General features: G+C 43.2%; 1 protein-coding gene and 1 non-coding gene across 11 annotated transcripts; both read left to right on the top strand.

Annotated features, from left to right (window-relative positions):
• Positions 1-1,064: 1,064 nt before the first annotated feature.
• On the top strand, positions 1,065-40,497 carry TSPAN17 (tetraspanin 17). 10 transcript variants are annotated; one of them, XM_061617556.1, is made up of 8 exons: positions 1,065-1,274; positions 16,020-16,070; positions 20,328-20,474; positions 21,873-22,043; positions 24,171-24,296; positions 26,958-27,005; positions 27,394-27,436; positions 40,430-40,497. In XM_061617556.1, exons 1-8 carry the CDS (start codon positions 1,188-1,190, stop codon positions 40,474-40,476), a joined length of 720 nt encoding a protein of 239 aa, XP_061473540.1. In that variant the 5' UTR covers positions 1,065-1,187; the 3' UTR covers positions 40,477-40,497. The 10 variants fall into 10 exon arrangements, with proteins under 10 accessions (XP_061473540.1, XP_061473537.1, XP_061473534.1 ...); XM_061617553.1 differs by having other exon boundaries at positions 27,394-27,510; positions 40,430-40,479; XM_061617550.1 differs by lacking the exon at positions 40,430-40,497 and adding an exon at positions 30,410-31,992 and having other exon boundaries at positions 27,394-27,510.
• Positions 29,470-29,538, top strand: TRNAV-UAC (transfer RNA valine (anticodon UAC)). Its single transcript has one exon. It is a non-coding gene; the product is annotated as a tRNA-Val (tRNA).
• Positions 40,498-72,089: the final 31,592 nt, after the last annotated feature.

Raw genomic sequence — 72,089 nt, forward strand, 5'->3', positions numbered from 1 at the left:
ACACACACACATACCAGGGGCAACATTTCAGCCTTTCAGGACACTCTGTGATTCTTAAGAGTAACCATCCTGGAGCAAAGAAACTTCAATGTGAGATTGTAATATGAAACCATTGAATTACAATGCATCAAGATGTTCAGTGCTATCATTTGTGGATTGAACTGAGTGAGATAAAGATTTTTAGCACAATTGATGTGTTAATGCAGGATGCCTGTATTATTAACAACGGCATTGTGAATTACCATTGTTAATGATGTAATTAATCACCATTTGTATTCTGCATTTCATTTCCCTCTGACCTCAATGTTTACAATCCCTCCCTTGTCCAAAAAAAGGCCATATACACCTAGAACACTTCATGCACCTGAGGAAATGGGGTGTTGCCCATGAAAGCTCATAAATTTGTTAGCCTTTGCCACAAGACTCTTAGTTCTTTTTACATTTATTGTATGAGGCAAGACTGTGTGAAAAGCTCCTTAGAAGCCTTGAAGAATACCAAATACAGCTGTTCAGGAGAAGAATATTATTTCCCTCTGGTTGTAAATTCTGCCCTGAATAGCTAGACGTGTTAAGCACATTAAAAAAAAGTTATGTTGGACCAAAAGCTTGCCATTTTTTAAAAAACTTTTTGGTTAGTCGTAATAGAAATATTATCCAGCTATGGGCTTTGGGGGGCTTTTTTCTTACGGACCAACACATAGACAGTAAAAATATAGCAATAATAAATAACCCAATCATCTGTTGTCCGTTCATGATACCCCAAATCAGCGGCCTCACTCTGAGTAACTCCAGGTCCAGCTTCGCTACTGAACTAATGCCTGGAATACTTATGATGCGCTATAGTAAGCATCTTCTGTTATTAAAAATAGGGCCCAGGTCGTGTGAATCTGTCCGTGGAGGCAGGCGGGGAAGACAAAGCGCTGCCTCAGATCCGTGTATTTTGAGAATTTTGGTGGTAGGGGAGTGGAGTTAGTGATCTCTTCTCTTCTGCATACATGTCTGTGAACAACAGCCTGCCTTCTCACACCAGTGCCTGACTCGGCAAGCTACAGCGGCCACTCAGTTCCTCTAGGGGGCGGGGTAGACAGGGCGGGACGACGGCGGCGGAGCTGGGCCACTGGCTGGCTGGCTGGCGGGCGGCATGGGGCTGTGAGCCGGCCGGGCAGCGCCCAGGCCCCGCGCCCGCCATGCCAGGCAAAGCCCAGCACTTCCAAGGTCCCCAGGTCAGCTGCTGCGCCAAGTACCTGCTCTTCGCCTCCAATGTGCTCTTCTGGGTGGGTGAGCGAACGAGGAATTGGGACGCGGGGGGGGGTAGAGGCGGGGGGAGGAGGAGTGGGGTCTTACCGGCTTCCACCGCTCATTTCCCGTGGAGGTGCCGAACCGGGTCGGTGGTGGTGAGTCTTTCTCCCTTCATTGTCCTCAGCAAGTTCTGGGCCTGGCTCGGGAGCTGTTGGCCTAACGGGAAACAGAGCTCCCTCCCTCCTTGCGGCGGGAATAATGGAGAGTGAAGGCGGTTTTTGAGGTGTTCTAATGGAGAGCCTGCGGAGAACCGGTCTTTGAACGGGGAAAAATTTTTTTTTTTAGAAGCACCCTTTCCCTGGACGAAGAAGCTTACACCTGGTGATTGTCATTACCTGGTTTTGGCACATGAATGTGCGAGGCTGTTTTATTCAGAGTTAGACCACTGGTCTATGTAAACCATCACTGTCTGACTGGCAGCATCTCTCCATAGTCTCTGGCAGAGCTGAGGTCTTCCCCATCGCATACTACCTGAGGGTTTTTTGCATGCAGACAATGTGTGCTACCCTCCTCAGATTCATGATGCTCAGCTGCATTTATTGCAAATAGAGTATCTTTCTTCCCCTCCCCCCGGCTGGGGCCACTGCAAAAAGTTATTCTCTGGCTCAGAATGTTAGATAAGGTTCTGCGCATGTGTGATCAGCATTTAGCAAACCAGGTGCTCAAAGCCAGCAGCTTTGTAGCCACATGCACAGAAGTTCTTTAATTCCTTACTCTTGATGAAACTCCCTCCGAGTTCTGTGGACAACATGACCCCATCCCACCAAGCCCTCTTTTATTGGGTAAGTATCTTCTCTATTTGGGTTAGTTCTCTTGTTTCTTGCAATGGTTTGGTGTCCCTCATCCAACCTAAAATCCCTTTTTGGTTCACAGGTGTGTTGGGGGGTAGTTGAATTTCCAAACAGCTCTCCAATATGGCTGGTGCTGTGGGACTGGTGCAAAGCAACTGAAACAAAACTACAATTCCCAGGGATCAATATGATAATGTGAATGCACACAGCATCGTTGGCACACATGTGCCTACATTGTGAACTGGACAGGGAGAGCTTGCATATAATGGCTTGGATCCAAAGGTTCTGTTCCATGAGCAGAAAAAGGTGGCTTCCACTCAAACAACGGCTGTTTATGTAGTGATGGCCACCAACTTGGATGGCTTTAAAAGAGGATTTGTCCAGTTCATGGAGGATAAGGCTGTTAATAGCTACTAGCCATGATGGTTATATTCTGTCTCCACTGTCGGAGACAGTATGCCTCTGAATACCAGTTGCTGAGAATGGCAAGTGGGGGGGAGTGCTCTTTGCAGGTCCTGCTTGCAGGCTTCTCGGGTATCTGGTTGGCCACTGTGAGAACAGAATGTTGGACTAGATGGGCCTCTGGTCTGACCCAAAGGGCTCTTTTTATGTTGTATTACAAAACAGATGAGCTTTTTTCCTGAATGCTATCTAGAAACTTTGTAAACACAGAGAGGATTTGAGCTCTGGAGAACTTACCGCTGCTTTCAACGTCTGCTGTGGCTGCTTGCTCCGTCACCCCCTGCCAAAGGAAGTTGTGCTATGGGAAAATACATTCATCTGCCTATTTGATTGTTTCTTATTCTTGTGGTTTTTCAGGCTCCCTGCATCTGTTTGTGGCTTTTCCCAGTGGCTGACATAACCCCAGAAGGCTTTGTGGTTAACACAGGAGTAGCCTGCAGCCCCAAACATGCTCCAGTCATGGGTTTATTGACCTCTGACTTGCTTACCACAGCACTGTGTTAACAAGTGGCTTCTACTATATTAGCAGGTGCTGTGGGATTAGTTATGGTAATATGTATCTGATTATGACTATAATGTCTGGTGTAAATGGCTGTTAACGGGGTAGTTATTTTGTAGCAAAACTATAGTTTTTACGAGGAAGTTATCCTAAATCAAGTTACTCCTTTGGAAATGCAAAGGAACATTGCTTCCAACCATAATCTATAAGGAGACTTGGGTCCATTTCAAAAGTGACAAAATTCTTATACAGAAAGTACTTTCGGACAGAAAACATTGTGCATCTGGTCCCAAACTGTGTACACTGCATATACATCACAATGAAGACCTGCATGTATGCATTTTTACATGCAGTGGTCTGCCTGTTGGAAGTGTTGAGATGCAACTCAGTTTGCTGGAGGTTTGCATAGGGGAAGCTCCCTAGACTATGTTTCTGACCTAACCTGTGCTGACCTTCCTTCAGGTGTTGCTGACCTCATTTCCTGCTCCTCTCTTCTTCTTCATCCTACCTTGGGAGATGAGACAAATTTCCTTTGTGTCTCTCTTCCTCCCTCTCTCCTGCAGAAATGAAAGAGTACACACGGCTCTTTGCATTTCCAATTTTAGTTAGCTAGAACTAGGATCTTTGTATTTCCTACCATAAATGTAAGCTTTCTTGTTTTCCTAAAACCAGAATCTCAGTGTGATTATATCCAGGGTATAATCAGTTGCCCTTTCAACAGGGATCCTGTTACATTTCAGCTTCTGCCAGCATTCAACTTCAAATGTTGAAATGTTGTCACATTTGAAGCGGGTCTGAAACGTTGAAGGTTAGTGGCATGTCCTGATCTGCTGTGATTGTGCCAGCCTGTACCACTCACATCTGCCCTTCAGAATAAAATTGTGTTAGTATGTATGACAGTTCCCAGGGAAGTCAGGATTAACTAGAGCTGTTTCCCATATTGTATTATCTGCCTTGACGTGTATGGGCCCCAGCGTTCCTTGTACAGTGAATGTTGCTATTTTTTATTTATCAAAAATGTAACATTGCTGCAGAATAGTATTCTCTGAGCAGGGACAGTACAATCTAATTAAACAACAAGACCCACATATGTAATAAAATTCACAAAAACAACAATTAAGTCAACGTCACTGGGTGGAGCAAGAATTAAAACCAATAATTATCCTGATTAAAATTTATTCCATCAACTCCAGCTGAAGAAGTAACATTGTCTTGACCTGCTTTCAGGAAACCAGTAAGGAAGATGATAGGCAAACCTGTTGGGGAAAGGATTTCTACACTTGGGTACCACCAGAGAAAGATCTAGACTGTACCTCAGAGGGCAGGGGGCACTTGCCATTCAGCCTCCTCAGATGAGCTATCTGCAAGGCAGTAGGAGGCACTCCTTCAGATAAGACCATCTGGAATAGCCAAAAGTTTGTGCAAGTCCCAGGACTTGTCTCAACCTGCTGAGGGAGCAGGGCGAGGCATCTCTGATTTTTTGATTAAACAGAGGAACTGGCAGGCAACCTGGCAGAGTGATCCAGAAATGGGTCATGCAGAAGTACAGATGCTGTGGTTTGAAGGAACATTCCCTTGGATTTTCTGAATCTTTTGTTTAGCCAGACTTTACCTAAAGTTCTGTGGGCTTTAGAAATCTATAAATTTGCCTAATGCGGAGTTTGGCCGTTGATCCATCTAGCCCTGTACTGTCTACTGTGACTAGCAATGGCTCTCCAAGGGTGGAAAGAAATCTTTCCCTAGCCTTTGAACCTGAGATCCTTTTATCTGGAGATGCCAGGGACTGACTTCCTGTTTACAAAGCATGCATTCAACCACTTAGTGATACCCGCTTCTCAGATCTTCTCCATACAACACATTTATTGAACATATATCCTGAACTGCTTGCACAAAGGTTATGTGGAGGTTAGATTATATCCAGTCTTTATTGAGCATTCTTTCTGATTTGCTTGTGGGGTGTTTACATGTCTTTCTGTTAATTATTTGTTCAACCCATACATTTCAGTGTGCTTCTCTGTCACTTTCCAAAGGTAAAAAGTCTTGTGTATGTGTGTTTTAAATAGATTTGTTATGCTCAGGTAACAGCCCTTTTTAATCCACGTTGATGGTTCAAACCTAAAGTTCTGGTATGCACTTGAATCCTTCTTGCAAAATAGTAACCATCAACTTTTTCCAGGTAATAGTTTTCACTCTTGACCAATTCCATTTTGCACTGTGCTGTATACTGTGCTAACATGGTGCCCTCAATATGTTTTGGACTTCAACTCCCATCAGCCCAACCAGCATGACCAATGGCCAGGAATAATGACAGTTTTAATTAAAAATATCAGGATGGCACCATGTTGGCTACCCCTACTGTGTACACAGACATTTTCCAGAGAATTGGAGATGGTACGATAGAGCTGGTATTGGCCATGATGCACAATGACCGTAAAACTTGTTTGACCAGAGACCATAGCTGAACAGGGGGAGAAATGCAGTATTCTTATCATATTGCCTTCTATCTGTGCGCAACCCTACTCAGTGCCCCCTTCAGGTAGGCTGATGTCAATGACTTCTCAGTTATACTGTAGTCTAGAATTTTGGGGCTTGCTCTTGCATTTGGGAGACATGTAGGAAAATGCCTGACTAAACTCCAAATGCAGCAGTTGGCAGTCCTGAAAACTTTGTTTAACTTTCCAGGGAGCCATTTCAAGGGTTCTTCATGCTGGGTTGAAATTGGGAGCTGAATGTTTTGGTGGAGCATCTCTTTGATTTTTGCATTAGAAGTGCTTATTCTGGGACTTCCCGGGAGGATCGCTCCGCCTGTGCTGCCTCTGGGACGGGCTCCCGTCTTGGTGGAAACTTTTTCAGTTTTAAAACCAGTCAGAAGGGCTTTTTGACTGGGGAAAATTTCTTCCGGATAAGGAAGAAATGTAGAGATTTTCCACAGAGCTTTGTTGTGTTTGTTGGAGGCTGGAATTCTGTGAAAGAAGGTCTTCCAGCAGCTCGGACGGAGCTAGGATTTCCAACCAGCTCAACTGATTAAGTGAGCCATTTTTTTTTCTTCAAAGAAAAACGGATTAACAGGCAAGCATTCTCCTGTCTTTGCTCATTATTTTGTTATCAATACAGCTAAAGAGATTTGTCAAAGAACCAGCAATTAAGAAACCCTGGGTGAGTCATAGCTTTCTCTTTTATTCACGGAGCTAAGGGGAAGAAAATAGAAATAGTTTATCTTTATTTTTATTGCAAAAAGCTGGCATGGAATTCAGCATTATAAAGATTACAAACGGCTGAGGGGTTTCTAATTTAAAGAGAATTTTTTTTTTGATTTATAAGACTTTTGAGTAATATATGTCTGGGACTATTTTTTCTGGTTTACTTTTTTTTTTTTGACGAATCTGCTCATTCTTCCTGCTACTAATTATTTGGATGCTGTGAATTAAAGTTGTTTTGGCACTTTTGAACATACAAGAGATAAGGCAGTTCGTCCTGTCTAGAGGGTGACGTCAGCTGGCTTGAAAGATTAACTCCTTTGTAACTGGATAAAGAAATAAACTGTTCTTTGCTTGGGACATTGGAAATTGAAGGGATTGTGTTTTTTTTGGTTCTAAGAATGACAGTCAAGAAGGTGGTTGAGATCATGGATGTACAAGAAGGGACTTTCTCTTTAGATATGTTTCAGAAAATAATGAATGAGATTAAGCTAACAAAACAAGAACTCAGACATAACAGACAAGTGATGATAAGTGAATTTGGCGAAATGAGACAGGAGCTGAAAGAAATTCAGGATTGTATGAGAAAGGAGAACAAAGATAAATTTGGAAAATTAAAAAAGGATGAAAGAAAAATTAAAGGGAAGGTTCAAGCCCTGGAGATTGGATTAAATATGGTCTTGGAAAAAGATTTGGATTTCCTGGCTGTGATGGATCCTGGAGACAAATATTACTGTTTGGAATTCAGCGCTGTCCCTGAAGGAATTGGTGAAGAGATTGGAGATAAAGATATCATCGGTTTGAAAAAATTCATGGACTGGAAGGATTTGATGGAACTTGAAATGGAGAAAGTTTACAGAATTAATTCCTGTTTTGTGACAATGAAAAACCCTTCAAGAGATGTGCTAGTGCATTCTGTAAAAAAGAGGAACAGAGATGCGGTTCTGCAACAATACTTCAGTGATACGTTCGGAAATGATGGCAAGAAAATATTTGTGATGAAGGAAATCCCTATCAGACTCTTATTATATGACTATGACAGCAAGATTATTGGGTGCATAAAGATGGAAGATGGAAGATGGAATCAACACGGATAAAGGAAGAAGAGCGATTTGAAATTACTGGATTTAATAGACTTGAAGAGTTGGATTAATTGACATGTCTATCTAGAAAAAAATTGATGGACATATATCTCAAGGATTGGAAACTTCTCTTTGACTTTTTGTAGAAGAATAAAATGATATGATGTTAATGAGATTTGATACCAACTAAGATAACTGCTGGAGGAAGGTGATTTCATAATTTATCAAGAGACAGGTTTGTTATATATTATAGACCTATAGCTGAACTACGACAAATCGGAAGTCAATAGTTTTTTTGTTTGTTTGTTTGTTTGTTTTTATTGTGTTACTTTTGATTTGTGTTTTTCTTTTTGTATTGTCTTGATTTTGAAAATTTGAATAAAAATTAATTGAAAAAAAATAGAAGTGCTTATTCTGCATTAGAAAAATTCCATGATTTTGGGTGGGTGTTGGAACAGGGGACAGGGACAACTGACAGGTTTTATCGGCATGACAGGATCTCCTGGTTGTGTATTATGCAAACTGGATTTGTGTTGCTTCTAAAACTTTGATATTTTCCTCTAAGAAGGGTTTACATGTCTATCAAAACATCCTGTTATATTAGTCTCTTCTTCCTCTCTCCAGAAGAAAAAACAGAAGAATTACCAAAAAAAATGGGGGGGGAGAGGTTCACCACAAATAAGTCACAAAGAGGCTCACCTGGGTATGAGTATCACCTTATTGTATCAGGGGAAAAGGTCAGACAGAGAACGTTGACAAGGGAGGATCAATGGCTATGGTTTGAAGGCACATGAGGCCAGCACCCTTCTGAAGCTAAATGGGGTCAGGTCTGGTCAGCGTCTGGATGGGAGACTGCGTGGGAACCACACATAAGCCGCCTTGGGTTTCTATCATGAAAAGAAAGGTGGGGTATAAATGTAATAAATAAATAAATAAATCCATCTTATACATCAGAGTTAATGCAGGATTTGGGGGAATTATGTTGTTTTGGACCTTTCTGTCTGCATTGACTTGCCTGATGGAAAGTGAGAAATCTAGGTAAATAAAAATGGGTGTTTAATCTTTCAGTGTTATGCTTTATGTTATTAGTTTGTTTAAAACATTTTTGCCCCACTCTTTAGCCATAAAAGGTTCCAAGAGTGGCTCCCAGAATGGTAGTAAGACAGTCCCTGGCCCTAGACTTTTAATCTAAAGGACATGACACGTGAGGAAAAAGGAGGGGGAGGGAAGAGGGGACAACGTTGACTAAAGCTGTGCTACAATCTAATACATGGCTACTCAGAAGTCAGCTGAAGAAGTCAGAAGTCAGTTGGGTTTAATGAGACTTACACCTAGTTAAGTGTGTATTGGATTGCAGCCTTAGGCACCAGTTTGTAAGTTAATCTTATAACACAGTTATTTAGTTCTGTTTACATAGATTCTGGCTGTCTTAGAGAGCAACTCCTCTCTAGAAAAAACTCACTCCCCCTGCCTTCCCCTGCCAAGATCAAATCTGGCAGCTGAGCAGGTAACAATAAGGAGGAGGCCAGGGACTCAGAGGTCCCAGGACAGGTTACAACAATTTTAAAACACATAATTAAAACAGTTAAAAACAACCTAAACAACATCACAGAAAATAGGGTGGTTCATATAAGTTCAGTTGTCTGGACTAGATGTTGTTTGAAATCTGCATTTGTTCAGGGGAGAGTGCAGAGTTTTATGGAGTTGCCTTCTCCCCCCTCTCCTGGCTGGTCCCCTGGTGGTGAAAGAAGCAGTACTTCAGTGTATAATTGCCTAGTGGATGGCAAATTGATCTTCTGCACAGGATTGATTGCTGGTAGCATTCTTTGTTTGGATATCTTTAATCCACTGCGTTCCTCATGTTGGGGAGCAGGAAGGGAAGGTGAATAGCAACATCATAGTATGCAGTTGGAAGTTGAGGGTTGAGGTTTTGCAGGATTGTGGGGAGAACTTAAGCAGCACCCCAAAAGGCCTTTTGTTTTCCCTTTGACTGGCCAGGATGCAATTTTTTTATATGGTAAAGTCACTAGAAAATGACTTTTAAAAAAATCAGATCTGTGTGGTAAATAGTATATTTGCATGAGTCCTCAGGCATTCCCAAACCAGGACTAATTTTTTGCCACATAAACTTGATATTCTATATTGTATTTTAATTGTATTTTAATCTCGTTTTGTACACCGCCCAGAGAGCTATTAGCTATGGGCGGTCTAGAAATGAAAATAAATAAATAAATAAATAAATAAATAAATAAATATGGGGAAATTACTTTGCAATACCTTTACTATGTCAACACCTTGTGTCAGGAGCGAGGCCTTCGGTGAGATGAGTCTAAATCTCCTATCTTTGCCTAAACTCTGCTTGCTTTTGTTTAAGGCAAGCAAAACTGTTGAGAGACTTTGGTGTGCTACCTGTGAGGCTGGCTTTAGGCATAGGGCTGGTTCAGCTGTAATGATCTCAGCTTAATAAGCCATGGCTTGTTAAGCCTGGAATGAGTGTTGTGCCCATGCACTCTCTCCTCCCCTTGTGCACTGTCTTCAGCTATTCTGTTGCCATTTATTTAAGCCACAGATATGATCCTACTTGTTAAGATGAGATTAAACCACAGTTTCCTAGTTCAGATGTAACAGGAAACTGCAGTGTAAACAAACCATGATAAAAGTGTGGAAGTCTGTGTGCAAGGTAGGTGGGCACATGCATGATGCTTGTTCTTGGCTTAATGTGCCTTTATCTCTGAACTGGCCCAAAGTTAAACAATACTTTTGTATACTGATGTTGCTTCTTTGGCATGGAGACAGTGTCATCACCTCCATGTTGGGGCATCCCAGGAACTCCTTAGTCCCTTGCCTCATATCACATTAATTTCAACTGTGGCACCTACATATAACTTCCCACAGGCAGGGGGGTAAGTATGCAACAATTGCCATAGAAAAAGGGCAGGGCCTAATTTGTGGGCAGGGGAAGAGCTCTAATCAATGCTGCTGCTGTTTGAGGAAAGTTCCAACTCCTACCACTGGAACAGAGCAGCCATTGTCTGCACTGTGCCAGCCTTTGAATTGCTCCAGACACTGTGTCTCCAGCCTTCTGTTTTCCCAAACTGGCAAGGCAGGACCCATATCAGGGTAGTGTTAAAGGGACTAGAAAACTGTGGCAGTTCATTGTAATCTGTCCTGCAGTGGGGAAGTGTAAAGTTGGCCTTGCAAGCTTGACCAAAAAAAAAAGGAGTTTATGATTATTATGATTATTACTATTATTATTATTATTAGCCGCCCCTCACTCAGAGGTCCCAGGACAGGTTACAACAATTTTAAAACACATAATTAAAACAGTTAAAAACAACCTAAACAACATCACAGAAAATAGGGTGGCTCCTAAAAATATACATCTCAGATGTTGGCCAGGATAAAGAGGTGCATCTTCAGCATTCGCCAAAAGTTGTGCAATGAAATTGCCAGGCACACCTCAGTGGGGAGGGAGTTCCATAGCTTAGGGGCTGCCACAAAAATGCCATCTCCTGGACCACCACCCTCTGAACTTTCAAGGGTGGAGGAACTACCGAAAGGGCCCCCTCTGTTGATCTCAACACTCAAGATGGTCTGTAGGGAAATATTTCAAATATTTCAAAGGTGGTTTTTCAAATATTTGGAACCTAACTCGTGTATGGCTTTAACCATTAACATGAGCACCTTGAACTGGGCCTGGAAACGAAATGGTAACCAATGCAGCTGTTTTAAAACAGGAGTCATATGAGTTCTAAAGGGAACACCCTCCAGTAATCTGGCTGCTGCATTTTGGACTAGTTGAAGTTTCCGAGTCATCTTCAAGGGCAGTTCCACGGAGAGTGCATTGTAATAATCCAGTCTGGAAGTTACCAGAGCACGGAGCACTGTGGCCGCATCTTCTCTGTCCAAAAGGGGGTGAAGCTGGCAAACCAGCTGGAGCTGGAAAAAATCACTCCTGGGCACCTGAACCTCCAGTGACAGTGTTGAATCAAGGAGTATCCCCAAGTTGCAGACCTACTTCTTCAAGGAAAGAGCAACTCCATCCAGAATAGGCCATCTTCCCACCTTCTGGACATGAGAACTCTGGACACATGACACCTCTGTCTTTTCAGAATTCAGCCTCAATTTATTGGCCCACATCCAGTCCATCACTGCCTCCAAGCACTGGGTCGACACCTCAATTACCTCTCCTGATTCAGATGGAATAGAGAGATAGAACTCGGTTTCATCTCCATATTGATGGCACCTCACTCCAAATATCCTCATGACAGATCCCAGTGGCTTCACAGAGATGTTAAATAGCATGGGGGGCATGATGGAACCCTGCAGAACACCAGAGGGTAATTCCCATGGTGCTGAACAGTAGCCTCCCATAACTACTCTTTGAAAGCGGCTCTGGAGGTTTGAACAGAACCACTGAAGCACAGTGCCCCCAACATCCCACGTCGTGGAGACATTCCAGAAGGATACCTTGGACAACAGTATCAAAACCTACTGAGAGATCAAGGAGAATGAGCAAGGTCGCATTCCCCTTATCTCTCTCCCGACAGATGTCATCAACCAGGGTGACCAAGGCAGTTTCACTGCCATGGGCAGGCCTGAACCCAGACTGGAACAGATCCAAGTAATCTGTTTCCTCCAAGCATGCTTGAAGCTGGACCGCCATCACCTTCCCAAGTACCTTGCCCGAAAAGGGGATATTTGCCATTGAGCAACAGTTGTTTAACACTTCTGGGTTCAGGGAGGTCTTCTTAAGAATGAATGGTCCTGCTTAGGTGTTGGCTCCATGGATACAGGATTGGGAGATACTCTAGATATCTGCTTCAGAGAGGGCCATGTCTTAGCCATTGAAGGTACAGCACTGCTGGAGAGGCTGAGATCAGAGGATCTAAAGATCTCCATGACTTTGATTGCAGCCCACAGGAAATATGGCTTCCAAAGCCAAATGAAGTAGCTGCCATTCCATAACAAATCCGTGGAGGAGAAAGTTATCAGTGGCTGCTATCCATGATGGGTTTGTTCCACCTCCTTTGTTAGGCAGTGTGAATACCATGTGCCAGGGAGTACAAGTGGGGAGGGTACTGTTGTACTCAGGTCATGCTTGCAAGCCTCCTATAGGCATTTGTTTGGTCACTGCAGGAACAGGATGGTCGACCAGATGGGCCATTGGCCTGATCCAGCAGGGCTCTTATATTTTTAATTTTGTGAGTTTTGTTGTTATTTAATAGGTATAGCATCTATTTTCATATTGTGTGTTCTGAATGAATACCTAATACTGGAATGTAACCATCTATCAACCAGATCTGCAAGTGACAGTGGCCATATTTAAGGATATGTAAATCTGTCTGTTTGGATCTCCATGGAAGTGTATGCTTGGAAGACAGTATTTCAAAAAGGGAGACATGTGGTGTTCCTGCTTTCCTCTGTCCTGTGTTGAAGGTTAGGAAATTGATCATGCTTTTTAAAAAAATCTTTAAAAAACAGATAATGCCTTGAGTTGGGCTTTCTTCAGCAGAAGTTCCAGTCCTGCATTCACAGCCTCCATCACTCTGCCTCTTTGCACCCCTCTCCCTCTGCCCCTGTCCCAACATGTTGTTCTGTAACAATAAGGTGGCATGAAACTGTTCTGTACAAAATAAAAAAACACATAACAGGCTGTCCTCCTTGTTAGCATTTTTGGTTTTGCAATAGAGTGCAGATATAATTGGTTTGATAAGACTGGTAGTTGAAAGAATGAAGCAGCCATGCGGCCTATACTCAGGGAGCTGTTACTAACTAACTGAGAACAAAGACAGGAAAAGAAAGGAGTTAGGAGAGGAGCACAGCCTGCAAAAACAACAAACTCTTTAGAAGAGGCATCAGCAGAGAGAAGAATATATTGACTTTCTGTCTGTTACTTGCAACATGTGTTGGTGCTTTACTCTTGACAATCCTAAACATTGACACAGTGAGACTTACTTCAGAGTAAATATGCATAGGTTTGAGTTGTAAATTATGCAATGAAAATAAAAATGTTGACGGTGTGTGTGAGAGGAAATCTGCACTGTTAAAATGTAGGTTTTCAGAAATGTTTTCAGTCAGAATTCGACCCTCTGATTAAATGATGATGATGATGATGATGATGATTTGATTTCTTGCCTGCCCTTAACCATAAGGTCCCAGGACGTGTTACAACGATTTAAAATTCAATATTAAAAACAGTTAAAAATAAATTAGTCACAGGTATATATCATATATATCAGATATCAAAGGCCAGGGTAAAGAGGTGCATCATCAGCATATGATGAAAGTATATAATGAAGGTGCCACACATACCTCTTTAGGGAGAGTGTTCCACAGCTTGGAGGCAGCCACAGAGAATGCCCTCTCCTGCCCCCCTCCAACTTTTGAGGGTGGTGGGACTACCAAAGGGCCCCTTTGCTGATCTTAACATCTATTTAGGGAAGGAGGCAGTGTTTCCGATATTCGAGGCCTAAGTCATATTTAGGGCTTTAAACATTAATGTGAACACCTTGAATTAAGCTTGGGAATGAACTGGCAACCAGTGCAGCTGTTTTTAAAATGGGTTATATGTGTTCTAGATGTAATCCCGGGCAGTAATCTAGCTGCTGCATTTGGACTAGTTGAAGGGCGTCCCCACATAGAGTACATTGCAATAATCCAAGTTCTGGGGCCAAAATCAGCATAAGAGTGTAGTCACTGTGGTGGTGGTGCTGGTGCTGGTTCTCTAACCCAATGTCCATTGACATGAACTGACACTCCTAGTCCCAATTATGGTGTGATGCCAGGGAAATGCCCTGCATTGCTAATGGGTCGCAGGTTGGTGCAGTGCCTAAGCATGGGCATGATTAGGCAATGGGTGCTGGAGAGACTGGAGGTCCAGTGCAGTTCATTAACAGCTTCTTCACCTAGAGTAGCTTCTTCCCTAATCTGGTCCTCACTGTTTGCTCATATCTAAGAAACTTGAGCATACATTCTAAAGAGGCAGATCTTATCTGATTGTAACAGCCTCAAGCAATGTGGAAAATACCTTGACAGAGGATTTCCGGTTTTAGGCCTGGGTTTGGTACCGAAACAGCCTTGGTTGCCCTGTATGATGACCTTTGTCGGGAGAGGGACAGGGGGAGTGTGACCCTGTTGATTCTCCTTGATCTCTCAGCTGCTTTTGATACCATCGACCATGGTATCCTTCTGGGGAGACTCACGGAGTTGGGAGTTGGAGGTACTGCTTGGCAGTGGCTCCGCTCCTACTTGGTGGGTCGTCAACAGAAGGTAGTGCTTGGGGAACACTGTTCGACACCCTGGACTCTCCATTGTGGAGTCCCGCAGGGATCGGTTCTGTCCCCTATGCTTTTTAACATCTACATGAAGCCACTGGGTACGGTCATCAGGAGTTTTGGAGTGCGTTGTCACCAGTACGCTGATGACACGCAACTCTATTTCTCCTTTTCATCTTCTTCAGGTGAGGCTGTTAACGTACTAAACCGTTGCCTGGCCGCGATAATGGATTGGATGGGAGCTAACAGACTGAAGCTCAATCCAGACAAGACCGAGACGCTGTTAGTGAGTGCCTTCTCTGCCCAGATGGTGGATGTTCACCCTGTTCTGGATGGGGTTACACTCCCCTTGAAAGAACAGGTTCGTAGCTTGGGAGTTCTTTTCGACTCTTCCTTGTCTCTTGAGGCTCAGGTAGCCTCAGTGGCAAGGAATGCTTTTTACCATCTCTGATTGGTAGCCCAGCTACGTCCCTATCTGGACAGTGACGACCTCGCCTCAGTCGTTCATGCTCTGGTAACTTCTAGATTGGACTACTGCAATGCGCTCTACGTTGGGCTGCCCTTGAAGACAGTTCGGAAACTACAGTTAGTCCAGAATGCGGCGGCCAGATTGTTGACGCGGACAAGAAGGTCCGCTCATATCACACCTGTTCTGGCTCATCTGCACTGGCTTCCTATTTGTTTCCGGGCTAAATTCAAAGTGCTGGTTTTGACCTATAAAGCCTTACACGGCATGGGACCGCAATACCTGGTGGAGCGCCTCTCCCAATATGAAACTACCCGTACACTGCGCTCAACATCTAAGGCCCTCCTCCGAGTACCATCCCATCGAGAAGCTCGGAGGGTGGTGACTAGAAATAGGGCCTTTTCGGTTGTGGCTCCCGAACTGTGGAATGGTCTCCCCGATGAGGTGCGCCTGGCGCCAACGCTGCTATCTTTTCGGCGCCAGGTGAAAACCTTTTTATATTCCCAGGCATTTTAATGCGTATTAGTATATGTATTTGATGTATTTTGCTACTGTTTGATTATTTTGTTTACCTTTGTTGGTTTGATTTTATTGTATTATTGTATTTATATATTTTGATTGCTTTATTGTATGTACACCGCCCAGAGAGCCCTTGGGCTTAGGGCGGTATATAAATTAAATAAAATAAATAAATAAAATAAAAATAAATAATACTTTTGCTCTTATTTCTCAGCTGTATGTGCAGCATATGGGAGTTTCCTGTATTTTGTGTATTTTTATTTTTTATTTTGGCAAGGGATGAGGTGGATCCTGGTAGATTCCTGGTAGATTTCATAGACTCATAGAGTTGGAAAGGGCCTATAAGAAGATGCCGGTAATGTGAGTAGGGTGTCATGCTCCCTTTTGTTATGCTCTCCATAACACGGTGATCTTTCCTGTCTTGCAGTTGCTGGGGGCTGCCTTCCTGGCCATTGGTCTGTGGGCCTGGGCAGAAAAGGTAAGTGCAACCACTGCCTTGGACCATAATAATGAGGAGTTTTCTGGTTGGTGCATCTAATGCCTTCTCTGGCATTCAGGATTATAGATGGCTGTAGTGCTTCTGAAAAAAACTGGTGCTGGCATTTGGTTCCTGAACCGAACCTGCCTGTGAGCCTACCCATATTCTCCAAGTAACTCACCCCCTTTAACTAGATGCAAAGGGACAAATGATTGACAGACTTCTGCCACTGAGGTCTTTGTGACACATACGCGTGCTGCCAGGCCTTGTCAGTGAGCACACTTGCAGAGCTCACAAATCATCATCTCCTGGCAGGCAAGAATACTCCAGTTTGCTAGTTCACTGGAGATCAACATTCCTCAGAAACACCCAGCTCTTAATTTCAGTTTATTAAGGAAATAGTTGTGGATTGAAGGTTGATATAAAAATGCAGACTTGTGCAATGATCTTAAAATACACTTCTGGATATAAGTTTCCATTTGAAATAAACAGAACTGGTTTCTGGATACAGTGTCAGCTTATGCTTCAAATTTGATTTCCAAGTTTCAAGTCCTTATCAGGTATACAGCAAGTCTGTGTGCAAACTGAGGATTAGCAGTATCACTTGACAGGTTGCATGACTGAAATGAGCTGTCTGTCAGATTTCTAAAACCACAGATGGACCTTTCATATGACATTGCACCACCCGAAATGCAATGTTTTCAGCTGCAGGCTATCCGCTGTTGAAAACTTAAGCGATGTGCATGCATATGTGAACTCATCTTTGGGAAAGTGATTCAGGATCCACAATTATGTCTGTTTCTGTTCCAGTCCCTGTACTCTTGTGTTACAAGCTGTTTTATCCCATGCACAACAGAGCTCCCACTCTAGAACATCACTTGGCTCAGCAGGGTAACTCCCCTGCGATTTGCAGCATGTCCCTTTCTCTCCCTAGAGTCACTGCATATTTATAGAAAGAATCTGGCTTTCTTTCTGTGTCTTCTAACCCCAGAAAACCATCCTAACCAGAACTCACATTGTGTGATAACCAAACTGTTTAATAAAGCACAGTGGAAGGAGTGATGTTCTATGAACAAAGAGTCTGATCACTAGTAAGTTTGAGGTCCTAATGCTCAACGGAGAAAGCTCCTCCTGTTCCTTGTTGTGCCAGTGAAGTGTTGTGGGTAGATTCTGTAGCCTAGTGGTAGGTAACCTTTTTTTTTCTTAAGGGCCAACACTCTTGAGGGCCACATGCCAGGGGTGGATGTGACCAAAAGTGGGTTGGCTATCCCACACACTGTCTCCCTCACACACATGTTCTCTGATGTGCACATACAGGCACACAGACTTCCTCCTCACATGATCCAAGCGGATCAGCTGAGGAAGGAGAGTTATTGCCTTGCATTGACTTTTTGCTGCTGACACCCAAATTGGTGGGGTCTTTGAGGGGGGGAGGAAAAATGTTTGGGGGTTTCGCTGCCCCTGCTGTATCCCATGGATATAGAAGTGGGATTAGAGCAAAAGCATCAAGAAGTTGAAATCACCTGGTACCCTATGGACTGAATAGGATCTTTTTTCTCTCTTATGCAAAGTGACAGCTTCTCTGAATCTGTATATGGAAATGAGAATGTAGGCATTTTTTTGTTGAGTCCACCGAAGGGTCCACCTAGCTCAGCATTCTGATTCCTTCTAATGGGCGAGCTGGGTGCTTCTGGGAGCTCAAAAGCAGGATATGAAGGTGATGGCCTTCAACTGTTGTCGTTAGCATCTGGTGTTCAGAGGTATACTGCTGTTGTACATGGAGGTTCCATTTCACTATACTAGCTAATATCCAACACTACATTTACCCTCTATGAATTTGTGTCATCATTTTTAAAGCAGTCTTAGCTTGTCATCACCACATGTCCTAACCTTGTTATAGTCCCTGGCCTGCAAGATAGTTTCCATATAAGCATCGGGAGTAATGGTGCTGGTAGATCACCCAGAGGTGCCAACAGGATTTCCTCAGCCTGGTACACTGTATGTAGATTGAGCCCCCCACATTCCCACCTCCATACCTCCTGGCAACACATTGGCAATAACTGCTGCTTATGTACATAAATTACTAGTATGAACAGTTAAGTTGAATGCACAGTCTTGATTTAAGATGTATTTAGTTAACAGATTTTTAACCTGCCTTTCAGAGTTCTTTCCTTCACAAAGCATTTTACAACAGTTATCAGTACTTCAAAAACCATAATCATATAATTATTAAGTAACATTGAAACATTAAAATAACATTAAAAAATAGGAGCAGGTTAAAAAAAAGTGCAGCTTTACTGAACCAGCTCTCAGCCTAACCTACCTCAGAGGTTGTTGCAAAGGCAGAGGGAGGACCCAGGAAGAAAAGTAAAGGGCAGATACGTTGCATTCACAGACCACGTGGTGAGGGGAAAAACATGCGCAAAGGCAGCCCCTCCATTACTTTAACTCCAACATTCCACAGTCCTGATATTTTGCAGCAAATTACCAACAACAACAAAACACTTGCCAGCACACAAAATATTCTCTAAGCATGTGAAGCTTGACTGACCCAACTCTCAGCTAACCTCCCTCACAGGGTTGTTGGAAAGATTACACACACACTCTCACACGCGTGCATGCACACGGGAGATGTAAAATATATATACACCTCATATAATAGTTTATTGTTAAAACCAGTTGTTGATTGCAGAACATTTTTAAAACAAATTACTTAATTATAATTAATTAGTTCCCTACCAAATAATAGCAGCGACCCTTAAGTAAGGCCTGCCTAATCACCTTAAAAATAGGATTGGGGCGGGGGCTGGGGAGAGGAGCGTGTAGGAATAGAATTGCAGCTTTACTCCTGGAAAAGTGAGTATAGGATTAATGTTGGGAAGGTATTCAAAACAGGCTATGAATTAGACAAATAAACTGCCCCGTTCAGCAGCCCAGGACAATTTAAAGTTGTATGACTCCTTATATTTAGAAAACTATAACACATTGTAAAGTCATCATAAGCTGCATGTACACTGTATTTCTGCTCAAATATTATTTAATAGATAAAATATATACTATTTTTTTTCTGCATGTAATAAAAACACTGAGTGAACACTTCTATTATCATCATCACTGAAATTGTTTATTGTACATGCCTACTAAGATCCTGCTGTCCTATGTGTGCTTCATTCATCTTCTGGACTTTGTGCAGGATGTGCACAAAGAAAGAAAAGTGAGTGGGCAGGCTCACATGCTGCTGTTGAAAGCTATAAGCTTCCTAAGCTCACATGATGTGCACATGTACACCATTAACTACTATGCAGAGATAAGCAGGAAAAGGCAGCTTTTTTCAGCATGCAATGGTTTCTTGCTATTGTCTGGTGCTCAACAAATCCCTTGTCTATCACAGCTCTGTGCTTACTTATTGGCTAAAACCCTGAAAGGCCGGGGATTGCAGCAGCTGGCTAGCTCATTTCACAGAAATTGCAGGAGGGGGGTGGCTCACATTTTGGTGCATAACTTTTGTTCCAGAGCACTTAGAAACTTTTTTTAAAAAAATGAAAGCTAAGAGTCTGGGTCCCCTGCTGGCCCTGGGCCCGGTAGAGATGGACCCTTTTTACCCATCTGTCAACGGCCCTGAGATCACCACTAATATTACAATAACTCCTATATTACAATAAAACTCCTATTCAGTACGCGTGTCCATGGTGATGCATTTCCTTGGAAACAGACTCCTGACTTCTGCTCTTCTCTTGGGATTTTTTCTGCTACATCCTCCTCCATCTTCTCCAAGAGTAGGTAGTTCTTCTCAGGGTCAAAATAGATGTCACGTCAGCCTTCCTCAGCGTGGTGTCCTCCACAGCCATGTTGGTGGGGGATGATGGGAGTTGAAGTCTGATAACATGTGGAGGGGGCACTCTGCTGGGAAAGGCTGTGTTACATTATTCACGCTCTTTTGAAAAGCATGCTTAAACCAGCCACTTTTATTTTTGAAGAAAAAGCAGGCAGTTCCTTCCAGAAAATAGCCTCTCCCCGCTCCAACCCCCAAAAGTGCTGTTTATTGCAAACAGCTTGTATTTTTTAAAAGCTTCAATAGCGTAGCATGTAGCTTGGCCTTCGTTCTGTTACAGCTATTATTGCTAGTAGTTAACCAGGCAGTGATTGCTATCATCACAGGTGTGTTATGTGATGGCCACATCAAAAGTGTTAGCTTCAGGGTTGTGACCTTGGAGTCCAGTCAGCCCTTCTTTGTGCCCCTCCCTCATCTTTCTCCAGGGTGTGCTTTCCAATCTGTCATCCATTACAGACCTGGGTGGCTTTGACCCTGTCTGGCTCTTCCTTGTGGTCGGAGGGGTGATGTTTGTGCTGGGATTTGCTGGCTGCATTGGAGCCTTGAGGGAGAATACATTCCTGCTCAAATTTGTAAGTCTTTGTTTCTTCCTGTTCCCTTCCAGGTGGTGTAACAGAATAACATGAGCTGAATGTCTCTTGTTCAAATCTCTGTTTGGCTGTGAGCTCACTGGGCAGCCTTAGCAAGGCGCTCTCTCTTCTAGCCTCAGCTCATATTATTTATAATACAGAGGTGATAATACTGGCCTCCTCTATAGGATTACAGAGATAGTGGCCTCATTGACATGTAACTGTCAACCCTAGGTAAGGTTAACTATGGTTTAAAGGTGAATGTGCAGCGTGCCGGTGCACAGGGAGATAATCACAGCCACTTTGCTCCTCTCTTGCTGCTGCTGTATTGATGGAAGCTAAGCCATGGTTTGGCTAAGTATTATGTCCACACTTGGTTCGTAGTTTGTCCCCACCCACAACAACCTTCGAGTAGTAAACCAAGAACAAAGCTTTGGCTACAGCTCGTGGTTGCTTTGGAGAGAGAAACCATGAGCCGGTGGTTTGGACATAGCACTAAGCCAAACCATGGCTTAGCTCCTGGTAGTCCAGCAAGAGTGGGGGAGGAGCAAAGCAGCTATGATTTTCTCCCTGTGCACCAGCACACTGTGCGTTCACTTTTAAGCCATAGTTAATATTAACTATGATATAAAGTGATGTGCAAACGAGGCCAATGTATGTGAAGTGCTTTGAGCGCTTAAGAAATGCAGTATAGGAGTAGCACTGTAGTAATACTCAGGCATAGTATTGTTTCTGGCTGTGCCTCATTGGGCCTTTGGAAATCAGGCCAGAGCCTAGAGGGAGGCTGAGCGCAGGCATTGCTGTCAAATAGGGCCAATTGCAATTGGGGGTTTCCTTTCACAGTCGAAGGAAGATTAGGGCAAAGAACACTGGAATTACAGAAGGAACGCTGGATCTAGTGCTTGGAATGGAAGTATTAAGCAGGGAGCCAATGTTTTTTAGGATGGATATAAAGGTTAGAGTGAGAGGCACAATTGGGATTGAAACTGTAACACTTGTATTTTGTTCCCAATGCTGTTGCTGGATTTTAACTTCTGTATCTCCCGGGGGGGGGGAGAATACAGTAGTAATAGCTTGATTTCTTTCTACTTCAGAAGGAAGTACTGTATAGTCAAAGAGGAAGTACCATGTATTATTGTGCCAGTACCGAGTATTGATGTGGCACTTTTAGATTTTTAATATTGTGATGACTTAGAAACACTTCCTCACCCAGTTACTTTTCTGTATTTACAATCTGCCTTGCAAAAAGGTTTTCAGGGCAGCTTACTTCCCTGGGAGCTGTGGCTGTCTGGTCAGTGTGAGGGTGATCCTGCAACAGGGTAACAAGTTGGTTCTTAGAAAGTACTTGCACTGCCTGTACATTCCGAGATTCATTATGTCTTATCTCTGCTTTGTCCCTAGTTCTCTGTGTTCCTGGGGCTCATATTTTTCCTGGAGCTGACGGCCGGTGTCCTGGCTTTCATCTTCAAGGACTGGATCAAAGATCAGCTCAACTTCTTCATCAACAATAACGTCAAAGCCTATCGTGATGATATCGACTTGCAGAACCTCATAGACTTTGCTCAGGAATACGTGAGTTGTATAAATTATTCGGAGTGGTATGTTCATTCTGTAGTTGTGTGGTGTGTGGCGGTGTTGTCGCATGGAAGTTTGAGAAGCCATTCTGACCATCGATTTGCCCTTGATGGGTGAGTGCCTACAAAGCCAACTCTAAAGGTGAAAGCTCGTGAGCTTCTACTGGGAAGAAGGGCAGGATATAAATGTAATAAGAAAGAAAGACAGAAAGACAGATCGTTTCTAGCCATACAGTATGAGACTTCCAGGAAAGGTGAGGTGTATATCAACATAGGATAGAATGTTTGCCTTTTCGCCTTCATATTTTTAGACAATTATTGAAATACTACCACAATAACTTTTAAGTAAAAAAAGCCCTTCAGTATGTATGTAAACAATGATCTAAGAAAAAACAACACACTGCCTTTCCAGGTGGTATGATCTTACCACCATGTTAAGTTTTTGTGTGTTGTAATTAGCATTAAAACGCTTTAGACTACCTAAAAACCCTATGGGAGTAATCTCACAACAGCACCTAAATAAACAAGCACTTGAATCATGGTGGATTGTGCATTCAAAAAAAGAGTGCTACACTTTTTCTGTGTGTTTCAGTGGTTGATTAAAAAAAATCCTCAAAACGCTGTTTTTCTGGTTGGCAGCATTTTAGCACCACGTTATTTTTTTAAGCAATCTTGTAATTCATGCTGAAACACATTTGAGCCTACCTTTAAAAATTAAAAACTATGAGAGTAATTGCGCAATAGTGCCTAAATAAAACACACACACAACATTCAAATTAAAGAATCATGTTTTAATTTGATTTTAAAAATGATTTAAAAAATTGCATACTCAGGTGAATTGAGCCTTCCATGCCTGCATCACCCCAGTAATGTAGATGGAACATCATGGGTTGCACACTCAAAAAGAGATCTATACCCCTTTCTCTCTCAAAGTGATCAATGACTGTTGCAAGTTTGCATGCAGCTTACAGTAAAAATGCAGTGGTTGGATTAGTCTTGGGAGCCACCAGCCTGGAAGAACTCCCATGTTTCTTTTAAAAAACCCAAAACAAAACAGAGGACTAGTGTTAAGACAATCAACACCTTTGGGGATTATGCTACTGTCCTGTTCTTTCCCCCAAAAGTTGGATGTTCTGCAATCTGAAGAACCACAGGAAAAACATAGGAGAATAGCAATTTGATAACGTTACATAGGTTCTCATAAAAAGTGAGTGAACAATGCCTGGCTTTTCCAGATTAAATAACTAGTGTGGAAGCATCCCCTGCTCCCTGTGGAGTTACAATAGTAATGGCTGTGATGTTTAAACCAGAGGTGACTCTGCCATCTGGGGGCTGCTGCTGAAACAGCAGGGTTGTAGAAATGCTTCCTGCAGCCAACATATAAAAGTGATGGGAAATCTGTGCTACCTTATGTGTCCTGTAAAAAGCCTCATTCTATATAACAAAGGAGGGAAACTTCCATCCCATGGGCCTGATTAGGTGTGGCAGGCCTTCCCATTTGGTCCACCAGGCTGTTTTGGCCTAAATATGCTTACCTGCCCTTCACCTGACGTCATGTGTGGAGCATGTAAAGACACAGCTGGACCACAGGGGTTTTGCAGACACCACTGATCAATGGCACATGCAAAGCTGTGTGCACAGTGCTATGTCAGTGTTTGCAAAGTGCTGTGCATGGACTTATGCAAGCCCCAACAATCAGCTGATCATACAGGCAAAATGGGTCACAAGATAGCAATCTGGTGTAGGGTGATTCACAGGTGGGCAGCCCTGCCAACCTTTCAAATGTGGCCCACAGGGAGTGGAGGAAACAAGGATCTGGCCCACCAGCAGGATCTGGATCTTCATCCCTGCTATTTAATAGTTTGCCCTTAACAGGTCCTTCTTCAGGACCATCTTTGTCAATTATGTCCATTTCTGTACTATGTATTATTGCAGCCTTCCCCAACCAGATCCTCTCCAGATGTTTTGGACTACAAATCCCATCAGCCTGGCCAGCATGGCCAATGAACAGGGATTATCATAGTCCAAAACATATGGGTACCAGGTTGGGGAAGGCTGTATTAGTGCTTCTGAGTGCAATTGATTGCTGGACACTTATGCTAGTTAACACTGTCTTCCTCTACAGTGGTCTTGCTGTGGGGCTCATGGCCCTAATGACTGGAACCTCAACATTTATTTCAACTGCACTGACTCCAACCCCAGCAGGGAGCGCTGTGGGGTGCCCTTTTCCTGTTGCGTCAAGGATCCTGCAGTAAGGAAGCTGAATTAAGGAGGATGAGAAATGGCAGAGCCGTAGATGTTGATGTGTTTTGATCTCTTGTTAGTTTACTGCTGTTTCAATTGTTTATAAAATGTTTTTAATGTCTTGTTTTGAACTGTTTTTATTGATAAGTTTAATGTTTCTTGTAAACCGCTCAGAGGGTTTGTTGGTTTTAACAACCAAGGAATATATAAGTTTTGCTAAATAAATAAATAAATAAGCAAGCAAGCAAGCCATAATTTAAACCTCAGGAACAGGAGACCACAGCAGATGGTGAATTCCTTGTCTGGAGAGCATATTTGAGTTCAGACGGTATAGGAATCTCTGAAGAGCATTCACTAATAGGCAAAAAACCTTGCGGTTTACGAAAGTACCTACAGCCAACAGATATTTCTGTCAAATTTTAAAAAGTAGGTAAATTGGGCAGCTATAGTGAATGCACCAGGGGAGCAGGGGAACAATATCTCAGAGAGAAGATCAGGACTCCAGCTCCCCTGGTGCATTCATTATAGCTGCCCAGTTTCCTTGCTTTTTAAAGTTTGATAGAAATGTATATTGACTATAGGTACATTTTAAACCTCAAGGTTTTTTGCCTATTAGTGAATTTCTCTGCTTTTGAATCTGGGAGGTAAGAGATGGGATCCTGTGCAAGTTTGCTGAGAATGGATTGATCATTTGCATGCTTATTGAGTTCAATGGGATTTACTCCTCTGCAATCATGCTTAGCATAGGTGATACTGACTGTGGGGGAGGAGGAGAAGAGGGAGGGAGGGAGGAAGGGCTGGAGTGGGCAGAGCGGAAGGAAGAGGGGAGGAGAGGAAGAAGGGAGCAGGAGGGGAGAGGAAAGGAGAGAGGGGGAGGAAAAAGGCAGGTCTGATCATTTGCATGTCTGAGTTAAATAAGATTTACTCCCGTGCAATTATGCTTAGGATAGGTAAAACTGACAATGGGGGAGGAGAATAAGGGGGCGACGAGAGGAGAGGAAGGGAGGGGAGGGGGAAGGAGGGAGGGAGGGAGGGGATTGCAAAGGGAAGGGGTGGGAGGATTGAAGAAAGGGGGAGGGAAGGGCAAAAGGGAGGGGGAGGAGAGGGGAGGGCAGGTTTGATCATTTGCATGCTTTTTGAGTGCAGTGGGATTTACTCCTGTACAGTCATGCTTAGGATAGGTGAAACTGACATGGGGGAGGGGCAGGGAGGAGGGGGAAGGGAGAGAGAAGGGGAGGGGTAGGGAGGAAGGGGAGGGAAGGGGGGAGATTGGGTGGGTGAGCACTGAGCAAAGGGAAAGTCTCCTTTCCAAAAGAAAAACATTGTGAACAGTATCATTCTTTTTCAGGGTTTCCCCCACCTTTTTATTCTACAGCAGGCACATTTGGCCTCCCACCCAAATTTAAACCAAAGCTGTAGCTGGCCACATCCACACCAGACCTTTATTTCACTTTGGACAGTCAAGTCTTCTCTCAAAGAATCCTGGGAAGTGTAGTTAGTGAAGGGTGCTGAGAGTTGATAGGAGAGGCCCTGTTCCTCTCACAGAGCTACAATTCCCAGAAGAGGGGATGACTGTTAAACCACTCTGGCCACTGGAGCTCTGCCAGGGGAATAGGAGTCTCCTAACAACTCCCAGCACCCTTCACAAACTACACCTCTCAGGATTCTTTGGGGGAAGCCATGACTGTATAAAGTGGAATCAGTGTCTGGTGTGGGTGTGGCCACGTGATTAGCCAAGCCAAACAGCGGTGAGTCTGGCTTTTAGAATACTGACAGTTCTTATTGAGCATGCCCCATGCTATAATAGACTTCAATGTTAAATTTCTTTAATTAATTAAAAATCAGCCAGGCATTTTTTAACTTTTAAACTGCAGAAGATGAAGGTCAGATTATGGGGCAAGGTCAGTAGTAGGAATACAGGTACTCTGTGATTGGGTGATTTTTAATTAATTTCAACTAATTATGAGATCTCTCATAGAAAAAAGTCCAAAAGGGGTCTGGTTTTTCTCTCTGTTTTTACACTTTGAACTCTCAATTCTGACTGTTTGTGTATCGCCATGAGAATTTAGAGGGTTGTTAAGCAAGCGTTTCTGAGTTCAGGACTATAAGTTTTGTAAGATTTTGTTTTAAAATGAGCTTATGGGAAGCATCAGAATGGCATGGGAGGTATTTTCAATTTAACATTGCAGAATGCGAAAAATTCATGCTGGCTATAGTATACAGCCACTCTCATGGCTGTATGATGAATCATTGCCTAAGTGCAAGGGTGGGGAACCAGATGTTGTTATCTCCCATCTTCTCTGACCATTGGCTGTGCTGGCTAGGGCTGATGGGAGATGAAGTCCAACAGCATCCAGAGAGCCACAGGTCCCCCACACGTGCCCTAGTGTATATAGGAGGCCAGGTTAGGAATAGTGTGGTCCAAGTCTGTCCCAAAATATTTGTAATTCCATGAACTGGCACAACTGTTGGTTTCATGGACTACTGCTGGCAGGGGTGGGGGGTAGAGGGTGAAACAAAGTGGTGCAGCTGTGCTATTTGGGGGGATATGGAGTGCATAAAAACTGTTGGTGAGATTTAAGAGAGAAGTAATGAGACTGTTGCTAGGCAAGTGGCTACAGAGATTCCCGAGATGGTTTGATTAGCTCTGGGTCTCCTCTCTCCCCAGGAGGATGTTCTCAACACGCAGTGTGGCTACGATGTTCGCCTTAAACTGGTGAGAGTCAGGTTGGTGTGTCAGGGACCAGGGTGGGAGGAGCCTGGTGGATGTGCTTCCTCGAGTCACCACATGGGACACAGCACAGTTAGGCGCAGAACAAGCTGTGTTATGCATTAAGGGCAGAGATCAAACAACAGGAGTGGGTCCATGCATGTTCTAAATTGGGGCATGTGGAACTAGATGGCTGGGCTGGGCTTGGAACTAGTGGCCATGGAACAGATGTTATTTTGACCACCTGATACAGGGAGTGGGAGGGACTGTCTGTGGTGAGAATTATAGTGTTTTAGCTTAAGCTCCTCTTCTCTCAGTGGAAGATGTATGTCCTAGTTCTGTGTACGACCTAATTTCAGGGCTGTTCATGTGCTTGCCTTTGCCTTTTATGCAGGAGCTGGAGCAGCAGAGCTTCATCCATACCAAAGGATGCGCTGGTCAGTTTGAGAAATGGCTCCAGGACAATCTTGTTGTGGTGGCCGGGACCTTTGTGGGTGTGGCGCTGCTTCAGGTATATGCTCCTGTGAAGCTGAGGTTGTTGCTGTTTTCACTCCCATACTGCAAAAATGAATAACGTGGCCCTGAGTTCCAGGTTGTATATCAGGAACTGGCGTAAAGACATCCCAGACAAGTCTCTGCCATCCAAGCCCTGTTTGGACATTTAAGCTCACACATTCTGCATTGCACAAGGTGGGGCGGGGTGGGGATACACTCATTAGCCCCATTGCCAGCCCAGTCATCTTCCACATGTTGGGAGCCAAATGTCTCCAATGGGCAATCTGTTGTACTTGTGGGGTGCAGGGGTCTAAATCGCGCCAGGAGCCTGCACAGGAGCAGCAGCTTCTCTGATGCAGCAGTTTAGCTCTAGCATTAGAGGGCTGTGGGGCCAGGCGGTTGGGAACGCGATGGGGGCGGCAGAACCAGTGAGTGCAGTGGAGATTGTGGGACCCAGTGGCACTGGGAGGGCAAAAAGCAGGGCAGCCAGCAATAAGTGGAGCCAGAGTCAGTGATGGGCAGAGCCAGCTAATTCTAGTTTCGTCCCCTCCCCTTCCTGCTGAGTTCTAGAAAGGGAACACTGAGAATGAGGAGGAGGAAGAGGAAGCTGACAGCCAGGACTACCTCCTAGTCTGCTTGTAAGTGAAGAAGCGGGCAGGTGGGGTTTGGCTGAGGGTAGACTGAGCTTGGTTGGGCTATGCCCCATTTGCCCTAATGGGCCAGCTTCTACCTAACAAGTACATCCTTAATCTCCCCCCATATTGAGATATGAGTTTAAACGCCTGAACAGAGCTCCAGTCCTGGGCTAACCCTAAGCTAGAAAAGGATTGTGGAAAACTGGCATGGACAAAACTGGCCTTTGATCTGTCCACCAAAGAAGTTATTCCTGTGACTTGCACAAAGTAGGCTGCACTTCCTAATCCCTCAGTCACCCTTTTGTGGTCCCAAAAATGGAGCACTTCCCCTGCCGGCATTAGGCAAAAAGGGCAGAAGTGGTCAATGGCAAGTATAGGGCATGTGCGGAGAGGGGGCTCCTGAGATCAGATTCTGTTGCGACCCCATATGCCATTCCGGTTTGTCAGTGCAGTGGAAATGACCACTCAGAAGTGGTAGGTGAATGGGACTTTGAGGCTGTTTCCTCTTTGACTGGGTGAGCAGTTCTGTGAGGCAGGAGATGAAATAGGCAGGGGCCTCCATCCTTTGGCTGCTCACTCTATTAGGGGAGGTATTCATATCCATCTATGAGGTGGAGTCTTCAGTGTGTTCAAACACACTCAGGATGGTCAGCTACAACTGCTTTCTCCACCATTACAATTTTGCATTTTTCTTAAGGTGAGATCTAAAGGTCAGTTTGCCATCCTTCATGAGTAGAATGTGAATCCTTTAGGAGTCTTGAGCTTCATTGTTTGCTACATTCCATTCAGAGCAAAACTTATCAATTGTTAAATATATGGCGGATTTGGAACAGATCCAGCATTCATTCTGCTCCGGTCCCTGATGTGCTTTGCAAAATGATTCTTTTGAGGGCTAGCTGATGAAAGAGCTGACAGTGTGCTGGATCTGCCCATAATTGTATCTTCCACTTAGGGTGCTTCCAGACTGTCACTATTTTCAGGTGAGATTCAATCACATACTGGCAAATTCAGGTTGCACAATTAGTTGATTTGGAGCTCTTGCGCAACCAGCCCATTCCCCACCCCCCAAAAAAATCTGTATGTTTGTGATAAGTAAAGTGATGGGAAAATGTACTGGAAAATGGGTGGTAATACTTGCGTAATGCAACATCGTCTAACCTCCCTGCAAACCAATTGGGATAAATGCTTAATAAATAGCTAATGTTGTCTAACGCGTGCACACGCAAATGCTCAGTGAACAGGTTATTTAGAAGCAACCTCTGTCTAGAGGGAAGGGATTGTGAAGATCGCCTTTCAGTGTGTATAAAGTTGTCATATTAGCCCCACCTGCACAGGGAAGCGCCATAGCTCAGTGGTAGAGCATCTGCTTTACATGCAGAAGGTTCCAGGTTCAATCCCCGGCATCTCCAGGTAGGACTGGGAAGAGACCCCTGCCCGAACCCTGGAGAGCCACTGCCAGTCAGTGTAGACAGTACTGAGCTAGATGGACCAGTGGTCTGACTCAGTATAATGCAGCTTCCTATGTAGAGGTGGCTATACCATGAAGCTAAGCTAAGGTGGTCCCTTCGGGTTCTGGCTGCCATTAAGGGCAGCAGAGTGCAAGGCAGACCAATTGGCCCCATGGGGCACAAACTGCTGGAAAGTTCTGTTGTCCATGACCTGTTGAAATGAGTAGTTTGTACATTGCCCGACAGGGTTTGCCCAGGAACATATCCCAGTGGATCATAACCTGCAGTGGTGTTATTGAGGCAGGACTGTGGAGCAGACGTCCAGAACCCCACTCAGCAGAATGAGCAACAAGGGCTCCCAAGCGCAGCACAAATAGATAACCACACTTTTGAAATACATGAAATAAGATACACTTCTGTCTAAAATGAGATTATTAAGTCTAGAGTCAAAAGCTATCTAACTATAGCACTGATGCCCTATAGTGTAGCTAGAGGAAAGTGGGAGGTGCCACCTGGATTTCCCTCTTCAGGCTACCAGAAATGTTTGGGGCCAGCTCTGCATCCTCCATCACATTAGCCTTCTCTAATGGCCTAGGCAGCGCTCCTCAGCACCAAGCCTGCCTTTTCTGGTTCCATTTGCCATTTTATTGCAAAGGCAAAGCTGGCCAAGACCTCCCCCTCACCCCTGTTGATGGTGGTCATAATACTGAGTTGAGAGCTGTGAGAGAGGAATAAATAACCTCCAGGATGGTCTCAGCGTTGTGTGTACAGGTTTGTCCACCAGGGCTTCTCATTCTCTTTGACATGCATCATCCTCAACTTTCTGTTTCAGATCTTTGGTATCTGCCTGGCACAGAACCTAGTGAGTGACATCAATGCTGTGAAAGCCAATTGGTGACACCGGAACAGGGCTTCTGCCACCTTCTATAGTGCCCTCTGCAGGACTGAAGCCACAATCCTAGCCACAACCACAGGAAGCTACTGTGCCATCAACCAGTGCTCTCTCTCTCTCTCTCTCTCTGTGTGTGTGTGTGTGTGTGCGTGCGTGTGCGTGTGTGTGTGTGCGTGCGTGCGTGCGTGCGCGGTACCAGTATTAATGGCTGCCCAGCTTTTTTTTCCTGGTTGGGGCACACATGCTGTATGAGTTGTGGGTGGCAGTGTAAATAGTATTTATTATATAGGGCATGCTGGACAGGGCTCCTTCCACCCCCACTGCAAAGTCTATGGATCCAGAGGGCCTGTTGCACTTGTAGGCCAGAGACACTTAAGGCGAAATGACAGAGGCACCTCTGGAGCAGAGTAGGTTGCCACAAGAATCCCATTCTGATGAGACATAGTCCATGCAGCTTCTCATTGGAAAACTGGTTGAACCCCTAGTCCTGTTTCTGCTGCCTGGAGCAGCCCCTACACTCATAGCCTCCCTTAAGCTTCTACTTCAGGGATGGGGAAACCTGTGGCTCTCCTGATGTTGTTGGACTCCAGCTCTCATCAGCCCCAGACGGTAAGGCCAATAGTCAGGGATGATAGTAGTCCAGCAACAGCTAGAGTGCCATAGATTCCCTTTTCCTGCTCTACTTGAATTTTCTGTGCTCCTCTCTCCATCTGCCCATGTCTCCTCTTTGTTGGGGAATTGGATTAGGAGGACATGAGGTTGGGTCCCTCTGCCCCATGCAAACTAGAATGACTGCTGGCTAATGTAGGTCACGCTACTGGTCTCTTCCCTCTGTCTCATAGGATCAGGACCAAGCCCAAAGTGTTAAAAAATGGGACAAGATGCTGCTGTGTCCCTTGTTTCATAGCAACTCTCTGCCCTACCTGCTTTGGAATCAAAAGGGACTTTTAAAGTTCTGCAGCTATGCACGTACAGACAGAGCTGAACATGGGCCCCTCTGCACCACGAACAGAGAGAGTACAATTCTGTGTGAAAGCTGTGTTGGGTTTAAAAAAGAAAGTCAGACACTGGAACAGAGATAGAATCTGCTCTGACACAAATAGCACACATTTGTGTATCAGAGACAGAAACCATGTGTTTCTTTAACTCCAGACTTAACTGGATTTGCTTCTGTGAGAAATATGCAACCCTTTATCGGCAATATCTCCTTCAGTGTATTTGTGAGGCCCATAGGGAGCACTCTAGACCTCTTGGCCAAACTGAATGATGGTTTGGCTCTAGCTGGGCCTCGTGCTGTGTCCTTCCCTCAAGCCTTGCAGGACTCCCACCCTTCATGGACTGGCCAATGGCACTTCTGAAAGGGCACATGCCAGGGAAGGTGCCTTGTGTTAGGTGCTCTCATCTTTGTCACCATGCTCTTGAATCTGCTACTTTCTATCTCAGATTGGATTCTTCCCTAATCCTCCTGGACTCTGCTGCTAACAGGACTTGATGTACCCAATAATAAAACACCCCCTACAAAATGGTGGTTATGCTCTTTTTTTACCCTAATGAGCCATGTGTTTAAGCAGGGATTTCCTTGTTTTTGGTCCAGATTTTCTTGCTCATGATATAGCTTTCCTGCTGTCTGAAATGGAGATGTTGAGATCTGTCTCCTTCCCTGCCCCCCATAAGACCTTTACTGTTTTGGTTGCAGTGCAAGCATCTCTCCACATGAGGGTGCTCCTGTCTAGCTTTCCTTGACCAATTTCAAACACTGCATAGCTCTTTTGTGTTTCTTGCTTGCAGTGTGGACAAATGTATGCTTTATGCAAAAGAGTGTGTGGGAGGGGGCAAGGGAGGTGGTGGAGGAATGAGGAAGCTTAGGCAGTTGCTGTCTGCCATGGACTGCCTATTTACTGCCACCTTTGGCAGCTGAAGCATGTGTGATGTACTTTACAGTAGAATCCTCCCTCTGCCCCCCAAAAGAGAGAAAGCTATTATGAAGCTGTCAAGTGTATATGAAAATGAAAACTAACTACTGCATATGTAAAAGCTACAGCCTATCCATCTTAATCTGGGAGAAAAGATAACTTGCTAAGCAGATTTACCTTTAACTCAAAAAATCTACAGCATGCTTGACTGTGTTGCAACACTTCTAGGCATAGTAATACAAATACATGTCAAGTCAGCCTACAGGCTGCCTTGCCCGATCACATTTGACCCCTCTTTCTACTTACGATTTCTTACTCCATTCATTTGAGCCTTGCTGGTTTTTCCAGGTCATTCTTGCCACACTTGGTTATTGATGCTCCTTTCAGGTAAACTTCTCATTCCTTTATCATCTTCAACCCTTCTGCCAGTTGTACTAGGTTTTACAGTGCAGAATTATCATCTGTTGTTAGGGTGGTCCTGGGAGACCAGGGTTCGAATCCCCACATAGCCATGAAGCTCACTGGGTGACAATGGGCAAGTCACTGCCTCTCAGCCTCATGAAAACCCTATTCATAGGGTCGCCAGAAGTCAGAATCAACTTGAAGGCAGTATATTTACATTTATTTTAAAAAATAAACCCACTTCCGTTGGTGAACTGTTTTGGGTGGTACATGTTTGTTCTGCAGATACAGACTTGCTTCTCGAGCACATTTTCTCCATGCATGTCTATCAATCACCCTCCTTTTTTTTTTTAAGCCTTATGTGGTAGTCCATATTATGCACCACAAACTTTATATTAGGACATCTGCAGTTGCTTTTTATCTTGTTGTTCTTCATAGATTGGTTTAGTTGTCTTCTGTGGCTGCTGGGGGGGGGAGTCTAATTGTGCTTAAAGAAGGATAATGTGTAACAACAACTTGCGTATTTTTCTAAAGACATGACACGTTAATAAAGAAAATCCCATTTTGGCCACCAAGTAATAGCAGGTGACAATTGCACGCTCCTGTTTTACAGTCAGTGGATTTTCAACAATGCCCAGGCTATGGTCAGCACATGAGGCCACCACCTTGCTGAAACTAAGCAGGTCTGAGTCTGGTTAGTGCCTGGATGGGAGACTGCCTGGGAACTTCCACATGTATGCCACCTTGGTTTCATGGTTAAAGAAAAGCAGGGTATAAATATAAGAAATAAATAATACACATGTTTTATGTTCGTAAGCCACCCAAATATATTTTTTGTTATCAGGTGGTCTTTTGTTTTATGTACATAAAATAATAAAACCTAAAGCAGCCACCCAGCAAATATGGCTAGAAGCATAATTTTAAGGCAGCCTTCCTCAACTTGACATCTTCCAGATGTTTTGGACTACAATTCCCATCAGCCCCAGGCAGCACGGGGAAGACTTAAGAAAATAATAAGAAAAGAGTACTAGGAAATTAACTTCTAGAGGGATAGTCTGTTGCAATACCAGAATCTTGTGGTACCTTAAAGACTAAGGTTGCAATCCTATACCTGTTTCCTTGGAGTAAGCTCCACTGAACTCAGTGGGGTTTACTTTTGAGTAAACATCTATAGGATTGTGGTGCAACATGTTTATGATGGCATGGAAATCACTTCAGCAAATGCATTAAGTGCTATCTTTGACTGTCAGGTGTATATATACTTTGGTGCAGAAAAAAATGTAAATATTAAGGTTAAATGGCAATGCAATGTAAAAAGTACAGTAACAATTCAATTAAAGCTTAAACATATGCAAAATTAGTATTCACCTATCACAACAGTAATTGATGGTTACATAACCAGGATGTTAAGTCATCAAAAATGTAATGGATAGATAGCTTTCAATGGGGGGGGGGAGTGTCCAGCAGGGCTACAAGATGGCTGCCTAGTTTTCTTGCTCTGCCTTCCTCTGGATAATGTTCCCAGATTAAACGAGGTAACCTTTATAATCTTACTACATGTCGGACCCATTGGGGTATGCTACTGACCATTTCTAAAGCAAAAGAAGGGGGTTTAACAGGCTATTTTTGGCCATTAGATACAGACTGCCCAACAGCAGCAACAAGACCAGCGGCCAACAATATGGTGCCTGGTCAAGCAAAAAACCCCAGTGCTGCGACTCAAGAACCCGGGACTGCATTTCCTAACCTTTGTGAAGAATTAGCCACACAATTTAAATCTTCCAAGGAAGTAATGGAATGCAGCTGGGAAGCAAAATTGAAATCATTAGAAGACAAAATGAAGACTTTTAGCAACAGGCTGGGGGAAATAGCAACCCCGGCATCAGAAGCCTTAGATCTGGGGCTGGAGACCGTGGAAGAGATTCTTCTGCTTAAACATGACAATAAAACAAAAAATAAGCTGAAACAACTGGAGGATTGGGCCCGTTGCTCAAATGTATGTTTTCGTGGCATTAAAGAAGGCTCTGAGGAGTACTCAGCATCTATGGCTGCCTTCATTGCGGTGTGGCTTGCAACTACGATACCTGAATTTGAACTTAGTGCCTCAGACTTAGAACAGGTGCACCAGGCGTTGGCAGCTAAACCTAAGGATGGGGCTCCTCCGAGGGACATTATAATATGCTTCGCCCAATACACTAAAAAGGAAGAGCTTATGGCGCAAGTGAGGAAGATGAAGGAATTAACATACCATGGACAGTCTGTACTGTCTCTACAAGTACTCTACTCTTTGCCCTGAGACGCTGAAGCAACGAAAAGAGTTTCACCTGATTACAGCGCCCTACAACAAGCTGGTATAAAATATCGATGGGGGTTTCCTTTCAGACTGATAGTCATATGTAATGGCCAACAACTCACCGCAACATCACTTAAAAATGCTCTACCCCTCCTCACTGCCTGTGGCTTGGAATGGTCAGATAACTTAACAACGGAGAGTGAGGAGGATGCAGATGTGGAGAATATCAGACAAAGCACAGATCAGAGATGGGGAAACCAAACATCTTAAAAAACCTTCCAAGAAGCACACCTCAGCAAAAGATTCCTCACGACTGCCAATCCAATGTGGTGATAGCACCCCAAGTACCGCATTGAACACCTTCTCACAACAGGACATATATCTTCCTGGACTATTCATTGGACAAAGGTTGCCAACTCAGAACCACAATAGGTGGTGATGAACATTTTTCTTTTCTTGTTTGTTTACTCTATATAGTGTATTTTAGTTTTCTTTCTCTCAAGGAGTCTTCCCCTTATAATTTGCACATAAAGATGTGTGCAAGGTTTAATTTTAGAGCATGTGCCATGAGGCACATGCGCTGGCTGGGTTACAGACCTAAAGTCAGCTTTCTCAGGTTGGATGTTTTGGGTTTAGAATGGTTCTTAATATTTTTATGTTTTTGGTCACTATGGGATTTGTTGAAGGAGGTTGAGATTTGTTGGGAGGGAGGGTTAGAGGAGTGGGGCAGCCCAAAGGCACATACTTCTGTTGTCACAAATTAGAAGTTTATTTTCTTCAATTAGGAAGAAAGATTATGGTAATCTCTTATTTACAATATATTTATGGGTGATTTAGATGTTAAAATGTGTTACGCCTAATGTTAAGGGTTTAGACCATGACTTTAAAAGGAAAAGTATTATGAGCTATGTAAAATGAATGCTACCCTCAGTAATTTTTCTACAAGAAATTCACAATCCAAAACCAAAGGAAGCTCTGTTAAAGCATAGATATTTTGGCAAACAATTTTTGGCTGCTGGAACAACAAACGCATGGGGAGTTGCTATAATTTTTAAGCGCAATTTCCCTTTCATGGTTCAAAAGATTTGGAGAGATCCAGAGAGACGTTTTCTTTTTGTAGCAGGATTGTTTGAGGACAAGGAACAGTTAGCCTTTGGTACAGTGTATGCTCCAAACAAAGGGCAGATAAAAAAAGTTTTTACAGGGCGTTTAGAAAACTTTCCAAATTTCAGCTTGGTCAATTAGTTATGGGAGGCGATTTTAATATTAATATGAAGGGAATGGATGCAGACAACGTGAACCAGAATTCTGAAACTCATATCAAGGTTCGGGGGAATAAGAACATTTCATGTCCCATGTGGTCAAGAAGCCATTTTTTTATTTATTACATCATCACAATTTAAAAGAGGTGTGGTCAGCAGTACACCCTAAAGATCACAGCTTCACTTTTTTTCTCTTTGGTACACCACATGCATTCATGGCTAGATGGGATCCTTTTATCAGATACCCTTCTCCACTCCCTTATAGACACCTCAATAGGGTCAATTAGAATAACATCATGCTCCTGTAACAGCAGTAATTAAGGCAAAATCGCATGTGAACACAGCCCCTAGTTGGCAGTTGCATCCATGGCTGCTTACCTCATCACCCTGTAAAGACACATTATTAAAGGAAGCGTTGGTTAATTGTTTTCAGGAGAATGACACCCCAGGCATGCCAATAGGTACTCAATGGGAGGCAATGAAAGTGGTAATTAGAGGAGTTTGTATTAAAGAATTGCACAACATTAGACGAAATAACACACAAATGCAAATCTTGGAGACTGAAATAACAAATTTATTGAAAACATATGGAAAGACAAGGCCACCCAGAATTCTTCAAAAGGTAGAATCAAAACGAAAAGAATTGGATCTTCTTGCCACAAATAAAAATTTGGTTAACATTTTATATACAAAACAAAAATATTTTGAATATGGCAGTAAAGGCTCCAGACTCTTGGCAAATAGACTTAAGCAAAAACCTAGAGCTGCCAGGATATACACTGTGCAGAAGCCAGATGGTACTATGGCCTGGACATCAAAGGATATAGGGCATACATTTGCGTCCTTTTTTAAGGACTTATACCAGGAATATCAGGTGCGAAAAGACAGGATAATGGAATATTTAAATGGCTTATGTCTTGGAACAGTTGGAGGAGGAAGAGAAAGAGGAAATTGTGAGAGATATCACTTCAGAAGAAATTAAAACAGTTATTAGCTCAATGAAAACTAACAAATCTCCTGGTCCAGATGGCTTTACTAATGAATTCTATAAATATTTTAAAGATATTTGATACCCATATTATTAATTTTGTTTAATGGTATTCTTCATGGAGATCCCCTGACCCAAACATGGTCCACTTCCAGAATTGCGGTTATCCCAAAACCTTTCAGAAATCCTTCGTTAGTTGATTCATACAGACCCACAGCATTATTAAATACTGATTATAAAATTTTTACCTCAATATCTGCATATAGATTAAAATCAATTATGAAGAAATTAATTCACCCAGAGCAAACAGGTTTTGTCCCCAGAAGACAAATTGCAGATCCAATTTGATGTATTTTAAACTTAGTTAATTACAGTAAAAATAACTAATCTCTGCTAGTATTTTTAAGCTTAGATATCTACAAAGCATTTGATTGTGTTCATTGGCCATTTTTGATCTAAGTGATACATAAAATGAATTTTGGTAACAAATTTATTGAACTTCTACATAAAATATACTCTCCAACTACAGCAACAATACAAGTAAATGGTATGAAATCTACGCAATTTAATATTTTCAGAGGTACAGAGCAGGGATGTCCTCTTTCCCCCCTCCTTTTTCTCCTGGCTATAGAACCATTGGCCATTTCTTTTCGTAGCAATAATAATATAAAAGGGATCAAAATAGAACAAGACCATCACCTTCTGAGTATCTATGCAGACAACATGGCCCTGTTGGTGACCAACCCCTTAGAGCAGCCTTTCCCAACTAGTGGACCACCAGGTGTTGCTGGACCACAACTTCCATCAGCCTCAGCTAGCATTGCCAATGGTCAGGAAAGATGGGAATTGTCCAACAACTTCTGGTGACCCACTAGTTGGGAAAGGCTGCCTTAGAGGCTGCTCTGTACATTAAAAAGGAACTTCAGCAATTTGCTGATATATCTGGATTAAGAGTGAATTTGAAGAAGTCTGAAGCCTTGTGTTTCCACTTACCACCAAACCTACAAAAACAATTCACAGCTGCCTTGGGTATAAGTCTATGTTCAAGTCAGGTGCATTACTTAGGACTCCAGGTGCATAGGAACCTCAACAAATTATTTTTGGCCAACTATAGGCCAATTTGGTACAAAATCAGAACTGAATTAAATAGATGGAAAAAAATAACAATTACCATTATCAGCTAGAATTGCAGCGGTCAAAATGACAACATTACCTAAACTTACCTTCCTTCATGCTTTTCCAGTACATGTCCCTGACAAACAGTTAAAGATTTGGCAGAAAGAAATAGGAAAAATTATATTCAATGATAAAACAAAACCTAGAATCAGAAAGTTTTTATTATACTGCCCCACCAAAAAAGGGGGATGGGGTATTCCACATTTGAAATATTATGATGCTAACCAGTTATATCATTTAATCTACATAATGTTAGACTATAAAATCAAAAGATGGGTAGTACTGGAGAATGTATCCCAGCAGGGGATCCCTTTGGGAATGATTTTCTTCAGGAACATGTCAAAATCCACATGGAAAGAGTGGGGGGGGGTAAATCCATTCACCAAGACGTTGATTCTGAGCTGGTGCCATTAGGGAAAGAAATTATTGTCGAATCCATCAGGATTAGCACCGTTATTTTTTCATCAAAACTTCTGTAATAGACATAGATACCATGGCAATTATGCGAGAGAATGAGGATTCTTCAGACTTCAAGATTTTTATGTCAACAGAGTTATTGTCACACATCAAGCTTTCAATGCAGCTAGAGCTGGTCAGGGTATACTCTGGCTACACTGCAGGCAGATTCTAGACTTCCTAACTTGTCCTGAAACTAAAGCCCAAACTACTGCAGCTCTCTTCCCATTTGAACATATCATTTTGGCAGCTAGAAACAGGGACAAGGGAATAACTTCCCAAATATATGGAGATTTACTATCAGGTGGGGACAGCATGAATGGTCTAAAAAAGACATGGGAAGGAGATTGGGGTGGCGAGATTGATGAACAGGAGTGGAAGATATGGAATAAACCACTTGTAAGCACATCTCAGATACAGGAAGCTATGTTAAAAGTGGCACATAGGTGGTGCCTGACACCTGTTCACTTGTCCAGAATTAACGCAGCACATGCTTCCATGAGTTGGAGGTGGTGTGCCTCACTGGGGACTTACCAACACATGTGGTGGGAATGTGCTCGAGTGAGGCCTTTCTGGACCCGAGTCTTTGAGGAAATACAACACATCATGGCCTCGGTTCCAAAGAGGACTCCACAACTCGCAGTTCTGAATCTTTTTGTAGGAGTCAATAAAGATCTCAATAAATCTCTCATAGGCTATTTACTAATGGCTGCTAGGATTACAATTGCAACTTATTAGAAGGATCTACCTTGGAGCAACCTTGGAGCATTGATATCAAAAGGTCTAATATATGGCTTTCATGGAAAAATAAACTAAATTTATGCTGCGCAAGGTACAACCAAAACAGACAAAGTTTTAGATTCATGGTACCTGTTTGTAGCATACATCAACCAAAATGAACACGGGAAAAAGCCACCCTCATATTATGCTCATATTTGGAATGCCTAAAAGTTGTTATGATAACTTGGACTTGTTTAAAATTTTTATTAATTCACCATTGACATTTGGTTGTTGTCTTCCTCAGTATGTTTTGGCTGAGAACCTTTAACATTCACAAATAATAGATATGGAGACAGCATTTTTGTAAAATTTATAATCTAGAAAGTGCCAGGATGGGCAAGGGTGGGGTGGGGTATGTTGAGGGGGAAAGGGTTAGTTATTTGTTATATTTTATTTATGCCTCTCTATTTCTAACAGTTGTATTGGTAATGGAAGAAGTTTAATTTGAAAATCAATAAAAATTATTTATATAAAAAAGATTGCTTTCAATACTTTTGAGTTCATAAAGCCACCTTCTCCATCCCCCACCAAAACCAAAGAGAATCCACAAGCACCCAAATAGCAAAATATATATGGAATAGAGTGAGAAGCAGGAAAAATAAAAAATAGTTTGATAAAGACCACACATACACATGCTAAGGAAGCATATCTAATTTAAAAATCTCAGAGTCATTGTCTTCTTGTTCACAGATCAATGTGACGTTTGCATAACTATCCTGTACCAGGAAAGGAAATAAGCCCATCAGGAAAAAGCTGGCATTTGGAACAAGTCCAATGATGCAGTAGAAGCCAACCCTTAATAAATCTACAAAGAATTTAATTTGTGCTCAAGATTACTCAGCGTCTCCAGATTTATGGACAGAGAAGAAAAAAAACCTTGTCTTTTAAGTAAGTATCTGTATTCATCCAGTTAAGGAGTGTTGGAATTCAGAAAAAAAATTAATACACTTCATTAATACAATATAGTAGGCTGTATAGCTGTTCATATATTAGTAACAATCTGTCATAGCAACTATCAAAGCTGACTAGTTTGGACTCTTAATGTCATGTAAGAGGAATATACTATAATGACAAACTAACATATGCCAAGTAAACATGCTTTCACATGAATTGTTTTGGGATAGACAAAGACTAAAGCCTACTGAAGTGGTCACACCTATATGCTGAGGAAACATATCCAGAATATTGTGGTACGTTATTGCAGCATTCTGACTTTGCAACAGATAACTTTGGATTATTCCGTTCTCAGTCATGATTCTAGGGGCCCATCTACACTACAAATGTCTCTTGGTTTCGGATCAACTGAACTCTAAAGGCTTCTGCAAAGGAACCCTAGCCATTGTATATCTGCTGCAACTCAGCATGGTATACACTATGTCTGTGAAAGAATTATGCATACTGGTGGCCATTCCCCCTTTCTTGAAGTCAATGCTTTTGGGGCAATGTGATGAAATCCAAGTGGACTCATTCTACACAATGGTTCCTTGGCAGAGAATCCTGTTACATATGTGCAAAGATCTTTTTTCCTAAACTTTCCCCAATAACGTGCTGCACTTGCTGAGTATAACTGAGTATAACAGTTTCTTATGATGTAACGAAGGGTGGAGAGAAATGTTCTTTGGAAGTCAGGAAAAAAATGGCCACTGCATGTATGGATCCCTGGTGGTAGATAAATGGATTACATGTAGCGCCAGGTTCAGGCTTTGATATCTTAACAGATCTCAGGGAAGAACCTCAGCCTGAACCTCCAGAAAGCTGCTGCCAGTCATGTTTGACTGTCTCAAGCCAAGTGGATAAATTGTTTGGAGTTTGTCTAAGGTAACTCCTTGTATCCTCTGGTCCTCTCTCACTCACCCACACATCTCTGAGTCAAAGTTAAAGTGTTTAGGATCAGAGCATCGCAGACAGGCAGATGTGCTTAGCTGAAACAAAAGATGATTTTTCTAAAGACAATTTTAGAAGAGGAAAATACTTGCTGGGTTTTGTGGACAAAAAAATATGAAAAGGGTAATTTCCTCTGCACTGAATTACTTTGCCCTCTTTGTGATTAGGCAAATGACTTTGACTCCTGATGCTCAGCTGCTGCTCTGAGCTTTTTCCTTCCTTTCCTCACATGGCTGGTATTTCCAAACATGGGGTTGGTGCAATATAAAAGCCTGGAGACTCCTAGGAGTCACTCCCATGTCTCAACAGACGTGTAATGCTTTATTAAAAGGAGTAATGTATGTGACTGGCTCCCTTCCTGCCCATAAGCTCTTAGGCTCCAGGAGCCCCTTTTTACAAAAGAGACTACGTTTCTAGCAATCTTACTTTGCCTGTGGCAGGGTGATGGTGAGATATGACGGGGGCTTCTTATAATTTAATTTCTGTGTCTTGCTAGTATTAATGCTTTTTCCAGATTCTATTCCCATCCCTGCTTTTCAGAAAATCTCTGTGGGGACTGCAGGAAAACCTTGTCTCAAGTGCACATATTTGATTGATTGATATCCCGCCCTTCCTCCCAGAAGGAGCCCAGGGTGGCAAACAAAAACACTAAAAGCACTTTAAAACATCTTAAAAACAAAAGACTTTAAACATATTAAAACAAAACACATTTAAAAAACATTAAAAACATCTTAAAAAGCAATTCCAGTGCAGATGCAGACTGGGATAAGATCTCTACTTAAAATGCTTGTTGAAAGAGGAAGGTCTTCAGTAGGCACCAAAAAGGTAACAGAGATGGCACCTGTCTAATATTTAAGGGAAGAGAATTCAAAAGGGTAGGTGCCACAACACTAAAGGTCTAATTCCTATGTTGTGCAGAGCAGATGTCCTGATAAGATGATATCTGCAGGAGCCCCTCACCTGCAGAGCGCAGTGATCAACTGGGTATATAAGGGGTAAGACGGTCTTTCAGGTATCCTGGTCCCAAGCTGTATAGGGCTTTGTAAACCAAAACTAGAATCTTGAACTTGGTCCAGCAGCTAATGGGCAGCTAGTGCAATTCTTTCTATCAGCAGGGTAACATGTTGGCAATACCCTGCCACAGTGAGCAGTCTCGCTGCCATAGTTTCCAGACCAACCTCAAGGGCAGCCCCACACAGAGCGTATTAGAGTAATCCAGTCTGGAGGTTACCAGTGCATGGATAACACTGGTCAGGATGTCCCGGTCCAGAAATGGCTGAAGCTGTCTTACCAGCCAAAGGTGGTAAAAGACACTCCTAGACACTGAGGTTACCTGGGCCTCTAGCAACAAAGGTGGATCCAGGAGCATCCTCAGACTACAAAACCTGCTCTTTCAGAGGCAGTATGACCCCATCCAAAGCAGGCAATTGATCAGTTATCTGAACTCAGGAACCACCAACCCACAGTGCCTCCATCTTGCTAGGATTCAGTTTATTGGCCCTCATCTAGCCCACCACCAAGTCCAGGCGCTGTTCCAGGGCTTGCAAGGCCTCTCCTGATTCAGACATTACAGAGAAATAGAGCTGGTATCATCTGACAGCTCCTGATGACCTCTCCCAAGGGCTTCATATAGATGTTAAACAAAATGGTACCCTGCAGCACCCCACAGCACAACTGTCAGGGGGTTGAAAGACAATCACCCAATGCTATTCTCTGAAAACAACTCTGGAGATAGGATAGGGACCACTGTAAAACAGTGCCTCCAATACTCATCTCACCAAGTCATCTCAGAATGATATCATGGTCAATGATATCAAAATATGATGAGAGATCAAGTAAGAATAACAGTCGCACTCCCTTGTGTCCTTCTCCTGATAAAGATTATCTATCGGGGCTACCAAGGCCAATTCAGTTCCATAAACTGGCCTGAAACCAGACTGGAATGGATCAGGACAATCTGTTTCATCCAACAGTACTTGCAGTTGCTGAGCCACAACCTTCTCAATCACCTTCCCTAAAAATGGGGGTATTTGCGACGGGGTGGTAGTTGTCATAAACCAATGGGTCCAAAGTGGGCTTTTTCAGGAGCGGTTGGATCACTGCCTCTTTCAGGACAGCTGGGGCCACTCCCTCTTGCAAAGATGCATTGACCACACCCTGGATTCACTCAGTCACACCCACTTGGCAAGCTTTAATAAGCCAAGTATGGCAAGGGCTGAGAGGACATGTTGCTGGCCACATCATCACAAGCACCTGATGATGTCCACGTCATCAGGTCGCATCAACTCAAAATGATCCCAAGAAGGTGTGGCAGACATTGCCCTGAACATCTCACTGGGGACTACAGTAGATGTAGAGGGGGCATCAAGACTGCTATGGAGGTGAGGAACTTTACCCTCAAAGTGCCTTGCAAACAATTCACAGGGGGCTTCCAAAGGGTCTAAAACCCCATTTTTTAATTTATGTTAATGTTGATGTAAATACACACACACCCATCAGCCCTGATCATTGGCTATGCTGCCTGGGACTGATGGAAGTTGGAGTGGCAGTGCATGGAGAGTCATAGGTTCCCTGCTCCTCCAGCATCCAGGGGGCACAAAGGGGTTTTCCCACAATGCCGGATGCAATCAGGAAGGAAGTGGTCCTTGCTATTAAAATAGGGGTGTTGTGGGTACCCTCTTTTCATCTGTGAAGTGCTGGAGGGAACATAACAAGCCACACTGTTTCTGAAATGAAATATATTACAGGTCTCTTTGCATGTACAGCATATGACAGCAAGCTTGATGAGATGTTGATGCAGAAGATGGAGAAGACTTGTTCTCTGTTACTCCAGAGGGCAGGAGTAGAACCAGTGGGTAGAAATTGCAAGGAAGCAGACTTTGGCTAAACATTAGAAGAAACTTCCTAATGGCAAGGGCTGTTTGAGGGTGGAACAGACTGCCTCAAGACCTGGTGGGCTCTCCTTTGCTCAAGGTATTTGAGGGGAGACCAAGGAGGCATCTGTCAGGGATGCTGTAGTTGCATCATAGATTGCAGATCCTTCACTGAGCAGGGATTGAACTAGATGATCTCCAAGGTTCCTTCCAACTAGGGATGGATGAATCTGTTGGTTTTGGTTCTCTCAGTTTTTCATTTCCCCCCATTTTAAATTCAGTTCTGCACTATTTCAGAGCAATCTGCGAATTAGAAAAAAACATTTTTGTATGCAATATTGAGTAATACACAGATTTTTGCGGGCAATTTTCTCTAATGCATTTTTGTTATTTTCACTAATATATGCACTGTAATGCACAGTTTCCCCTAATATAATGCATTTTTGTACATACTGTCTGGTTGGAGAATTCAGTGAAATATGAATTTCAAAGGATAACTGTTTCGGTTTGCATATTGGTTTGAGAAGTGTGAATTAAGCAGTTTCTCATTAAAATGCAAACAAAATCAAAAGTCTCCCTCATCTCTACTTCCAACTCCATGACTGTAAGCCTGCAGGCAGGGTTCATTGATTTTAATTCTGCTTTGTACAGTGCTTAGATTGTTTGGCAACTAAGAAACAATAAATACTATTATTTGTTATTTCAAGTTTCCAACAACATGCTTTTTCAGACTCGGGATGAACTAGCTGGGTGTCACCTGGGTCTTTGAATTTTAAGATGAGAAGCACCCCTTCCTCCCCCTCCCACAAGGGTGATGGCTGAGGGCAGAAGCTTCATGGTGGTAGCTGCTCTAATGCCATGGTGTGGCATGTGTAACAGTGCCATGAGATAAAGATGGACTAAGACATATTGGTGCCTGGAACAGAAAATCCAAAATGGCATTCCATACATCTAAAAAATGTGGGGGGAGGGAAGGCCTTTTTCAGCCCAAGGGCTGTATTCCTTCATGGGCAAATGTATGGAGACCAAATGCTAGTAGTGGGTGGGGCCACAGGCAAAAGTGGGTGGAGCAACAACCGTGACTTGTTGGAATTATGGGAATACAACTTGAATTGGGTGGGTCTGCATGTATAGGGCGAGACAAAGAGGAGTTCTCCAGGATGCTAGGTTGGACCTGTCCCTTACTCATCTGCTAATCTTTCTTCCTGTAAACTGATAGCTCTTTGAGATGCTGACCGCTCCATCCAACTCTCCTTGCATCTTCTCCAGCTCTTGAGGAGAGAGGAGACATCTTTGCTTTGTCTCTCTCACCTGTAACATGAGGGCAAAGACCATGACTGGTCTTTGCCCCTCCAACATAGCTAGTCGGACAGAACTAGAATCCCTTTCCTATCTATTATATGTTTCTTTTCATAAAATAAGCTTTTCCTATTTTACCAAAGTCTGAAGCCTCAGTGATTGTAGCAGAATAACGTCTGCTCATTTGCAGGTAAAGTCACACACTCACACAGTCAGTCTGCTGTGCTGCCGCTGATCTAAAAGCTACCTCCGCTAGCAACTCTTCCCTTTGTTCAAGAAAAGTCAAAGGTTTCTACATACACCCAGACATGACTCTAGCCTCCATCTAGGCAAGCAAGAGGCATCATCACCATTTAAGAACATATTCCAGCCAGTAAAAAGCACTCCAGGAGCACACAGCAGGGCTATGAGGCTACAGACTTGCGGATAAGGTGTGTGGCCTGGCAAGAGTCCCAAGGGCCAGATAGAGATTTGGAGGGCCAAATTCCCACCACCACCACCGCCCTAAGGTCCCCCCACACTGGTCAAAAATGTAATAATAAACTAAATAATTGGCATGTTGCTGTCTTTAATGGTACTCCAAAGTCTATAATGTCTTCTTGCCCAACCCAACCATAGGTCAACCCTGTTTCAAAGAGGTTGGTCTACACTGCAGCTTCCACCTACCCAGTTAATCCTGGGGTTCTGCTTCCCCAGATGTTTGAGCAGCTGTGGAGAAGTAGTAAAGCAGGGATTAAGCATGGGGTCAGAGGCTCTGGGCAATGACTATTCCATGGAGCTCTGGAGGCCAGGTGCTCAACTGGAGTGTGGTTCTGGTCCACACAGTTCATTCACACAGTGCATTCAGAAGGGAAACTCTTTATTTCATGTCATGATTGGGTTTATGGTGTCCTGCTAAATCTAAAGTGCAATCTGTGCAATGTGACTCTGTCTCATGGCAACAGCTTTTAACCACCCTTTTTATAGATCTGAACCTTCACTTATGTTCCTTACAATTTCAAAGACTGCAATTATTTTCATAATCTCAGTTCTGTTTGCCACACTGTTTTTGTTGTCTTGGAACCTGTAAAGTGATGGGTTTGAAAAGTGGAATTTTGGATCCTGCAGCATGCTGAAAGATATAATATTCACTGCCAGTATCTCTTCACTGCTCTATGGCAATGTCCATAAACCATATATGGTAAGAGAGGGGCTATCAGCAACCCCTCTGCTTTTTTTTTCTTAAGGCAGTGTTATCCTAGGGAGATATTTATGTGTTGCAGAGGAACATTTGGATTGAACTTCCTAACTATATCAGATGGGGAAAAATGTCCATTAAGACACGTGAAATAAAGTATGGGGAAAAAGTGGATTGGGGCCTCTCTGTTTAATATAGACACAAATTTCATGTGTATGTAGTTAAGTGGTAATCGAGGCAGAATACACTTATAAGTAGATCATATTTACAATGCAATTCTATCCATGTCTGCTCTGAAGTAAGTCTTATTCAGAGGAGACCTACTGAAATTAAAGGACCTAAGTTAGTCATGTCCATTACTTTCATTATTATCTGTTCTGTGTACATCTATGGGATACAACCTATAGAGTTCAAGGGAACTTACTTCCAAGTAAGTATGTATAGAACTGCAACCTTACAGGTGGTATTATTGAACCTCACGGTGTACCTCAAATTTGAACATTTGCTTCTGCTTTTGACCTGTCAGATTTTGACTGCTGCTGTGGAATATTGGGCTCTCAAACACTTCCAATTTCACAATTGAATTCACAGTCAAAAGAACATTCTTAGAATACTTGCCATCAAAATCCACAGAGAAAAACATTGGAAATGTTGTGGATCACATTTGTATCAGCTTGAAAACATCCCAGCCCTCAGTTTTAAAAAATCAATACTGTAGAATGGAATAGATCTACAGCAGACATTTCATTCAAGAAAATAAAATTATTTCAATTTGAAACTGGTGTTTACAAATACTGAAAAATGGAAGCTCATGTAGCCCCAATAAAACAGAAAAAAACCCAGCTTAAATCAAAGACAAAACAACAACCCCCCACATTTGAATGTGGCTAGTGAGAATGCAGTGGCAGAGCATCTGCCTTGTGTGCAGAAAGTCCCAGGTTCAATTCCTTGTCTCTCCAGATATGGCTGAGAAAACCCTGGAGAGCCACTGCCAGTCAGAGTAGACAGTACTAGGTGAACCAACAGTCTGACTCGGCATAAGGCGGCTTCCTATGTTGCTATAAGGCTCTGCTCCCTAAGCAAAGGATGTTTCCCTGAGACCAACTGGGCTAAATGGAATGATAATGGTAACCGCAGCAAGCAGTGGCACCCTGTAGCCAAGTCACTGTAGAAGCGCAGTGGCCACAGCAGCCTGCTATGTAGCATCCTTACAAAATATCCTGTACCTGAGGATCTGTTGCTGTTATAATTTGTGACTGCCAAATCAGTTTCCTCTTTGGCAAGCCGGCTACCAGCCATGTCTTCACACTACACATGCTCATTAGCAAACATGTAAGTAAACAAACAACAAAGAACGGAAACATATCTGCTTGTTCCACTGTCAAAAAGAGAAAAGGAAAAGCCTTTGATTCCACCTGATGCCCAGGTTTGAATGCTAAATTGCTACAACTTAGAGCAATTGCTGTGAACACATGCAATAATATCAGACCCATATGCCATGCCATTAAAGACAGGATGGAAATAAATGAGCAAAGGGATTTAAACTAGAAAGAATAAAACATGGGTTCTTGTTCCTCCGTAATCCATCCTATCCCTTGGTGACCAGACCACCCTTCTGTGCCTTTAACAGTTGGATAGAATTGGCTAAATGTTTATCTCCCTCTTCTATGCAGCTATTAGAAGGTGCAAAGATAACTTGGTACTCTTGTTTTCTCTCTAGCCAGCATCTGGAATGGAGCCTATTTTGAGAAGCCCTTTGTTAAAGCTAAGCTTTGGCTGCAATGCTGTGGGCATTTACCTGGGGAACATCCCACTGGATGTAGTGCAACTTACTTCTAAGCAAGCCCAGTCCTGCTTGCAGACTTCCCATTATTCAGGTCCTGCTTGTAGGCTTCCCATAGGCATCTGGTTGACTTCTGTGAGACCACGATGCTGGACTAGATGGACCTTTGGCCTGACCCAGGAGGGCTCTTCTTATATATAGGACTGGGCTGTCAGTCTGCTTTCCTGATTGCTGGAAGATCTTGCTCAGTCGCTTCCAAAAGCTAGGCACTTATTACACTCCATGGGGTAACTGCTGATTATGTCTAGATAGCTGATGTGCCCTACCAAGTCCTGGACTGCTTGTTATTGGAAACTCTCCTTTAGAATGGAAATTCTTTAGAATGGAAATTCAGCTTTAGCTGACTACACTCGCTGGTATCAAGAGAATGGTTACCTCTGCAGTTTTGCAAATGTAGGTGTTCTAGGTGTTCCAGTGACAGTGCTGGCAGAGAGAACTAAGACACAGCTAAGGTAGCCAGAGGCAGAAGTAGGCAGGACTGTGTATCTTTAATTGTTATATAGAGCAGTGACATCAGAGTCCTGCCCTGATGTTAACATTGATGCAGAAGAGGGGATGTCAGCAACAACATAGGGAACTACCATATATCAGGACAGAGTATTTGTTCTTTTAGCCCAACATTGTCTACTCTGAGCAGCTGTGAATGCCCTGGGTCTCAAGCAGGGATCTTTTCCATCACCTGCTTCCTGAGCATTTAACTGGAGATGCCAGGGATTGAGCCTAGGACCTGCAAAGCATGTGCTCAACCTCTGGTACGTGGTCCCACACTGCATCTGTCAGGATCCCTTCTTCTACAAAACTAAGAAAGGTACAGCAACCCTGCCCTCTTTTTTTCTCTGGCCACATCCCAGCTACTCAAGATATACAGTAATATTTCAATTGGTAATGTTTCTGCTACGATTAAAGCTAGAAACATAAACATAGAAACAAGAGTTAAACTTTAGACACAAAACATAATGCTAATTCTGGGGGGGGAAATATAAATTCCCTTCTACATCATGTACTATCAGTATAAGCACCTTCCTTCCACCAGCATTAGCAATGAAAACTAAGCAATCAAATAGAAAAGATGTTGCAGTGGCTAGACCTACAAATAAAAGAGCAAAATATGAGATGCTGAGAAAAGCAAATCAAGCAAATGAGAAAACTAAAAGTTCTGCAGCATCAATAATATTTGGAGCTCTCTTACCATAGTGACATGTGGAAAACTAAGCCAGACTCTCACCATAAGAGCATCATCAGCAGATGCACACAACATACGGTATAAGGGATTCTTGAGGCCTTCTGGGTCATGTAATGTATGTGCAATGAAGGAAATTAAGGCAAGCTCAAAGAGAAATCTACCAGCTGGTTTCAAAAGCACTTGCCTTTGCTTGCTGCAGCACTGCTCTGTCTATGACTTAGCTTTTCACTTCTTACCTCATTCATGTGTAGATTTCACAGGTCAAGTTAGTGAGATGAGGCCTGCCTCAAATGCATGAGTGGAAAAGTCTAGTGACAGTTCTTTCTGCAAACATCTAATTCAATGGAAGTATAAACTGACCACTAGGGGGCAGGCATGCTCTAACCACGTTTTCACACACATGCACCCCCCTCCCCAATGCATCATTATGATCCATACTGGGAGCATTCTTGTTCTCTGGCACAGTGTTTATTTCCTAGGGAACTTGACTCACACCAAACATGAGGGCCAGGACCCTACATGTGCTTTCCCTGCAAATATTTATAGCAACATCCTTCTTGACACTATCTCCAGATGAATGCTTGTCAGCCCCCCCCATTTTCAATTAACTCTCCTTTCTTTCACTATTCTTTCACTACTACTACAGTGTGTAGCACTACTCAGAGTTATTGCCTTACCTGAAAACATGGCATTACTGAGAAGCATTTCCAGCAAGAATGTCAGATAGTAACCACTATAAGCAGGGGTAGCCAAAGTGGTGCCCTTCTGATGTTGCTAGACTATAATTCCCATCAGACCCAGCCAGCATGGTCTATGGTCACTGATGGGAGCTGTTGCCCAGCAACGCGAGAGTCAATGTGGTGTAGTGGTTAGAGCAGCCTTTCCCAACCAGTGTGCCTCCAGATGTTGTTGAACCACAATTCCCATCTTTCCTGACCATTGGCAATGCTGGCTGAGGCTGATGGGAGTTGTGGTCCAACAACATCTGGAGGCACACTGGTTGGGAAAGGCTGGGTTAGAGTGTAGGACTAGGACCTGGGAGACCAGTGTTCAAATCTACACTCGGCCATTAAGCCCACTGAGTGACCTAGGGCCAGTCACTATTTCTGTTCCTAACCTACCTCACAGAGTTATTGTGAGGATAAAATAGAGAGGGGGAGAATCTTATACAACACCTTGAGCTCCTTAGATGAAAGCTTGGATTAAAATGTAATAAATAAACAAATATCTAGAGGGCATTGCATTGGCTACCCCTGGCCTACAGAGTGGCCTTTCCATGGGGACACTGCAGGACAAACTGCCCCTACCTGGCAGCAATGAGCAGCAAGACTCAATGGAGAACATCTAGGGTTTTCTTTGGAATTCTTTTATTTTCAAAATAGTGAGCTTCACATTACACATTGGAACACATCTATTAGATACAAATTCAGTAAACACAACCAATCTAAGCACATGAAGCGGAGCTGCTGCAACTGAGCCTACTTTCAACTAAATTTTGTTTGGTTGGGCTCATGCGGAACAAACAGGTGAGGTACAGATAAAAGAGCTGTGAATGGCCATCTTCATGCAGCCACTGCCATAGGTCACATTTACACTATACATTGAAGGCACTCTTATAATTTAATATGGAGACTCCTGGGAACGGTAGTTTGTTAAGAGTACTCGAAATTGTAAGTCTGTGAATTCAGCACCTTAATAAACTACAGTTCCCAGGACACTTTGGGGGATGCCATGACTGTTAAAGTGGTATAAGCATACTTTAAGTGTGTGGTGGGGATGTGACCATAGTATCTCCTCTTGAAAATGGTATGAATTCTGTGACTAGGGCTGTACCATTCAGACCACCCTAGGCTTGGACTATGCCACTCGTTCTGGCAATGCCCTGCTCCCAGTGAGTCAGCAGCTTCATCCGGGGTTGCAGCCATGGTTGGGCTATCCTTTCTCCTGTATTAAAGAATATTTGCAGGGCCTTTGCTCCTCACTCAGGATTTACTGACAGCTGGCCAGACCTGAGTATGCCCCCAGTCTCCAGCGATATGTGTGTCTTAAACGTAGTCTGTGCTCTCAAGCCTAAGGAGGATGGTCACTCACTACTTAATTTCTAAAAAGAGAGGTTCTGAGACTTAGGGCTGGCTAGAAACTACACACAGTCTGTCTTGGAAGCCTGGGTCCCCAGTTACAGGTGTAGCAAATTGTGAGCTGCACTCCCTCATTGCTAGGGAAATGCATTTGGGGTCTGCTCAGAGGCCTTTTCCTTTTTTACTCTCTCTTTACATGCGCCAGATGCTGAACGTAGGTTTGGGGACTGATCCCCGATTACACAGATTAAGGCTTCAAAACACACACAACCTTCCCTCTGAGGGGGCAAGGAGGAGCCAGGAGGTCAGGAATGAGACATGGCCCAGGCAGTAGCTGTTGGAAACCAGGTTGCTGGTAAACAGGAAGGTTCTAGAAGGCAAGTCAGTTTTTAAATCTAGACCTTTGCGTAGAGATCAAAGATAACTCTTTCCTGTGGGGAACCTGAGGCCCTCCAAATATTGTTGGACTCCTAACTTCTATCAGCCTACAACACCACTATATGGGAGGTAGTGGAATGCTAAGAGGGTGGTGAAAAGTCACTTGCTCTGGGCCTTTAGCATGGGACTCTGGCTTGGGGATAAGCGGGTTGTTGAGGGGCAAGAAAATTGATATGGGGAATTGGGTCAGGTTGGACATAGAAACAGGGTAAAGATGCCCCTTCCCCTGACTTCTGTCCCTTTTACGGCAACATGACAAAGGAGAAATTCAACAGGTGTAGCTTGAGTGAGTGAGTATGAAAGAGACTTTTTTTTGCTGAATGATATGTTTTGCTGCGGTTTTATTGATTTTTGTATGGTTTTTATTGTAATGTATTGTTTTTCTGATGCTGTGCTACACTTTATGTTTTTAAAGTTTTGCAAGACCTTAGAGACTCTTTACGGAGCAAATGACTAATAAATTGTAATAACAATAATAATTTTCACACTGCCTTCCTGACTCCATCCCGCTGCTACACCTTGTGGAAGGCTCTTCTGTACCCACTGTATACTGCAGGAGTGGGAACCTGTGGTCCTCCACATCAGCCCCGCCAACATGATTAATGGTCAGGGGGGATGGGGGTTGTAGTCCAGCAATATCCAGACGGCCACAGGTCCCCCACCCCTTGCTTATCATGCAGGAGCTTGTGCTGGGTTTACGAAGGTGACTTGGGGGGAAAGCATAAAGCTAAAGGACCCCAGCAGAAATAGCACAGATGAGACTGAGGAGGGGACAGAAGCAGAATATGTTCTGAGGGTTTGCCCTGAGGAGAACAGCCACATTTCCCTTCTCTAAGCATGGCCTACAAAAAGTCTGCAAGGGTCCACCGAGCAAAGCAAAGAGGGAGACTTGCTGATTTGAAGGCGACAGACTAAATGCTGGCAAATGGGATTGTGTTCTATCATCCCTGGGTCTTCCCCCCTGCCCCGCCTTCATGATGCCAGCTTCCGTCACACTGACCCCAGTGAGGGAGGCTGGCGCTGTCAGAGTTAATTTGCTGCTGGCCCCTCTCAGATATGCTAAGGAATCCCCCTCCCCTCTCTGTTTGCCTGTCATTTCCTTGCCCCAGCAGTGAGGCTTTTAAACTCAGCCTCCATTTCAGGCTGTTTAGGTGCTGAACAACTCTGTATGAGGAATCCACAACAAGTCCTCCTCTCTGGTGAGGTTGGAGAGGGAGGGATCACTGGAAGAATTCCTGTGGAAGAAATGGTGGAGGCCAAAGGAACTCCAAAACAGAGCCAAAGGGACAGGGTAAGACGTTCTGTTAGGCACACAGCAAAACATGCCAGCAGAAAGATGACCTCCAAAGGTGGAATGTCTGCTCTCACTTTAGAGCAGGCCAAAAAAAAATTAATCTGCTGGGAGGCCTCATACAGTTCTTCTGTGCCCTCCATCTCCAGCTGCTGCTCTCATCACCTCACAAATCCTAGCTCACGCTATTCTACTAACAGTTCCCACCTAACATGACTGCACCAACAGTAAGAACAAAGGAGAGGGGCCCCACATTGCACCAAAACCACAGAAAATGTCAATGGGACCCATAGACAGTATAAGAGGTCATCAATGTAATTGATAAAAATAACAATATAATATATGACAGGCATTTCAAGTAGAGACCTTATCCCAGTCTGTGTCTGTTTAGAAATTGCTTTTTAAGATGTTTTATTTTTAAGTTGGTTGGTTAAGATAGTTAAAGATATTTTTGGGGTTTTGTCTCATTTGCCGCCCTGGGCATCTTCTGAGAGGAACAGCAGGATACAAATTATTATTATTATTGTTAAGAAGAAGAAAGCAATGGCATATAAAAACACATGTGAAATCCACCATGGATTTTTTGCATTCTGCAATGTTAAATTGAAAATTTACAAAGCTTATAGTACTGAACTCAGAAACACTTGCTTAACCCTCTAAGTTTTCATGGCAATACACACAACAGTCAGAAAGAATCGAGAGTTCAAAGTGCAAAACAAGAGGAAAAAATCCAGACCCCTGTTGGAATTTTTTTCTGTCAGTGGTCTCATAATTTTGTTGAAATTAATTAAAAATCAGCCATATTTCACAGAGGACCTGTAATCCTATTACTGACCTTCATTTTCTGCAGTTTAAAAGTTAAAAAAAGTCTGGCTGATTTATAATTAATTTAAGAAATTTAACACTGAAGTCTATTATAACATCGGGCATGCTCAGCAAGAACCAACTTTCAATGTTCTAAAAGCCAGACTCACAGCTGTTTGGCTTGGCTAATCAGGGGTCACACCCACACCAGACCTTTATTTCACTTGAGACAGTCATGGCTTCCCCCAAAGAATCCTGGGAAGTATAGTTTGTGAAGGGTGCTGAGAGTTGCTCCCCTCACAGAGCTACAATCCCTAGAAGACTGACTGTTAAACCACTCTGGCCACTGGAGGGGGAATAGGGCGTGTGTGGATGTGGCCAGGGACAGCTTTGGCTTAAATTTGGGTGTGAGACTACATGTGCCTGCAGCTGTAGAATAAAAAGGTAGGGAAAACCCTGAAAAACAATGATACTGTTCACAGTGTTTTCCTTTTGGAAAGGAAAGGAAAGGAAAGGGAAAGGAAAGGAAAGGGGCTTTCCCTCTGCCCAATGCCTGCCCACACAATCTCCTCCCCCTGCACCCCTCCCCCAAGTCAGTTTCATTTATCCTAAGCATGATTGTACAGTACAGGAATAAATCCCACTGAACTCAAAAAGCATGCAAATAATCAAACCTGCCCTGCCCTCCTCCTTCTTCCTCCTATCCCCTTTCCTCCCCCCCTCCCCTCTCCTGTCCCCTCCCCCATCTCCTCCTCCATGGTCAGTTTTACTTATTCTAAGCATGACTGCACAGGAGTAAATCCCACTGAACTCAATAAGTATGCAAATGATCAGACTTGCCTTTCCACTCCCCCCATTCCCCTTTCCTCTCCCTTCCTCCTCCCCTTCCTTCTCAGAGGCACATATTACCAAATTCTTTCAAGCTACACAGGAAATGGATTGAACTGTGAAAGACCAACCCAAATTGTCTTTGCGTGTTTACACATTTGTAAGGCAGTACAGTACAGTATCTCGGAGAGCAGATCTCCTGCTTCCCTGGTGCATTCACTATAGCTGCCCAATTGCCTTGCTTTTTAATGTTTGATAGAAATATGTGTTGGTCACAGGCATGTTCTTAAACTGCAAGGTTTTTTTGCCTATTAGTGAATTGATACTATAACATATGCAAAATAGACTCACACTGTAGTGAGAAACCCCCCCCCAAAAAAACCCCACTAGATAGGCTGGCCCCAAATGGTGGTGGAATTCTCTCCCTTGGGAGATTCAGCAAAGCCTAAAACAAGGAAGGGGAGCCTGTGGCTCTCCAGATGTTGTCATCATCCTTGACAACTGGTCATGTTGGCTGTGACTCATGGCATCTGTAGTCTAGCAACATCCAGAAAGCCATAGGTTCCCCATCCTGGGCATAAAACAAAGCATCTTTTCATTTGAGAATGGGTTTTTAATGTGTGTGTGTGTGTGTGTGTAGTAGTAGTAGTAGTAGTAGTAGTAGTAGTAATAATAGCCTGTATCCAGTGCTGTAGCTCCAGTCATGCAACAGAAAGGAACTTCCTCATTGTTTCCTTTTCCCTTGTAGCTCCCTGCATGCTCTCAAAATCACCTCTGCAGGATTGGGGGACCCTCCGGAGCAGATTTTTGTGGTGCATGGGGGGAGGGGAAATGGAAATGGTAATCCCATTGTGTGAGGAGCACACTTGCATAGCATTGGATACATCATCATCATCATTGTAAATGGCGTGCAGATAGTGGATGAAGGAACTACTGTCTCTTCATTTTAAGTAGGGTAGCCAGTTGGAAAAGAGGATAGGGCTCCTGCATCTTTAACAGTTGTGTAGAAGAGGGAATTTCAGCACATGTAACTTGTCAAGCAAGCGAGCAACTTTCACCTACTGAAATTCCCTTTTCTGTACACCAAAGTCCTGTCCTCTTGTTCACCTGGCCACCCTGATCTTGAGAATTTGCTGCTGCTGACACTTTGTGATGAAACAGCCTTTGTACTTGGCCTTTTTTCTCTGTTAGTAACTATAGTGAGTGAGGTTGATTGGATTGTTACTGGGGCAACACTTCCACCTATTTCCAGGTCCTAGCATTACTACAGGTGGAGACTGTGTCTGGTGTGTTCCTAGTGGAAGTCTATTGAAATGTAATTTGGTTTCCATGTTTGTGTCTTGAGGAACTGATTCTATTATTATCTGAATTGTCCTTTACAACCGGTTTTTGTGTTTACATGAAACTTGTTTGGAATGCCTCATAAACTGACTGGAGCTTATCCAGTTTTTAAAAACTTGATTAATTGCATGGGATCTGAACTGAAGGATAACTATTTTTTTAACATAATGTTTGGGATGAATAGTAATTCAAATGTTGGCAAATGATGGACTGATTGCTTTATGGTCTGCATTACACAAAGCAACCTAGCATGCCCTTGGCCTAATGGGTGGAGGGCAGGACATACTGTATAACAGTAGGTGGAGCCAGGCATAACAATAGACAAAGCTGATAGTAGGTAGAATACTGCAAGAAGAAATTAGGACTTAGTGGTTAAGGTGTTGGACTACAACCTGGGAGACCAGGGTTTGAATCCGCACATAGCCATGAAGCTCACTGGGTGACCTTGGGCCAGTCACTGCCCCTCAGCCTCAGAGGAAGGGAATGGAAACCCCCTCTGAATACCCCTTACCATGAAAACCCTATTCATAAGGTCGCCATAAGTTGGAATTGACTTGAAGGCAGTCCATTTCCATTTTCAAACTATTATTAAAAAACATAGTTAAACTATGGAATTCATTTCCACAAGAAGTAGTGATGGCCTTCAACTTGGATAACTTTAAAAAAGGATTATGCAAATTTGGGGAAGGTAAGGCTATTAATAACTACTATTCATGATGGTTCTGTTCTTCCTCTATTGTTAGAGGCAATATAGCTTTGAATGCCAGTAGCTGGGAATCGTAAGTGGGGAGAGTGCTGTGGCACTCAGGTCCTGCTTGTAGGCTTCCCATGGGAAGATGGTTGGTCACTGTCAGAACAGAATGTTGGACTAGATGGACCATTGGCCTGATCCAGCAGGCTCTTCGTATGTTGTTATGATGGATCCAGTGTTTAGACTCCAAACTAATTATGCTGGTCCCAATATACATCCTAAAAATATTCTAATACTCTTTGTCTGACAATTATTATAAGAAGTTGGTCTAACTTACGGCAGGGACCTGACCTGATGGTGTGTCAATCCTTAATCAGATATTTCCAGACATTAACTAAATGCTAAGAAAGCAAAGTTAAAGGAGCTTGCACCTAAATTGCAACAGAAACAAAATTATCAATGGGATTACTGCTTTAAATTAACTATTTCCCCCAGCAGTGATTCCCCCATATTGCTACATGAGAGGAAGGATGCTTTTTTAAAAATTGAATAAATGCTGTCAAAGAAAATAACCAAAAGTAGATCTGACTTCAGCTAACGTTTTCATGCCTGTTTGGAAATGCTCGTATTTTTTATGGGAAGTATATTCTCTGTCTTGGTCTTCATATTATTAGAATCATAGAATACTAAGGTCGGAAGGAGCATATAAGACCATCAAGTCCAACCTCCTGCTAAATGCAGGAATCCAACTTAAAGCATACACAACAGGTGGCTGCTGAACTGCCTCTTGAATGTCTCCAGTGCTGGATTGCCCACCATCTCCCTAGGTAATTGGTTCCATTATTGTACTGCTCTAACAGTTAGGAATTTTTTCCTGATGTTCAGCTGAAATCTGGCTTCCTGTAACTTGAGCCCATTATTCCATGTCCTGCACTTTGGGATGATGGAGAAGATATCCTGGCCCTCCTCTGTGACAACCTTTCAAGTACTTCAACAGTGCTATCATATCTCCCCTCATTCGTCTCTTCTCAAGGCTAAACATGCCCAGTTCTTTTAGTCTCTCCCCCTAGGGCTTTGTTTTCAATCCCCTGAACATCCTTTTTGCCCTCCTCTGAAACTGTTCCAGTTTATATTCATCCTTCTTAAAGTATAGTGTCCTGAACTGGATGCAGTGCTCACGTTGAGGCCTAACCAGTGCTGAATAGAGGGGACCCAAAACGATTCGGAAACTATACTTCTGTTAATGCAGCCTAAAATAGCATTTGCCCTTTTTGCAGCCACATCACACTGTTGCCTCATATTCAGCTTGTGATCAACAACAATTCCAAGATCCTTCTCACATGTCGTATTGCTGAGCCAAGTATCCCCCATCTTGTGACTGTGCATTTGGTTTATTTTTCCTAGATGTACATCTTTGCACTTATTCCTGTTAAATTTAATTCTGTTGTTTTCAACTCAATGTTCTAGCCTATCAAGATCTCTTTGAATTTTGTTTCTGTCTTCCGGGGTGTTAGTTATTCATCCCAATTTTGTATCATCTGCAGATTTAATAAAAATGTTGAAGACTACTGGGCCCAGGACCGAGCCCTGTAGTACCCTGCTCATTACCTCCTCCCAGTTTGAGAAGGAACCATTGATAAGCACTCTTTGGGTATGATTCTGTAGCCAACTGTGGATCCATCTGATAGTTGTTCCATCCAACCCACATTTAGCTAGTTTGCTAATCAGAATATTATGGGCACTTTGTCAAAAGCTTTGCTGAAATCAAGATATATTGTGTCCACAGCATTCCCATAGTCTACCAGGAAAATTGCCTGATCAAAAAAGTGAGATAAGATTAATCTGGCACGCTTTGTTCTTGACAAACACATGTTGGCTTCTAGTAATCACTGCATTGTTTTCAATGTGCTTACAGACTGACTGCCTTATAATCTGTTCCAGGATTCTCCCAAGGCATTGTTGTCAGGATGACTGGTCTGTAATTGCCAGGTTCCTTCTTTCTACCCCTTTTGAAGATAATGACAATATGTCATCCATCCTCCATGGTTTTGCATAGATAATAGACAGTGGTTCTGAGAGTTCTTCAGCCAGTTCCTTCATTACTTTAGGATGCAGTTCATCAGGCCTGCAGATTTGAACTTGTTCAAAGTAATTAGGTATTCCTTGACCATTTGTCTGTCACTCTCAAACTGTAATCCTACCCCTTTAACTTGTACTTCACATTTTCCAGGAGGGTCCTAGACCCTCTTGTGGGAGAAGACTGAACCAAAGTAGGAATTGAGCACTTCTGCCTTTTCTTTGTCATCTGTTATCACTTTGTCACCCTCACTGAGTAGCTGAACCACCACTTCCTTTCTCTGTGTTTTACTATGGATGTACCTGAAGAAAGCTTTTTTGTTGCTTTTAGCATTCCTTGCTAACCTCATCTTTAGTCTTCCTGACACCATCCCTGCAATTCTGTGTTGCCTGTCTCTATTCATCCATTTGTGGCCTGGCCTTCCTATATGTTGTTTTTCAGGTCATCTCTAAGCTTTTGTGAAACCACATTGGTTTCTTCTGCTGCCTTCCACCTTTTTTCTTCTTTGGAATTGTTTGGAATTGTGCCGTTAGAATTTCCTTTTTTAGAAACTCCCACACATCTTGGACTCCCCTTCTTATTAGGGCTGCTTGCCATGGGACCTTAATTATCATTGGTCTAAGTTTATTAAAATCGGCCTTCCTGAAATCCAAGGTACGTGTATGGCTACTCTCAGGTTTTGCTTCCTGTAAGACCAAGAACTCAAGTATGACATGGTCACTTTCCCCCAGAGTTCCTGTAATTGCCACTTCATCCATTAAGTCATATCTATTGGTTAGAATCAAGTCAATGATAGCTAATCCTCTAGTTCCTTCCTCCATTTTCTGTAAGAGAAAGTTATCAGCGACATAAGTCAGGAATTTCTTGGAGGGATTGTGTTTGGCAGAATTTGTCTCCCAACAGATATTGGGATAATTGAAGTCCTGCATTACTACTTGACGCATTGGCAATTTGCTTTTCAAAAGTTTCATCCTAGATGAGATGGTATGATACACCCTACCAGTCATATCTGCAATTTTATTTATTTATTTAACAAAATTTATTTACTGCTTACTGGAACAAAAGATCTCCAAGTGGATTACAATAATAACAATTATACTTCCTGCCACTGTCCTAGAATGATACAAAAGGTCAGAGAGGTGGTAGAAACGTCTCTAGCCAGTGGCCCTCCAGATGTTGTTGGATTCCAGCTCCTATCAGCCCCAGGCAGCATGGCCAAAAGTTATCTCTGCTCTACAAGATGTTTTCCTGTTTGTTTGCAAATGTACACGATGAATAGTCACTTTAGGAATACAGAATCAAGTACACAGACAGAGCAAGTGCCAACAAGCCATCAGCTCTGTTTTCCACAAATCCAAACAAATTTGTTCTTTGCTAAACCTCTTCTCACATATATTATGAATACTCTGATTATTATTTATTAAATTTATACCCTGCCCTTCCACCAATGAGCCCAAGTTGGCAACATATCAATACTAAAACAATACAACTGAAACTTCTAAAACCAGTTAAAACTTGTAAAACAATCATCTACTCTCAAAATTAATAATTTCAGGATGACCAGGGACAGATATTTCAGATATCAAATGCCTGAAATATTTTTTCCCCTAAAAGTTAATAAAGAGGCATACTGATGCACCTCACTCGGGAGGTCTTTCCACAAACGGGGAACCATCACTGAGAAAGCCCTGTTACGGGTCACCACAAACCAGGCTTTATCCTAGCAAAGTTTCAGTTACCTGTCTGCAGTTAGATGTGACTCAGAATCCATAATGATGTGGCTTTAAACCAATGGGTAGCAGATTCAGGACAAAGAAAGTACATCTTCACACATTGCACAATTAACTTATCAGTTTCTCTGCCAAAAGATGAGGGAATGTCCACTGGCTTAGTCTGCAGTCCAAGCAAACCCCTGCTCCACCATGCTGGGGGATGGGATGAATTGGGGAGAGGTCTTCCTCCACTCAACTGGGGGGGGGCTTCTGCCCACTGGGTCACATTGGCATCACTTCTCTGGTGCGGAGCCCTGTGCCACCTGCTGAAAGTGTGGAAATCCCCCCAATGAGGTGTTTGGAAGAGGAGCTGAGCTGGCCCCACTGCTGTTGCTCGAGGACACTGGGCTGAATCACAACGAAGGAGTGGGTGTCATCCAATAAAACAGAATGGAGGAGGGGGGGTTGCCCCAGAATGACAGAAGAAAAAAGGGAAAAACGTAGATAGGAAATTACCAAAAGTTTATTTAGGAGCATGTATTTTTAAAAAAATTCTTGTAAAAAGCCCAACGTGTTTCTGCTAACAATATACAGCCTTCATCGGGGCAATTACTGAATGTCTGGACACGTGCGGTGGGCTTTTTACAAGAATTTTTTAAAAAAACATGCTCCTAAATAAACTTTTGGTAATTTCCTATCTATGTTTTTCCCTTTTTTCTTCTGTCATTCTGGGGCAAACCCCCCCCTCCTCCATTCTCTCTCAATCACAACACCAGCTCAAGGGTTTTGCCTGCTCTCCCCCCCCTTCTGCCTCAACTAGGATGAATGGTGGGGCTGTGGATATGGTGGTGGCTACATAGCTCTATCACCCTGCTGCTACCCAGCTTAGATGACTTTTAAAGAAGATTAGAAAAATGCTTGGAAAATAGTTGTATCAAAATATATTAGACGCAACAGCTAAATAAAACCTCCATGTGCAGAAATGGTCTATGTCTGAATACCAGCTGCTGACAGCAGGCATCAGGGGAAGACAAAACCACAAGAGAAGGCCATTGCCTGTATGCCCTTTAAGTGGATTTTTTGGAGGCATCTGGCTGGCCATTTTTAGGATCCTGGACCAGGGCTCTTATTAAACAAATCAAAGTGAACTCCAGCTCTGCTGGTGCCTTCTACGACCAGCCTGATTTGTCACTTACTCACATGGCTGTCTCAGGCTTTCCAGTATGTTTCTACAGCTCTACTTTAGGCTCAAACCATCCCAATCTCCCAGGCATGAACTGCACTCCAGCAGCCTCAGCAAAAACACAAAAACAGCCTGGCATAGATTCAACTAGCAGTCCACAGTCCTGTCACTGGAGGCTGCTTCACATGTCACATTTCCTTATATGTACATATATAGGGAATATGCCAAAATAACATATTGCTGTAGAGAATGGAATAGTCAGGCAAGTGTTTTCAGATACATGTTTGGCACAGCAACTTCCAGGGAGTTTGCTGAACATGTGTCTGAGCTGTGTGCACCATCTGACTATTTGCAAGTGACAAAGGAACATCTTCAAGCCCTTCTATGCACGCATAGAATATTTGTAGACAAAATCAACTTGAGAAGTGCCCATTTCAGACTGATTCCAATGCTACAGCCATCAAGCCTTACTAACTGCTACTAATACTCCAATCATTGCATGGAGAATATTCACTCCAATGCAAGGAGTGTGGGACAGTCATATGGATATACTCCAAAGAAGTTTTATGTGGGGAGCAGTTCTCAAACACGAGCCACCATGTGGAAGTGTTGCCCATGTCCTCCTTGTGTCACTGATGTGTGGACACTCCCACAATGATGAGACCCTTGGATGTTTTTGGAAATTCATACTTGAAGGTTTTATGGAAATAGGGCAATATAGGGCTTGTGGGAAGGACATTTAACAATCTTGAGGACCACTCAAGGCTGATCAGAAGCATAGGAAAGCTGCCTTATGCCAAGTCAGACCATGACTCTATGTAGCCTAATATTGTCAACAGTGACCAACAGCAGCTCTCCAGGGTTTCAACCAGAAGTCTTTAAAGACTGAGGTGGGCTTTGTGGTGGATCCCCTCCTATGTTGGTGTGCCACCCCAGCTGCAACCTTAGTCAGTGGCAGCAGTGGATGACTAGGAAGCTATCAATGCTGATGGGCCCTACCGGGACACTGACATCCTGGTAGCTGCCTGAAGGTTCTGGGCTCTGACAGCAGGCCTGGGGCCACTTAAGGTATGATCTCTCTCTCTCACTCACTCACTCACTCACACACACCCTCTCTTTCTTTTGTATAAGATAATGTATCACTGACTCAAGCTCAAGGAACTTCGCTATGGCTTCTCTCCCTTCTCCTTTATGCTACAGTAGAATGCTTGTGCAACAGCCATTAAGGCAGCAACCATTTACACCTCCTCCAAAACCATTAATACTTCATTAACACCAGTAGTTTCTGTGGTTTCATTCAAAGTGCATTACAGTTTATTGAACAAATTTGAAGTAGTTATCTGGTTACTTTTTTTTTAACTGTCAGTAGGTGCAGCTGCTGCTTTTTACTTCATTCTGCTGTAAGGAATCCGTTGGTTAGAGAAAAGCAATCCTTGCACTTTTCCCTCCTAATACTGTAGAGAAATAGCAGTGTGGAGGGGGCTAAGAAGTTGCTCCATTATGCCATATGGTTATTCTGGTCTTAATTGTGAATGTTCTGACAGCTAGCATGGACACTCTAGCACCCTTTTCAATAGTTACTGATATTCCTATCTTCCACAAATGTATCTAATCTTTTTTTTTTTTACTCTTATTCAACTATAGGCCATCACTTCTTCTGGTGACAAAGGACCACAAGTCAAAGGTGCACAAAATATTTTACTGATTTGAAATATGAATACAGGAAGCTGCCTTGTACTGAGTCAGACCATTGGTCCATCTAGCTGAGTATTGTCTAAACTGACTAGCAATGGCTCTTCAAGGTTTTACCTGGAAATGCTGGGGATTGAAACTGGGACCTTCTACATGCAAAGCAGATGCTTTATCAAGTGTCCTCTCGTTCTAGCATTATTATGACACTGAAGATCATAAGAGGCCGCCTTATACCAAGTCTGTATTGCTCCATGTAGCTCAGTGTTGTCTATTCTGACTGGCAGTGGCTCTCCAGGGTTTCAGACAGAGGTCTTTTCCAGCCCTATCTAGAGATCCTGGTGACTGGACCAGGGCCCTTTTTTATGCAAAGCACATACTCTGCCTATGGACTATGGCCCTTTCAATTTCAAAATTTGTATTGATTTCAGAATATGTAAGGATGTTGCATGTATGATGAGAGTGCATTGTGTGTAAGTAACCATAGTGTGCAATTAAGTACATGTTTGTGTGGCTGGATGTGGTTTCACAGTTGTTGTAAATGAGGGACAAACATTGTGTGGTTCATGTGAGAGTGAGACAGAGAAGGCATGACTAGGTGTATGATTAGGAGTGACATGAAAAGGTGCATGCTTAAGAATGCTTATGAGAGTTTTCTCCCATGGACCACTTGAAAGTTGTTCATGGTCCTAGTGGACCACTTAATGATTTTTCTGCCTATTGTAGAAATTCTAACATGCTGTGTTAGAAGCTCTATGATTTTTAATTGAATTTTTATTGTTTCTTTTATTTCTTACATTGTATTTTATTGTATTCCAATGTGCATTCCATAGAACTCAAGTTGTAATACAAAAAATACAAGAAATAAAAGAAGCAATAAGAATACAATTAAGAATCAATGTTGCTGTTGTTGTTGTTATGTGTCTTCAAGTTGATTACGACTTATGGCGACCCTATGAATCAGTGACCTCCAAGAGCATCTGTCATGATCCACCCTGCTCAGATCTTGTAAGTTCAGGTCTGTGGCTTCCTTTATGGAATCAAGCCATCTCTTGTTTGGCCTTCCTCTTTTTCTACTCCCTTCTGTTTCCCCCAGCATTATTGTCTTTTCTAGTGAATCAGGTCTTCTCAATATGTGCCCAAAGTATGATAACCTCAGTTTCATCATTTTAGCTCTAGTGACAGTTCTGTTTTAATTTGTTCTAACACCCAATCATTGGTCTTTTTTGCAGTCCATGGTATGCGCAGAGCTCTCCTCCAACACCACATTTCAAATCCGCCTTTTTCACTGTCCAACTTTCACATCCATACGTAGAGATCGGAAATACCATGGTCTGAATGATCCTGACTTTGGTGTTCAGTGATACATCTTTGCATTTGAGGATCTTTTCTAGTTCTCTCATAGTGGTCCTCCCCAGTCCTAGCCTTCTTCTGATTTCTGGACTGTTGTCTCCATTTTGGTTAATGACTGTGCTGAGGTATTGATAATCCTTGACAAGTTCAATGTCCTCATTGTCAACTTTAAAGTTACATAAATCTTCTGTTGTCATTCCTTTAGTCTTTTTGACGTTTAGCTGTAGTCCTGCTTTTGTGCTTTCCTCTTTAACTTTCATCAGCATTCGTTTCAAATCATTACTGGTTTCTGCTAAGGGTATGGTATCATCTGCATATCTTGATGTTTCTCCCTCCAATTTTCACACCTCCTTCATCTTGGTCCAATCCCGCTTTCCGTATGATATGTTCTGCGTACAGATTAAACAAATAGGATGATAAAATACACCCGTCTCACACCCTTTTCTATTGGGAACCAATCGGTTTCTCCATATTCTGTCCTTACAGTAGCCTCTTGTCCACAGTATAGGTTGCTCATCAGGACAATCAAATGCTGTGGCACCCCCATTTCTTTTAAAGCATTCCATAGTTTTTCATGATGTACAAAGTCAAATGTTTTGCTGTAGTCTATAAAGCACAGGGTGATTTTCTTCTGAAATTCCTTGGTCTGTTCCATTATCCAATGTATGTTTGCGATATGATCTCTGGTGCCTCTTCCCTTTCTAAATCCAGCTTGGACATCTGGCATTTCTCGTTCCATATATGGTAAGAGCCTTTGTTGTAGAATCTTGAGCATTACTTTACTTGCATGGGATATTAAGGCAATAGTTTAATAATTACTGCATTGTCTGGGATCCCCTTCCTTTGGAATTGGGATATATATTGAACGCTTCCAGTCTGTGGGCCATTGTTTAGTTTTCCATATTTCTTGACAGATTTTTGTCAAAATCTGGACAGATTCAGTCTCAGTAGCTTGTAGCAACTCTATTGGTATGCCATCTGGTCCTGGTGATTTGTTTCTTCCAAGTATTTTAAGAGCAGCTTTCACCTCACATTCTAAAATTTCTGGTTCTTCATCATATGGTTCCTCCACGAATGAATCTGTCATCCTGGCATCTCTTTTATAGAGTTCTTCAGTGTATTGCTTCCATCTTCCTTTTATTTCATCTCAGTCAGTCAGTGTGTTTCCCTGTTGATTATTCAGCATCCCACTTTGTGGTTTAAATTTCCCTTTCATTTCTCTAATCTTTTGGAACAGGGCTCTAAGAATCAATATGAATAGTAAATGAGGACATGCCTGCAGACCATCTGAGTGAAGCTCAAGGACCACTGGTGGTCCACAGACCACAGTTTGAGAATCCCTGGTTTATGAGATTATGTGTATACTAGCGGCTTTCACCACTGCTTGCTTCACTTCCTTGCCCACCCTGCCACCTAACATCCTCACCCAAACCACCCCTCCTCTTAGAGCTCACCAAATGCCATTTAAATTCCTCCCCCACTTCTCTTCCCCCCAGAGACGCCAGAGGTGCAAAGAAATGCAACCCCCCACCCCCTCACCAACCCCCCACTGCCCCCCGGCCTTGCCAAACTCACCCTCACACCTGGCCAAGCCTCCTTCCCCCCCATCTCTACAGGGCACCCAGCCTTCTTTCTCTCCCCCTCCTCTACAAGGCATCCAGCCTCCTCTCCCCTGTTTAGACCTTCTCCTGTGAGGAGGAGGCAAACAAAAGAGGGAGGTGGCCAGCCGAGGCAACACCTCATAGAAAGGCGGGGTATAAATATAATAAATGAATGAATAAATGAAAGACAGGGCAGGGCAGCTCCTCAGCAACTGTCTTGCTCTCTCACTACCTGCTGCTTCCCTCTTCCTCACTCTTCACCGCTGAGGCTGAAACAATGTTGTCAGTGAGGTGGGTGACGGTGGCAGCAGCAGGCCGGGATGGTTGCTGAGGAGCTGCCCCAGCCTATTGTGACTGTTCATCCGTGGCTTGCCTGTGCCACACACCGCTGCCTCTGCTGCCCTCCAACATTGCTGTGATGGCCTGGCAGCATGTAGAAGGCTGCTGCCATGCTGTAATTTGCAGTGCTATATGTTGGCATATGGCAGTGCAAACTACAGCATGACAACATCCTTAGATTTTTATGTATATTTATTTATTTATTGAATTTGTTAATCACCTATCTGGCTGACCATCCAGCCACTCTAGGCGATGTACAAAGCAAAATGATACAAAAACAACAACAGATCTAAAAAACTAAACAATGAAATAACACCTAACCAGCATTAAGAATAACAGAATACAACCAAACAAAACAATAAGAACAAGGAATCTTCCATGATCTTCTTCTGATCTTCTTCTCCGGGTGACCTCAAGGCCTCATAGAGATATGTGGGTTTTTCTATGAATGGGCTGTCTGCTTTGTAGGAATGATTGCTTTCATTATGCTCAACCCCTGACATATTCCAACATAATTAAATACTCTCCTTAGCAGCTCCTCCTTTCTCAGTACCAGAAATGGGTGGCATGACCATGCTGCTGTTTTATTTTCTACTCTAAATATGTTGAGCTCAGTTAGATGCTAAGTAATTGTACTACATCGTTGCTGAAGTGTTCACAGTATGTTTGCAAGGGGAGAGAATGGGGAGAAAAGCAAAACAAATTAGCCCTGCCTCTAGTGACTGCCTTGCCCACCCCACCAGATTCAGTAGTCAGCAGCTGTCATTGATTCCATGTATTTTAGAACTTCAAATAGCCTTTTCACACTATTGTCCCAAGGCCCCAACTGAATGACTTTTCCCTAGTCCAGAAAAACAAGATAGACATTGTTTCTAGGTTGAGCAGCTATAGCTGCAGCACTTCAGAACCCTGCTTTGCATGATAAGGGTGCCTTATGGGTTTTGGCAGACCCCATCCTGCCACATGTCTCAGTTTCCCCATCTTGCCGCTCATAGGCACAGGTGTTTCTGTCTCTAACAGAAAAGGAAACAAGGAAAGATAAATTCAGATTAAGTCTGCTCTGCTTTATACTGAGATGGTGGAAGATGGAGGAGGATACTGACTTGACACTTCACAGAATGTAAGTGGTCTTGAGCTGGGACTCGGAGAAGGTGGGAAAGCATTGAGCTCTGCAGCTCGAGGTTACCTTGGTATACAAGCATAGGTCAGTGCTCACATGAGCACTAGCTGTTTGTTTTCTTATCTTTCAAATGAAGTTGAGGCTAGGGATTTCATGTGTTTGGAAGAATAACAACAGTCACTTCCTTCTCTACTACAGTTTCATAACCATGTTTTTGGGGCAGGCCAGGTGGTAAGATTGAAATATGTGAGTTTGGCTAACAGACAGAAATCCCTTGTAAGTTGTGGGGACTTTCATAATTCCCTTAAGCATGGTAGGAACACAGGAAGCTGCTTTATACCACATCAGAGAATTGGTCCATCAAGCTCAGTGTCGTTGACACTGCCTGGCAGTGGCTCTCAGAATTTCAGGCAATGGCTCTCGGAGGTCTCCCCACCCAATGATAAGAACATAAGAAGAGCCTTGCTGGATCAGGCCAAAGGCCTACCTAGTCCAACATCCTGTTCTCACAGTGGCCAACAAGATGCCTATGGGAAGCCCACAAGAAGGACCTGACAAGAAGGACAGCGATCTCCCCACCTATGATTCCAAGCCACTGACATTCAGAGACATACTATCTCCAACAATGGAGGTAGAACATAGCCAGCATGACTAGTGGCCAGTCCTACCCAGAGATGTCAGGGATTGAACCTGAGACTTTCTGTATGCACAGCAGGTGTCCTTGTGGTCCATAATGCTCCCTGATGCAGTAGACAGTAAGAACTGGGACAACAGGGGACAGTTGACAGAAGAAAACCTGTGGAGGTCCTAACTCTCCATGACATCCTCAGTACTGGAAGCACAGCAGCTAAGCACTGGGTTTCTGCACCATCTCCAAAGCTACTGCACTTCCAGTATATTTCATTGGTGCCTCTTGGAGTGCATCTACACAGGACCTCAGGCCCATGTACATTAAACTATAAAATATATACTTACTACATTTCTCTCCCACCTTTCTTCCATAATGGAACCCAAGGCAGCATACATGAGGTCCCTCGATGGTTTCCATCCAGGCACTGGCAAGACTCAGACCTGCTTAGCTTCAGCAAGGTGGAGGCCTTGTGCTAAAAGCTATATAAAGCAACAGTCACTCATATGGGGGACCACATTTGTTCTGTAGTAGGCCAAAGAATACATATCACAGGTGACACCTTGGTGATGCTACCACTGGCGGCTGCCTGGTTAGCATTGACTCATGACAGAGCCTTTTCAGTGGTGACTCCCCATTTGTGGAATGCCCTCCACAGTGAGATGCATCTGTCTCCAACATTACTGACTTTTTTTGATGAATTTGGAAACGTTCCTGTTTACCCAGGCATTTGATGGATTAAGGAGACTGTTTCTGGCAACGGTATCACTGAACAGAAGAATGTTTTTATTTGCAATTGTTTTTAGAATGTTTTATCTGCAGCTGTGTTTTAGAAGGTTTAGACCAGCCTTGTCCAACCTTTGGGCCACAGATGTTGCTGGACTGCAACTCCCATCAGCCCCAGCCAGCATGGCCAATGGTCAGGAATTATGGGAACTGTAGTCCAGCAACATCTGTGGCCCAAAGGTTGGACAAGGCTGGTTTAGACTGTAACTGTTTTTAAAAAGGTTTTAATTGTTTTCAGAATGCTTTATTGTGTGTGTGGTGGTGGTGACGGTGGTGGTGGGAAAATTGTTTTGCTTGTTGCCTGGGGCTCCTTCGGGAGGATAGGCAGGATATAAATTTAATTTATGATTATGATGATAATAATTAATATGTGTACCAAGCCACACCTCAGGGAGGCCCACACAACTCAAGCATTCTCCCATTGTTTTGGGACATCATTATCTGCCCCTCCCCAAGGCATCCTAGTGCACTGCACGTGAGCTGCCTTCAAGCATTTCAAGCATTTCCATCACACATTTGAGTTCAGGTCATTGTAAATGTTTTTAAGTCTGTACTTTATAAAGCCACTAAGTGGGGATGCTTACTGGCGTTAAGGCACCATCAGCTGAAATAAGAACATTCACTGCCCCAGTGGTATAAACATGACCTTTGCATCATGCCTGCCTCCTTCAGTGGAAATGGAGCTCTTTAGTAACTCATTAACTGCAGTGGTATTGCTGGACCCTGCTTATGTGGCAGGCCAGGGATGTTGTTTGCTACTGAGTAGGTCAGGGCAAGATGTCCTATTTTGCCTTCCATGGGTATTTAGTGGCATCCATTTGCTAAGCATGAGTTCTGTTCTGTGGAAGTATTCCAGACTTGGGCATGAAAGCTTTTGCCAAACTCACAGGCAGGATTATCTAGCTGCAGTTCTAGGCTCAGTCTGTTTGGGCTATTGCAATTCCATAGTGCTTCAACTCTCTCTCTCTCTCTCTCTCTCTCTCTCTCTCTCCCTCCCTCCCTCCCTCCCTCTCCCTCTCCATTGTGTCTTACGTCAACCTCTTCCCCGCATGCCCCACCATTAACTGCAGGATGCACTGAGCTGGAAGGTTGCATTACAGTGCAGTTCATCAAAATGTAGCTGCCAGGCAGGGTCCTGTAGGCCACTGAACATCATCTGCCACAGTCTCTGGCTGGCCTAAGCTTTGGTGGTGGGGAGGGGGACTTCGAACTAATGTTTCTGACTTGCTTGTCCCCATATATTTCCCAGCCTGTTTCTGGGGAATACCAAGTGCTGAGCATGAATGAAGCAGCCCATCCATCTCCAAGCCAGCTCCCTGCCTAGCACGGCACAGAGAAGGGGGGAGATGAAGAAAGCACAGAAAGGCATCTATGTTCAGGTTTATGTCCAGGCCTGGATGTGGGGGCCATGCAGAAGCCACAAAAAGAAAGTGCTTACTGTCTCAGCTGGTGTTTCATGGGTGGTGGAATGTAACAAAGCTCCAGCAAACATTTTATTGATGATTATGATGATGATGATGATAATTTATGTGTACCAAGTCACACCTCAGGAGGCCCACACAACTCAAGCATTCTCCCATTGAGTTGGAACATCATTGTCTGCCCCTCCCCAAGGTATCCTAGTGCACTGCACATGAACTGCCTTCAAGCATTTCAACCATTCCTATCATTGCTGGGTGAAGATTCTCCATCCAGCATAATTTGAATTGTCACTAGACATGCCATCCACGTTTGTACTGGGAGTTTGGGAAGTTCCTCAACCTGCAGCTTCTCTTAAGAAGACTCTCATCTGCTCTAGCTGTGGGTATGGTTGGCTATGAATATTGTGCACAGAGATCCTCAACAAAGACTACACTTCTATCTTTCCGGCGCCAGGTAAAGACCTTTTTATGCTCCCAGGCATTTTAATCTTTTAATTTTCTTAATCTTTCTACTTTTAACATGTATCCTTCTTAATTTGTGTTGTATTTCGTTTTTGTTGTGCTTTCTGTTGTTTGTTTGTACATGTTTTTGTGATTTTTTACTATGATATATTGTATTTTATCTTGTTTGTTCACCGCCCTGAGAGCTATTCTGCTAAGGGCGGTATATAAATGGAAATAATAAATAAATAAATAAATAAATAAATAAAG

Source organism: Rhineura floridana, chromosome 3, assembly GCF_030035675.1.
Source record: "Rhineura floridana isolate rRhiFlo1 chromosome 3, rRhiFlo1.hap2, whole genome shotgun sequence".
Lineage (NCBI taxonomy): Eukaryota > Metazoa > Chordata > Lepidosauria > Squamata > Rhineuridae > Rhineura > Rhineura floridana.

Excerpts from the sequence above, each read along its gene's own strand:
- TSPAN17 (XM_061617550.1), top strand. The coding sequence starts at position 1,188 with ATGCCAGGCAAAGCCCAGCACTTCCAAGGTCCCCAGGTCAGCTGCTGC. Across the intron at positions 24,297-26,957 it reads GTTGCGTCAAGGATCCTGCA|GAGGATGTTCTCAACACGCA; the intron begins GTAAGGAAGCTG and ends CTCTCTCCCCAG. Across the intron at positions 27,006-27,393 it reads ACGATGTTCGCCTTAAACTG|GAGCTGGAGCAGCAGAGCTT; the intron begins GTGAGAGTCAGG and ends CCTTTTATGCAG.